The 65,873-nt window shown below is 35.8% G+C and overlaps 2 protein-coding genes across 2 annotated transcripts; both read right to left on the bottom strand.

Annotated features, from left to right (window-relative positions):
• Positions 1-12,270: 12,270 nt before the first annotated feature.
• LOC141292178 (patatin-like phospholipase domain-containing protein 7) lies at positions 12,271-54,314 on the bottom strand. Its single transcript, XM_073824132.1, has 36 exons — positions 54,145-54,314; positions 53,628-53,668; positions 53,033-53,101; positions 50,195-50,282; positions 50,014-50,093; positions 49,615-49,703; positions 49,345-49,485; positions 49,079-49,238; positions 47,590-47,670; positions 47,375-47,503; positions 45,688-45,768; positions 44,494-44,635; positions 42,846-42,929; positions 42,634-42,719; positions 42,394-42,546; positions 42,206-42,283; positions 38,355-38,560; positions 37,415-37,546; positions 35,021-35,144; positions 32,938-33,051; positions 32,761-32,827; positions 32,499-32,648; positions 32,344-32,407; positions 28,083-28,251; positions 27,088-27,270; positions 24,028-24,146; positions 23,323-23,479; positions 21,193-21,309; positions 21,031-21,100; positions 20,826-20,942; positions 19,045-19,193; positions 16,088-16,240; positions 15,888-16,004; positions 15,724-15,808; positions 15,413-15,528; positions 12,271-13,016 (listed from the first exon to the last, which is right to left on the bottom strand). The coding sequence occupies exons 2-36, from the start codon at positions 53,664-53,666 to the stop codon at positions 12,864-12,866; spliced, it is 4,062 nt and encodes a 1,353-aa protein (XP_073680233.1). The 5' UTR covers positions 53,667-53,668; positions 54,145-54,314; the 3' UTR covers positions 12,271-12,863.
• Positions 54,315-56,105: 1,791 nt separating this feature from the next.
• LOC141292709 (chloride intracellular channel protein 4-like) lies at positions 56,106-59,523 on the bottom strand. Its single transcript, XM_073824747.1, has 6 exons — positions 59,267-59,523; positions 58,796-58,905; positions 57,913-58,038; positions 57,672-57,778; positions 57,197-57,372; positions 56,106-57,028 (listed from the first exon to the last, which is right to left on the bottom strand). The coding sequence occupies exons 1-6, from the start codon at positions 59,300-59,302 to the stop codon at positions 56,864-56,866; spliced, it is 720 nt and encodes a 239-aa protein (XP_073680848.1). The 5' UTR covers positions 59,303-59,523; the 3' UTR covers positions 56,106-56,863.
• Between the last annotated feature and the right edge of the window lie 6,350 nt (positions 59,524-65,873).

The following is a 65,873-nucleotide window of genomic DNA, read 5'->3' on the forward strand; positions in this document are numbered from 1 at the left end:
AATTTTCATTCCCTAGTCTGTTCACTTCTGATAGACGTTACTGAGTCAAGGTTTAAACAGATGTGTACATGCATGCAAATGTAAACAAACACTGGTACATCTTGTGGATGAATATTTATCAGAACACAGGAAGAAAACTGAAGACATGAGCGGAAACAAGGACTACATTCACACACACACAAAAAAAAGATTTACAAATTGCAATAAGAACTGACACTCAAGAAAATTGATTTCAACATTTCCACTCATGTCAGAGCTTCAATTGAAAACATCAAATGATGCATTGGCTCCGAAATTAAATGAGTTCCTTGATAATCCTGAAGCCAGGGGGAAAAGAAAATTTACAGCACATCTTCACCTAAATTGCTCTTTTAGCCTGCAGAAATTATTTTCCAGTTTTTCTTAATTTAGTTCTCAATGACTCTGCTCAGGGGCTAAACTAACACCAGGAGATCTTCTGTCCTACGGTTCACCATTTAAGCACGGTTAATGTTCCTTTCTGTGCATTTACATTTATCAAGGCTTCCAGGTCCAGGTCTTTTATGATGCTGTATGGAGTTATACAGCAAACTGCTCTCCCACAACTAAAAAACACATTTAAAAGCTTTTAAGAATTCAACTCTTTGATGTTTACTAAGATCCTTCTATCATCTATTAAAACCCACAATACTATTTAAAATATCATTAAGCTCAAAGGGGCTATATATGCAATTTTCTGAAATTTAAACTCGCGACTGACACCTGTGGCCAAAAAACGGAACTGCTCTTCCTTTCTGCTTGCTCTCGCAGCGCGCGCTCCTACGTGCAAACTTCACAAGACATCCGCTGCAAAGAAGTCAACATTATGTTTACAGAGGTAAGAACAGTCAAATACATATATTGTTTGAGAAACTAAGTTTGTTTGCAATAATAGGCTAATTGCTGACTAGCGGTGGTGGCAGAGTGATCTGAAACGTTTAACATGAACGCGCTTGACGTCACGAAAAATCCGACCCGACAGAAAATAGGAAAAATAGGATACAGGCTTATAGGTGCACCCGCTGTGAGCTGACAAGGTGTCAGTATGCTCATCAGGAGATGTTTGAGTCATAAATGGTCAAATAAAAAGGCTATTGTTACGTTTATTTTGGGGAAAAAGTTGCATATAGCCCCTTTCATATGTATAAAACCATCATTTATTGGGTAAAGGGGAGGTGGCAGTCCCAAACCCTAATCCCTGAATTTCAACTTGTGAAAATCAGTATTTAATAATTTTTGCATCTTATTCCATTGTTGTTTTTAAAAAATATCTTTTTGATTTTGAATTAAAAAAAAAATTAAATGTGACATTTTATTTGTAATTTATGTAAAAAAAATAAATAAATAAATAGTGCCCTGCATCTTTTGTCACTACCGAAACAGTGCTTATTTTAGTCCATTGGCTAAAACTGATTTTAAATACACCCCTACGTTTATGATCAGGAAATATTTATGTGTCACTCTCTCTCATCTACAGTGCCTTGCAAATGTATTCATACCCCTTCATTTTTTTCACATTTTGTTTTGTTGCAGCATTATGTTAAACTGCTTTAAATTACTTTTTTCCCCACATCAATCTACATCTCATACACCATAATGACAAAGCACAAAACAGGTTTGTAACAACTTTGCAAATTTATTAGAAATAAAAAACTGAAAAGATCCACACAAGTATTCATACCCTTTTCTGGGACACTCGAAATTTAGCTCAGGAGCATTCATATTGCTTCTAGATGTTACTACACTTCGAGTGGAGTTAAACTGTGGCAAATTCATTTGAATGAGTATGATTTAGAAAGGCACACACCTCTCAGAAAAAGTCTAACAGCTGAAAATGCATATCAGAGCAAAAACCAAGTCCTGAGGTCAAGATAACTGCCTGTAGAGCTCAGTGACAGATTTGCGTTAAGGCAATGATCTAGGGAAGAGTTCAGAAAAAAATCTGCTGCATTGAAGGTTCACAGAAACATGTAGCCTCCATTATCTATAATGGAAGACGATTGGAACAACTAGGACTCTAGAAAATGTCTGCGAAAAGGTGAAAAGGTGAGGCAAAGAATGGCAGTTAATTGCCAAATGCAGATGTGCAAATCTTGTCACATCATACCGCAAAATGAAAGTATACTGAATTATCAACTAAGATGTTATGAAAGTGTTTGGTTCAATGTATATTATAACTAATGAATCCTTAAGGCGAGACACTGCAGGTGAATAGAGCAAAAAAATTAACTAATAGTCATCACCTTACTTATTAAGTTGATTAATTACATTGATAATTGCAAACATTTTTTGTACTACAAGTTTTCTAAAATGTTAGGTTTAAATATGCAAATGAGGCATTATTTAATTAAATATACACTCATTTGCATACATTTCTAGTAAAAACTCTAAACACTGGATGAAGTCAGTTTCAAAATTCTTGTCAAAAATAGTCAAAAGAATTATCAAAATCTCATTTCGTCACAACATAATTTAGAAAAAAAGAGCAGACAGGAAACACTATTTTTACCATTTTTGGGGAATAAAATGTTGTATAAAATCAAGCTAATTATATATGAACAAATCCATCTGTAAAAACCTTCAGGACATAGACAGGAATAAAAATGTCAAGTTTGGTGTGTGTCCTACTGAAGTGGATATTTATGGCTCAATGTAGAAGAAAAAACACATTTTAAGAAAACGGCCTTTAAAAATATGCATTGCAATTGAAATCTGTTGACACAAATAGATCAAGTGCTATACAAGAAATACTTAACATTGTTTTTTTCCATTAGTCTGAAAAAACATGAAAAAAAGAGTGTTTTTGCCTGCAGTGTCTCCCCTTAAGTATGAAATCAGTATGATTAACATTTTGCCTTTTACAGATTTGATTCAAAATACAACAAATCTCATAAATCACACTTGAAATATTGTTCAAATTGTTATTGCTATTAATTTACCACTTAAAACTTTTTAATAAAATAGAAAAAAATATATATTTACAAGGAAGATGTAAGCAAAATATTAATAGGTCAATATAATTCTTCATAATAAATGATATATTATTGTGTTTTGGTAGTGACAAATTTGGGGAGAGGACAACTATTCCAAAACTTTACAAAATGCAATATGAGAATGAACTACACAATTACTAGAAATGTGTATCTTGGATATTATACAATTTGCATACATACAAAATTTGTGGAAAAAAAAATGTTCAAGATGTTTGCAATTCTGTAGAATGGCCCATATAACAGGTTTGATTCATCCATAGTTGTTAATAACAACCAAAAAACACATTTACAGTAATGGATTTACCATGAAACTCAACTGAGCAAGACATTCTGGAAAACTTAAAGGCCGAAATGTGAAGATTGTACATGTAAGGCATTTATACTAATTATTTCCTAAAAAAAAAAATGGTTTTCTTCAAGGAGAAAATTAATACTTTTATTCACCAGGGATGCAGAAAATTTATTAAAAAAATGTGACAGTAAAGACATTAAGAATGTTACCAAAAAACATTCTATTTTAAATAAATGTTTTTAGAATTTTCTGTTGATCAAGGAATCCTAAAGTATCACTTTTTCCACAAAAATATTCTTTTACACTGATAATAGGAAATGCTTCTTGAGCAGCAAATCAGCTTTTCAGAAAGAGTTCTGAAGGATCATGACACAGTAATGCCTACTGAAAATTCAGCCTCGCACCACAGGAAAAAATTGCATTTTAAAATACATTAAAACAGAAAATCTGTCAGCGCCGTTAGCCTTGTGGGCAGTGCATCGACATACAGCGCCGTTGCGCTCTGGGCGTCTCGTGTTCGAATCCCGACTCGAGGACCTTTCCCAATCCCGCCCCCCATTTCTCTCCCACTTCGTTTCCTGTCAGGTCTGATCTGTCCTATCATAATAAAGGCAAAAATGCCAAAAAATAAATCTTTTAAAAAACAGAAAATCTGAATTGTAATCATATTTCACAATATTACTGTTTTTACTCTATTTTTGATCAATTAAATGCAGCCTTGGTGAGACTTATTTTAACAGAAATCATGGAGTAAAACCTACAAAGCGGAGCGAAGTCAGTCCATCCTATGAGACCACATAAAATTGTCAAATGGCAAAAGGGGACAGATTAACTTTGAAAGAGGGCCTAGGAAATAATAATGAAGCACAATGGCGTGTTTGAATTAAATAAATGCATAAAACCAAACTAAATAGTTTTGCGTAAATGGGCTGTGCAGTGAGCTCAGCGCTCACAGTGGAGACTCATTATCTGGGGAAATAAGAGGTCATTAGTTAACAGAAAAATCCCTTCCCCTCTCAGTAACGCTGCTCTTACTGTGGCCAACGATCGCATGTGCTCTTTTCACACTGCCTACTCAAAGTCATCAGACGCCAGAGGGTTTTGTTGTTTCTAAGAGAGTTTGTGCTCCCATGTGGTCCGCTGATCATAGCGTAGGAGTGTGAGTGTAAATGTGCGTCAGAGCAGGAGGGAGATCCGACTTCTGCGGCGCAGTGACCCATTTACCTGTTGTAACCCAAATTGCTTTTTAAAGACAGGAGAAGAATGGGGCCTGAAAGAACAAGAGTGAGAGAGAGAGCATCAGACAGTTACTGCAAAGTGTTACATTTGTCCACTTGTGTGTGATCGTTTAGTTTTTTTTTTTTCTCAAAGTGCCAAAAATCGCAGCATTGTTCTGTTTCATAGATTCTTTGCTTTAATCTACACCAAACACTTTCTAGATCCAGCCAAACCTGTTGAAACTCTCACAAGGATCATCCAGCATGGTGATTCACACTCATACAAGTGGAATAGCTCAACGAAAAAATCTGTGTATTCACTCGCCCTGATGTCGTTCCAGACTTTCTTTCTTCTGTCGAACCCAAAGGTGAATTTCTGAAGAACATCCAGGCCACTCTTTTCAATATGAGTGAATAAAGACTGGGTCTGTCAAGCTTCAAAAAGACACAAAAGAAAGTCGTTTTTATGTCTTCTGAAGCCAAATGAAAGTTTTTATTCATTGATAATAGTCCAGGCTTTATCTATTTTTACCAAATATGACTTAAAACAGGGACTGCGCTTCTCGAAAGCTTCATGAGCTAAGTTGATTGTAAAAATTAACAAACGCAGAGTTGTGATCGAATCATTCAGACTGGTTTTGGAAACTAGATGATCCGATTCATTGGATAGATTTGATTCAAATGAACATTTAGTTAACAAATTAGAACAATTAGTTCAGCTGTCACTACTTATTTTGTGAATCTGACGATTAATCGAGTATTCGGACAATTATAATTAATTTTTTGAAATAATAAAATTGACCTAAGCAAACAATAGCCTTTAAAATGACTTAAAATGCATATTGTTATAATGTATGTGTAAATAAAACACAAATATAATAACAATGAAACAATAATAACAGGAAACAATAATTGCTGCCGTAATATGGCCGAAGCAGGCGCAGTAATATCAAATTTTCCGCCAGTATTAGTACACAATATAACTACAGAAGAGTCAAGTTTTAAATAGGACAAATATCGAAACTAGTTGGTCATTTTTGAATGTGATGCTATTGGTCTAATAGGATTCAATGATCAATGCTAAGCTATGCTAAAAGTAATATCGCCAGAACAGGAGAACGGCTGAATGGATTTCAAAACGGTAAAACTCAATTTATTAACTCAAGAGGAGTTGGAGAATGAGCCTATTTCCAAAAAAGTGGAGTGTTCCTTTAAGATTATAAGCAATCAGACTCACAGCATAAGTATACAGATATTTTTTTAAATGGAGTACTGAATTTAATCGAGGAATCGTGACAGTCCTACTTTCATGTTTTTGTCATTTCAGAACTTGACAGTTCTCATTCACTTTCATTATATTTAATAGAGTGGCCTGGATTCACCTTTTGTTTTCCACAGAACAAAATAGCCAAATAGGTTTGAAAATCTAAATGTAAATAAAGAGAATTTTCATTTTTAGGTGAGTATTTCTTTAACCGCTCTCTTTCTCAGAGACTATGACCCATATTTCTCCTCACAAACTCATTAATTAGCGGTGACGTTCGTGCCTATTCTTGGGGGAGAACAAGACAATGAATTAACAAGGCTGGCAAAATATAAGTCTGCTTCAGCGGAGCAGAAAGGTCACGGCTGCCCCTCGTCCGTCATTCTGACAGGAGCTAAACAAGAGAGTAAATAACCGTAGGGCTGGGAATCGATTCCAAAAAGAATCGATTCCTCGATTCCGAGGCATTGGGAATCGAGAGTCGATTCCAACGTTTGGAATCGATCCTCTCATGGGGAATCGACTCCTCATTCAGAGCCGTTTTCAGTTCATCAAAACTTACCTCTTAAACGGAAGGCTGCATTCCATGAAAGCTGCATATTTCGGCTGTAAGTCATCAAACGTCGATTGACGAAAATAAACGTAATAAAAACGACTCATTACTAAACTCGTCTGAGTTTAAGGATGCAGCCTTCAGTTTGAGAAGCACCCATTAATTTGCCTCTTGCTCGCTAATAGTTATAGTCTGATACATTTCCACAAAAAGATTCGTTCGAATAGATCATTTAAATGAACCAGTTCAAAAAACGATTCAGATGTTATTTTACGTGAGAACAGGCTCATGATGTCCACAATTTTGAGCGCTGCACGACAGAATAGATCATGACGTGTCTTGATCTTATTTACATCTTAAATAAATGCTATTTTTAATCTTTCTATCAGCCAATGATAACTCTGAAAGAAAACGCAGAGAGCTCGTATCAGTGGCCGAGAGCGCATCTGATTGGCAGCTACGCCACGAGCTCTTATATCATCCTGCATTTATTGCGAAATTATAGCTCTTATATCAGTGTTGTTGTTAAAGTTCTGTTTATTTTGTTTCAGTGTATAGTTTGCTAATTTTGTCATTTTATACACGTCACGTCTTATTTTATTCATTCAATAAATGCATGTCCACTGCTGAGCTGTGGGTTATGACTAATTTCCTGGGCAATGAATTACAATTTGAAATCAGTCAGAGCTACAGAAAAATAGTATATATATCTTTTTTTTTTTTTTTTTTTACAAATGAAGCTTCATATTATGAGAAGGTAACTTTATACAACCTTTACATCCTGTATTTATTGCGAAATTAGCTTCCTCCAATCTAAAAAACAAGAATCTAAAAAGAATCGAAACAACAGTGAGGAATCGATTCTGGAATCGAATCCAATCGATTCCAGAACCAGGAATCGGAATCGGAATCGATTCCAAAATTTTCGGAATCGAACAGCCCTAAATAACCGTCCTTTGTTACCTGCTCCTAATCACCACATCAGGAAGTCATCGCGTACAGGAGGGCAGGCAGGAGACTGCGACACGACGCCACCTAGTGGAAGAGACAGGAAGTGACCAGGACTGCAGTTTTGCAGAGTCATTTCTGCAGTGTCATTTCTGGAAGACAAACAGAGTGAATCAAAATCAGATCAATTTAGATGGTTAAACAAAATAAAAATCAATCAGAATTCTGCATGCAAAAATTACCGTCATTGACAACGGTAATTTTAACGGTAATCATAAAACAAAACAGGGGCTGCATTGCATTCTATACAATAGGTAGTCCAGGTAGAATTCATTGGAGAAAATTGTGACTATAAAAGACAAGAGAGAAAACCTTGCATTGTAAGTAGTATAAAAGAAAAATACAAAAAGGTGAATACAAATAACCTTTTTTCCCTGATTCATACACTTAAGAATGCAGAATTACCACACTGCCATTGGCGGTGCACTGAACCTTCCCAGAGTTTTGACAGTTTAAATAAAGACCAGCTTTAATGGCTTCTCTTTCCTACATCCAGACACATTCCTCACCTTTCACCCAAACTGTGCCATCTCTCATTATCTTATTAGCACTTCTGCAAGCTCACAATATCTACTCAGCCAGGGCAATGGACACACAGCCTTTTGGATTTTTAAAGTTGTATTTGGATCACTTGGTGCAAAATAAATAATGAGCATTTTAGTGTTTATCGTATATTAAATATGGCTGAGAGCAGATGAACAATTTAGCATGCATTGACATGTAAAAACTACAAGTAGCCAAGCTGATTCATCACAAATAAATAAAAAAATCTGCAGTGGGTGTTTGACTCTTTCATTAATCAATTCATTATTTTCATGCTGTTCTGGAAACACACTGGACGTCCATTACAATATCCCATTTGTCTACAGCACACCTGGTGAGAAGTGGACCATGGGTGACAAAGATACATGTTGTCTGAAAAGACTAAATGAATCATACCATCTTTAAACAACTGACTACGATGCCAGAAAGCATTTCTCCATGACAACGACGAGGTGAGGATGCAGGAGACGCAGGTGATTTTGAGCTAGAAAACCGGCAATAAGAAAAGAAGGAAATGCAAAGTAATAAAACATGACTTTAAAGTCTAATTACCTATTTAGTATAGAAGTGTGTTTCCATCAATGAATAAAAAGCAAAAGGTAATTGCGACTTCTCACATTTCTAACTTTTTTTTCCACAAATGCGAGTTTACATCTCACAATTCTGCTTGTTCTTGCAAAATATAGACTTGAAAATGCAAGCTATAATATCAGAATTGGAAGACATAACCTCGCAATTCTGAGAAAAAAGTTGCAATTCTGAGAAATAGTCAGAATTGTGACTTTTTTTCTAAGAATTGTGAATTTATATCTAGCAATTCTGACTTTATAGCATGCAAATAGGAGTTATTAAATCAAAACTGCGGGATATAAACTCGCAATTCTGAGAACATTTCAGTGTTTTTTCCCCTCAAAATGTAACTTTATAATACAATTGCGAGTTTATATCTCACAATTCTGAGGGAAAAAGTCAAAATTGTGAGATACAAACTTATATTTGCGAGACAAAGTCAGAATTGCAAAATACAAACTCGCAAATGCAAGAAATAGTCAACTCGCATTTGCATGAAAAAAGAATATTGCAAGATACAAACTTGCAACTAGAAGAAAAGTCAGAATTGTGAGTCTGTATCACAATTCTGAAAAAATGTCAGAATTGAGAGAAAAGTCAGAATTGTGAGATACAAACTCACAACTGCGAGAAAAGTCAGAATTGCAAGTTTGTATCACAATTTTGAGAAAAGAGTTAGAATTTTGTATCATACAATTGTGAGAAAAAAGTCAGAATTGTGAGAAAAAAGGTCAGAATTGCGAGAAAAAAAGGTAAAAATTGCGAGTTTGTATTAGTTCTGAGAAAAAAAAGTCCGAACTGTGAGAAAAAAGTCAGAATTGCAAAAACAGTAAAAATTTGAAATTTGTATCAGTTCTGAGAAAAAAAAGTCCGAACTGTGAGGAAAGTCAGAATTGTGAGAAAAAAGTCAAAATTGCAAGTTTGTATCAATTTTAAGAAAAAAGTCAGAATTGTGAGAAAAAAGTCAGAATTGCGAGAAAAGTCAAAATTGCGAGTTTGCATCAATTTTAAGAAAAAAAGTCAGAATTGTGAGAAAAAAGTCAGAATTGCGAGAAAAAAAGGTAAAAATTGCGAGTTTGTATTAGTTCTAAGAAAAAAAGTCTGAACTGTGAGAAAAAAGTCAGAATTGCAAAAACAGTAAAAATTTTACGTTTGTATCAGTTCTGAGAAAAAGTAAAAATTGTGAGAAAAAAGTAAAAATTGCAAGTTTGTATCAATTTTGAGAAAAAAGTCAGAATTGCGAGAAAAGTCAAAATTGCGAGTTTGTATCAATTTTGAGAAAAAAGTCAGAATTGCGATAAAAGTCAGAATTGCAAGTTTGTATCACAATTTTGAGAAAAGAGTTAGAATTTGGTATCATACAATTGTGAGAAAATAGTCAGAATTGTGAGAAAAAAGGTCAGAATTGCGAGGAAAAAAAGGTAAAAATTGCGAGTTTGTATCAGTTCTGAGAAAAAAAAAGTCCGAACTGTGAGGAAAAAGTCAGAATTGTGAGAAAAGTCAAAATTGCAAGTTTGTATCAATTTTAAGAAAAAAGTCAGAATTGTGAGAAAAAAGTCAGAATTGCGAGAAAAGTCAAAATTGCGAATTTGCATCAATTTTAAGAAAAAAAGTCAGAATTGTGAGAAAAAAGTCAGAATTGCGAGAAAAAAGGTAAAAATTGCGAGTTTGTATTAGTTCTAAGAAAAAAAGTCTGAACTGTGAGAAAAAAGTCAGAATTGCAAAAACAGTAAAAATTTTAAGTTTGTATCAGTTCTGAGAAAAAGTAAAAATTGTGAGAAAAAAAGTCAAAATTGCGAGAAAAAAGTAAAAATTGCAAGTTTGTATCAATTTTGAGAAAAAAGTCAGAATTGCGAGAAAAGTCAAAATTGCGAGTTTGTATCAATTTTGAGAAAAAAGTCAGAATTGTGACAAAAAGTTAGATTGGCGAGTTTGTATCACAATTTTGAGAAAAAGTCAGAATTGTACGTTTGTATCAGAATTCTGAGAAAATAAAACAGAATTGTGAGTTTGTGTCGGCGACAATAGCCTCGTGGGCAATGTGTCGACATGCAGCGACATTGCGCTTCAGGCGTCCCGTGTTTGAGTCCTGGCTCGCGGACCTTTCCATATCCCGTCCCCTCTCTCTCTCCCACTTCGTTCCGTCTCACAACTGTCCTATAAATAAAAGGTGACAATTCTATCATACAATTGTGAGAAAAAAGTCATAATTGTGAGGGAAAAAGGTCAGGTGACCCAAGGTGAGTTTGTATAACAATTCTGAGAAAAAGTCAGAATTGTGATACAAATTCACAATTGCGAGAGAAAAAAAAAGTCAGAATTGAGAGATAAGAAGACCTATGAATCTTTTTTATCTTTATTCAGTGGCGGATTCGGGCCTTCATAATTTAAAGCTCATCCAATTAAAAAAAAAAAAAAAAAAAATTTTAACAAAAAAAAATATATATACTATATCTTATACTCACCAAGGTTGCATTTTTGCATATTTGATTGAATACACTTCACAGCAAAAACAGCATTATAATGAACATTTTAATAAATGAATTTGTAATAAATTAAAATGTAAAATAAATTTAATTAAAATGTAATTTTAATAAATTAAAATGTAATTTATTCCTGTGATCGCAAAACTGAATTTTCTCCATTCACATTTCACCAGTCACATGATCATTCAGACATATATAAAGTTGGTTCTTCGACATAAAACAGCTGTATATATTGCAAATTCTTACAGTTTCCCCAGTATCCTTAAACTAGCAAAACACTTGACTGACCCTAAACTCAGCACAGCTGCACACTTCAGTGCATGTGATACATAGGACGTTTGTTCATCATGTGTGATTATGTCCTAGTTCTCACTTCACATCACATTTGGAAGTGTTTTGTCTTCATTACATGTCTGAGAGCATTAAATCTCACGTGCAGCGGCCTGCTGAGGCTGTTTTGCTCAGACTTGGCACCGAGCAATGATTGAAGACGGCAGCATCTACATTAGGCAGAAAAACCACGGACTTGAAGCCGAATCCCATAATTCTTCCTCATAATTACCACCAGGCACACACGGCTCCTGGAGTGCAGCGTACAGCAGACAGGGTAAACGTGAGCCGCCCTGCATTATGCAACATATGCAAATAAACAAATATTTCAAAAGCTTCAACGGCCTTTGAAGACTGGAAGTCAAGACAAAAGCAAAACGCAGTTTATTAGGAATCAGCACTTGCAGATGTTTGTAGAATGACACTAGATTCTTCCATCAATTGCATATTCTCATTTGGCTTTGTAGATGTCCATATTGTGTTTTTTTTTACTTTGGATACAAACTGACCCTTTATAAACAACCAATGCTGATAACGTAAGTGCATTTTTTTTAGCTTTACCACAGTGTTACAACAGATTTAAGTGACACTATTGGCACACAGCACTATGATTGTTCCAGAAGATTCAAAAACAATGGCCTGACCGCAAATCTCAAAATTAATGTCAGTCATGGCGGCACAAACAAAACTCAAATGATACCTTACACATACATATTAATCAATACTGGCATTGTGGTTAGACTGTTAATATATTTTCGGATCATTACCGAAATCCCATTGTCTTGTATAGCTAGTATAAAGGTTAAAAGGCACTACAGGTATCATACGGCAATTTTTCACAACGAAAACAAGAAATATCAAAAATATTGCATTGATAGGCTTGCTTTTCTGAGTCGTATTGTTTGATCACTTGCAGCTAGAGGTACGGTTAACTGATCAGACACCTTCGGTATGATTTACGACGCAGGTCACTCGATCACTCATGAAACAGCCAAGTTGTGGGACAAATCGACTTGCCTAACGGTTTTGAAAGATTTAATTGAAACAAAGTCAACATCAGTCATCTGAGCTTATAAATAGAGAACTCTGTGTTCAATATCACTTTCTTTTCTTTAACTCTAAATCATTATTTCACTCTTTTCTGCTATTTCATTGATGGGAGAAAGAATCAACCGAACATGTAATCCAATCTAACTGTTTGTAGACAATGTTGTAGCTGATTGTCCTAATCGTGGAATTTCTGCCTCTATTGAGTAATGTGTAATTCAAGTTCATGCTTGGCATTCAAAAAAGTTCATAGTCAGCATGAAATTTCACAGTTACTCTGGGATTGTCTTGAGTTACCGCTCAAATGTAAGGCCGGGTATTATTTTAACCCCAGTACGTCCATTTTAAACTTCCAGTACAACTGATGTTTTCTTTGGATTTTTGTATGAGAGGAGAAGAAAAGGCTTGTGTAAATACACAAGATACTCGGTTCCTGCTCCTCAAGGCCTGGATGTACTTTGTGTGACTGGAATGTATATAGAAGGCCAAAGCCCATTTCACGGGAGTGTCAGTGTTTGTTCTCTGCCATGCTGATATCTGGGTCAGTGGTCGGGATGGACGGGTTTCAGTCCTTTTCTGGTGTGGAGGATTGGAGGACTGGGGCTGGAGGTTTGTGGGGTTTTGGAGGACACCGGTCCAAGGTTTTCCACGTCAGAACGCACACGCTGCCTGTGTGACCTCTCGAATTCTTCATCCTGGACATAAGCATCAATATGATCAATCAGTTTTATTTTTAGGATTTCATTGGACTTTTTTTGCTTTTTCTTATTTGATGTACTATGTGGACGTTCAAGGAGAAGTTCAGTTCCAGAACAAATATTTACAGATAATTTACTCACTCGCTTGTCATCCATGATGTTTCATGTCTTTCTTTATTCAGCCATAAATAAATAATGTTTTTTTGAGGAAAACGTTTAGGATTTCTCTCCATATAGTGGAGTGCTATGGTGCCCCTGAGTTTGAACTTCCAAAATGCAGTTTAATTGCAGCTTCAGTGGGATCTAAATGATCCCAGCCAAGAAAGAAGGGTCTTATCTAGTTAAAAGATTGGTTATTTATTTATTTTTTATTACAATTTATATACTTTTTAACCTCAAATGCTCATCTTGACTAGCTCTGCGTGTACTCTGTGTATTCTGGTTCAAGACAGTTAGGGCATGTCAAAAAACTCCCATCTCATTTTCTCCTCCGACTTCAAAAATGCTCTACATCGCTGCTATGATACCGACCCAGTGTTTACAAAGTAAAAATGCAAAGATCAAACACCCTTTACAAAAAAAGGTAAAACAGTGATGTAGGACGATTTTGAAGTTGGAGGAGAAAATTAGATATGTCTTGAACCAGAAAAAAGTAGAGTGCACGCAGAGCTAGTCAAGATGAGCATTTGAGGTTAAAAAGTATATAAATTGTAAATTTTTTTGGAAGATAACCGACAGCTGGGATTAGAGCCCTTTGAAGCGGCATTTAAACTGCATTTTGGAAGTTCAAACTCGAGGGCCCCACAGAAGTCCACTATATGGAGAAAAATCCTAAAATGTTTTTTGAAAAAAAAAAACTTCTTTACAACTGAAGAAAGACATGAACATCTTGGATGACAAGGGGGTGAGTAAATTATCAGTTTTGTTTTTGAACTTCAACATTTCAAATGTTTGAGGTCAGTACAATTTTTTTATATTTTTGAATGTCTTTTATGTTTACAAAAACTGCACTTATTTGATCAAAACACAGTAAGAGTGAAATATTAAAATAAAAAAAAACCTTTTTATATATTTAAATTTTTTTAATGTAATTTATTCCTGTGAATCCAGTCTTCAGAGTCACGTGATTTTTCAGAAATCATTCTAATATGCTGATTTGGTACTCAGGAAACATTTCTTATTATCAGTGTTAAAAACAGCTGTGCTCCTTAATATTATGCTTTTTTTTCAGGATTCTTTGATTAATTGAAAAATGCACTCAAATCTTCTGTAACATTAATGTCTTTTTCTAGTACTGTCAATTGATAAAACACAAATTAAAATCACACATTTTTTCTGAAACGAATCACGATTAATTAGTTTCACATTCAATCTTCAAATTAATGTAGAGGTGACAAAGACAGTATACATTTTTTATGACTGAAGGTATTACTGATACCAATATTGCTGATGTCTCTAGGAAATCATTTTTTTCCCTAATATTTAACCATTGACTATAGCCTTTCAACATTACAGTTTAATTGAGAGCTATCAATTTTAACATTTATTAGACTTTAAAAAAAAAAAAACAATTTCTAGTTTAAGGGAACTTAAAACAACCTTCAGATAAACCCATTTTTTACCCTTCCCCTTCAGCAAGTAGGAAATATACAGATATTGAACAAAGTTATCAAACGCTACATTCTAAACTAAATATAGATAAATCCTTAAAGCTATAAAAGTTACTGATTTCCTTTTGTATTTTGTTCTTTGATTAACAGACACAGCAGCTGGTTATTAGGTTATTTGGCTGCTATTACTTTAAGAGCTGCCACTGCTGAACATGACGCGGATCTAACACACATGCTTGTAGTTTCATTTACGCGTTAATATTTGCTTTGATACATTTGTGTGTACAATTAAAGTGCTTGTGGCACAAGCACAGAATAACGTCTGATAAGAGAGGTAAATACGTAAATTCTGCGCTTGTTTGACTAGTGCCTGGTGCTGAAGCGAAGTTAGAGTGTGTGTATGAAAAGTTTCCCATTTGATGTGGTCGCAAAGACGTTACGCAACTAAATAATCACACTTCTTGTCAAGAAAAAAAAACAGAAGCAGCAGTTGTAATGGGGGGCCAACCCTAACCCCACCCCTGCCTTAAATACATTAAATATGTTTAACACCATTATACTAAAACAATTAATTGCCTTCGTTAATTTTGACAGCACTATTGTTTACTGTAATGTTTAATCAATTTAATGTGTGCTTGCCTTATATGTATACATTTATGGTAAAAATTAACATAAATTAGGACTGTTTTGGTGAAAGAAAAAGTTAGACATTATGACCAAGAATAAAATGCCACAAGTGTACAATACGTCATTTTTAAGTCTGCATGTGTATTTAAGACTTACAGTGTCTGCGGTTAGTTCCTCCTCTGTGTGCTCACTGTAATGGTTATAGAGCTCAATGTCTGATAGAGCGCTCTCTGCCATCTCTTCTTCATAGTCTGTGTGATAGTCCGATTCATCTGTGGGAGAGATGAAGATATTTCCGTCCCATTAGCCTAACGATGTTAGTACACAAATCACACAACACTAAACGACATCCAACTAAGCAGAAGCCAAAAACAAATCAATATGCTGGGAATTTATGCCAAAGTCTCTCAAACAGACTGCCAAATGTGCTTTTAAAAGTATATTTATAAATGTTAACATTGATTTACCATCCACAAGAGCTGGTTTGACTGGCTCAATCCGTGAGACAATTTCAGCCAGATCAGTGAAGGAAGCATTTGGACAAGTCACCAACTGCAAAAACAACAATAAAACGAAGTGAGGAACTGTTTCGACATACAACAGAACTCTTTTTCAGGTGATCCAGGCTTACATTGTTGCTTCGTGTTTTGTGGAACTCCTCCTGATGTCTGTCTTTCATCATCTTCTCCACCACGCCGCTCCTGCACCACACATCAAACACCGTCTTCCCATGCTGGTAGCCCACTTCCTACATGCGCACACAAACACATATGTGGCCAACCAAAAATAATAGAGTGCAGAAGCTCAAAAAGTAAAGGAGATAAAACTCACGCTGATCTCGTCGAACTTGCCAAACTCAAGTGTGCAGTATCTGTCGATGGGAGGTCTGATGTATTCACAGTAGTCGCTATTCTTAACAGATTCAAGTTGTCTCACTGAGCACACATAGGCCAGCCGGGCCTGAATCTCAGTCATATTCAACACCTGAAATAGCCACAACAACTTTATCACAAAGAGAGACATTTTCAGAAGAACATTTAAGCGTCTGTGAGTGCAAAAGTGGTTGCAACTACTTTTTTCTGTGTGGTTGCTAGTTAAAAGGATAGTTCACCCAAAAGTAAAAATTACCCCATGATTTACTCACCCTCAAGTCATCCTAGGTGTATATGACTTTTTTCTTTCAGACAAATACAATCAGAGTTATAATAATAAATGTCCTGGCTCTTCCAAGCTTTATTATGGCAGTGAATAGGTGTCGAGATTTTGAAGTCTATCCATCCATCCATCATAAAAAGAGCTCCACATGGCCTTCTGAAGCAAACTGATGCATTTGTGTAAGAAAAATATCCAATTTTGACAACTTTATAAACTATAATCTCTAGCTTCCGCTAACTGTTGTATGCACATTCACAAGTGAGTGAAAGGAAAACCAGTCTCTCTCTCTCTTTTTTTTTTTTTTAACAAATCCTCATTTTGTACTTTATGACCGGTGTTTTGTCTTGTTCTATCCACAGTCCTTACGACAGTAAGCAGAAGCTAGAGATTACAGTTTACAAAATTCGAAATTCTTCTTACACAAACGCATCGATTCACTTTAGAAGACCTGTATTAAACCCCTGGAGCCATGTGGAGCCCTTTTTAAGATGGATGGATGCACTTTATTGGACTTCAATTTCAGATTGAAAATCAGCCATTCACGGCCATTATAAAGTTTGGAAGAGCCAGGACATATATTAAAGGGATAGTTCGAGCATTTAAGACATGAAGTTGTATGCAATCCTTATCAGCACTATAGTGTATACACACTGACCCACACTGCGTTCACCTCCCTGGTCAGAGTTCTGGCCGCTGGAAGTTTTTCAAGAAAGTAGTCACGGTTAGTTTCCGGGGCCTCAAAACTGTGCGTTTTTACGTGAAAAAAATATATGCGTTTCAAAGCTTGATTAATTTACATCACAAAAAACACTCCTGACAAAAATCATACCTCAGTTTTAATCGGCACTATATTCTTTCCGTTTCCATCAATCCGCGCTGCTGTCAGTTCGCACGTTCCGATCAGCTGTTGATAGCGCGACTCACTGACAACATGTCTGACTACGAAACTTCTGATGATGAAACCAATTTTAGCACAATGTCAGACGGAACAGACGATATATATATATTTATATTAGACCTCGTTTCACGTGATTTCCACAGGAGTCTAAACATCAGATTGTTTACTGTACAGTTTAGACATGGGATCTCCAGTCCTCGTGAGCTACTGTCTTGCTGGTTTTAGTTTTTCTCTGATGCAACACACACCTGACTCAAATCAACGGGTTATTAGCAGGCTTGTACAGAATGTCTCATTTGAGAAAGGTGTCCTGTCATAGGAAAACATCGCGCTGCAGGAATGTAGCTCACGATGACCGGAGTTGGAGATACCTGGTTTAGACCTACCTGTATGTGACTTCAAGCACACTTATAAACACGATGATACCGACGCACGTTCCGCATAGTTACAGACAATAACAAATATAGCAAAGCATCATATTTTGTTGTGTTATATAGATTCAATTTAATGCCCCGGTTAGAATATTCTCAGTGTGACGTTAGCCTAAAAACCGACGTTAGCTTCAAAATAAACCTGTCGTATGCGACATAAAGTTAGTAAATAGAGCTTACCCGTGGTACTGGTACAGCAGAACTCTTTAAAATCCATTTTTTGATTTTTCCTCCTTGGTTGGGGATGTAATCGTCTTCGCTGAAGTAAGCACTGCACACACGAAAATCCTTGATACTGGATATATTAGCTCCCGCAGAGTAGCCGATGGCAACCAGCCAAAGCTGTCTCATAACTATATCAGAAACAGGAAAACGATGGAATCTGAACGGCGATCCCTGCACATTCTTGTGGTCACAACCTGGGAATTTACAAGTTCGCACCATTGTTAATTTTCTACTTTTTACGTCGTTGTCATTCGAGTGTGTAATGGAACAGCTGATCGGAACGTGCGAACTGACAGCAGCGCGGATTGATGGAAACGGAAAGAATATAGTGCCGATTAAAACTGAGGTATGATTTTTGTTAGGAGTGTTTTTTGTGATGTAAATTAATCAAGCTTTGAAACGTATATATTTTTTTCACGTAAAAACGCACAGTTTTGAGGCCCCGGAAACTAACCGTGACTACTTTCTTGAAAAACTTCCAGCGGCCAGAACTCTGACCAGGGAGGTGAACGCAGTGTGGGTCAGTGTGTATACACTATAGTGCTGATAAGGATTGCATACAACTTTATGTCTTAAATGCCCGAACTATCCCTTTAATATAACTCTGATTGTATTCGTCTGTAAAAAAAAGTCATATACACCTAGGATGGCTTGAGGGTGAGTAAATCATGGTGTAATTTTCATTTTTGGCTGAACTATCCCTTTAATAACTTACTAAATATGCCTTAGGTTCTCCTATTAATGCAAATCTATGGGATATTTTTGCCAGTTTTACCTCTGCCGGGTAAAAATCATAAATCGAATAGCTTGAAGCAATAACTTAACTCTTCTCCATTTGCAAGTTTCAGTATCATTCATTTGATTAGGCAAGTTTGAATGCATCTTTCATAATCACTAAAAGTTGACACTTAAGGTGCGGTCATATAAGCACAATTTTTTAGGTCCATTGTCTATTGTCAGTAGTGTAGTGATAAATGATGCACAGTAAATGTGGCCACACCTTTACAAGTATGAGCAATAGTAACAGTGACGCTTGCCTAATTAAGTAAACACTGCACTTAGCTAATGGTCTCGCTCACCTTGACTTTCTCAGCCAGTGGGTTGAGCCGTTTCCATAGCAGCCACCAGCCAGAAAGGGCATCCCCATAGTTGGTGAGGTTGGTTTCATCTTGGCTGCCCACATCGATGGCAATAACCACCTTGGCACCCATGGAGCGTGCCACATCCGCTGAAACAGGAAAAGAAGACAACACCCTCAACAATGAAAATCCATTATTATAAAAAGATCAAAATTACCCAATTCTTCAGATCTTATAGCAGTTGTCTGCACACTCAAGTCCACCCACGGTCTATTCACTGAATGTCAGATGCAAGTTGCACACAAAAATGGCCCAAAGTTTTATCTGACTATTTTAGAACCCTCCCCCAGAAAGATATTTCCTGTCTAAGTAGGCGGTCCTTGGCTAGAATGAGCCAAATAATCTTGGTCCAGACTTTCTGCCAATAGTTAACTTGTGTACTTATTGGACCAAAAAAGAGTACACAGAATCTCTTAAACTACAACTTGCAACTAGACGGATGTACTGTTGTTTCCTCTACAGTCAAAAATCTGGGTGTTATATTAGACAGCAACCTGTCTTTTGAAAATCATATTTCCTATGTTACTAAAACAGCATTCTTCCATCTTAGAAACATTGCTAAGCTACGGAACATGTTACCTGTTTCTGATGCAGAAAAGTTAGTTCATGCATTTATGACGTCTAGACTGGACTATTGTAATGCACTACTAGGTGGTTGTCCTGCTTCTTCAATAAATAAGCTACAGGTAGTCCAAAATGCAGCTGCTAGAGTCCTTACCAGATCAAGAAAATATGATCATATTACCCCAATTTTACAGTCTCTACACTGGCTACCTATTAGGTTCCGTATCACTTACAAAATAATACTTCTTACCTATAAGGCCCTTAATGGTTTAGCTCCTGCATACCTAACTAGTCTCCTACTACGCTACAATCCCTCACGCTCCCTAAGGTCGCAAAACTCTGGACTTTTAGTAGTACCTAGGATAGCAAAGTCCACTAAAGGAGGGAGAGCCTTTTCTCATTTGGCTCCCAAACTCTGGAATAGCCTTCCTGATAACGTTCGGGGTTCAGACACACTCTCTATGTTTAAATCTAGATTAAAGACTCATCTCTTTAGCCAAGCATTCACATAATGTATCTCATAACGTTGTACTTCAGTTACATCTGATCAAATGCACATTAATATTCTTCAGCTTGGGCTAAACACATCATTTTTGTTTGGTTGGAAGTTGGAACAGCAGCTACGCTAATTATTTCTCTATTTGTTTCTCTGTTTCTGCCACGGGATTTCCATCCCGTGGTAACTAGGATTTACGCAAGATTCAGTCTGGATTCAGAAGAAGAGATGATGCCGACCCCTCAGAGGACCGCAGATGATGCCAGCCTTGAAACAACATACAGCACTACATAATTTTCTTACAAGTTTGATCACAGCACATAATCATTGCAATTAGTGTTCATCATCTGTTCGATTACACAGTTACTGATTTTAACATTTATATCATATGTACATCGACTTGACATACAGTATTCACCACTAAATACTAAAATTACTAAATATATTGTAGTAGCCTAAACTTTTGTACAGCGCTTTGCAACGATTCGTATTGTGAAAAGCGCTATACAAATAAACTTGAATTGAATTGAATTAACTGTCTGGCTACATTATTTAAAAAGATTTGCATTTATGAAATAGTGCATTTGTCATTGTATATTGGGATTTGACTGTCAGAAGCTAAAGAGGTTTTACAGCGGGGAGCTAATGTCCTTATACACACCTGGCAGGTTGTTAATGTAGCCTCCGTCCATGAGCAGGTGTCCATCTTTTGGATCACACAATGGTGGCAGGTAACCAGAAAGAGACATGCTGGAACGCACATACCTCCACAGGGAGCCTGTGAATGCAGGGACAGGAAACGTCAGACATTTATCCTGGTTAAGCAGAGGCTCATAAATGCGGGTGGAGTGTGTGACAGTACTGACCGTCAGTGTGCACTCTCATTGTGGAGGCAGTGATGTCTGTGGTGATGTTGAAATATGGGATCCAGAGGTCCTGTAAACGAGCCAAACACATTTAAGATGCTGAATGTGGCAGGTTGTGATCCAATGTAGGATACTTTGAGCCAAGAAGAGTCAGTTTCCTACCTCTATCTGTTTGTCATTGAAGACAGTATTAATGCTGGAGTTAAATGAAGCACCGGAAAACATTGAAGTAACAGGGTAGGTCAAGTCTAGCACTTTCTTAAACACTGATGTCATTTCCTGCAGAGGGGGAAAGGAGAACAAAGTTAGCTTTTTGTGTCCAATTTAAGTTGCTTTTAAATTGGAAGCAAAACAACGCAACAGATTGGAATAAGTAAAAAAGAAAGAAAATGAAAAGGTAAAGGAAAGGGAACAAAAAAATAATAGAAAAGTAATGGAAAAATGAGTAGGAAAATACAAAGGGACAAGAAAAGAATAATAAAACAGTAAAAAATGAAAAGGAAATAAACATTAAAGGAAAAAAATAATAATACAAAAATGAAGAGAATAAAAAATGAGTAGAAAAACAAAATGGAGCAAAAAAAAGACTGGAAGAAGGAAAGGATAAAGAATAGGAAAATTAAAAGAAAAAAATATGAAAAAATAAAAATAGAAAGAAAATTTAAAAATAAAAAATTAGAAAAAGAATATGAATGAAGAAAAGAAGGGGGAAAATACCAAAAATAAAAAGGAACAGAAAACAATAAAAAAGAAAGAAAAAGAAAAAGGGAGAAAAAAATAACTAAAAGGGACAGGAAAGGAATATTAAATAAAAGAAAAAAGCATAGGAAACCGGAAAGGAAATGAAATGAAAATGAATAAGAAAATGAAATAAACTTTTTAAGAAAATAATTAAGAAAAAAAGCATATAAAAGGGAAAAGAAAAAGGAAAGGAAAGGAAAGGAAAGGAAAGGAAAGGAAAGGAAAGGAAAGGAAAAGAATAGAAAACAAAAGAAAAGAAAAGAAAAGAAAAGAAAAAGAAAAGAAAAGAAAAGAAAAGAAAAGAAAAGAAAAGAAAAGAAAAGAAAAGAAAAGAAAAAGGAATGGAAATAAAATGGAATAGGAAAGGGATTAAATAAAGGATATGAAAGAAAGAAAGTGAAAAATAATAGGAAATAGAAAAGTAAACAGAAAAGTGAATGAAAATGAGTAAGAGTAGACTGGAAAAGGGTGATAAGGAATAAGGAAATAGGAAAATATAAGGAATAGGAAAAGGAAAAGAAAAGTAAAGAGAAAGAAAGGAAAAATAAAAATATAAAAAAAGAAAGAAAATTAAAAAATAAAATAAAAATAATATGAATGAAGAAATGGAAAAGCAGGGGAAAAAACACAAAGCAAAAGGGAACAGAAAACAAAAACGAAAAAAGGAAAACTAAAAGCGACAAGAAAAGAATAGTAAAAAAAAGAAAAAATAGAAACATGAAAGGAAATGAAAATGAAATAAAAAGAAGGAAAATAAATAATAAAAAAGAACAGAAAAAAGAAAAGAAACAGGAAATTAAAAGAACAGGAAAATGAATTAAATAAGGAAATGAAGGAAAGAAAGGGAAAATAATAGGAAATAGAATGGAAAGAAAATTAAAAAGAAGAAGAAAAGTAAATGGATAAGTGAATGAAAAATGAGTAGTAAAACAAAACAATGAAAAAGACTGGAAAGAAGAAAAGGATAAAGAATAGCTAAGGAAAAAGAAAGGAAAATGTAGGAAAATAAATAATATGAGAAAGAACAAAAAAATACTTAAAAAAAGGAACAGAAAACAACAAAAAAGCAAAAAGGAAATCTAAAAAGACAAGAAAAGAATAGTAAAATAGAAAAATAAAATTAATATGAATAAAGAAAATGAAAGAAAAATAGTAAAAGGAAAAAGGAACAGAAAACAACAAAAAAGAAAAAAGGAAAAAAGGAAATCTAAAAAGACAAGAAAAGAATAGTAAAATTAAATTAAGCGGAAACAGGAAAGGAAATTAAAATGAATAAGAAAATGAATGGAGAAAAAAATACTAAAAGGAAAAAAGACATATAGTCATATAGGATAAGACATATAGGATAAAGAATATTGGAGCGGGAAAAAATTAAAAGAAGCAGAATGAAAACGAAAAAGGAGAGGAAAAGAATATGAAAAAGAAAGTTAATGTAAAGACAACTGGAAAAAGAAAAAAGTAAAAGCGTGCTTGGTTTCTATTTTTTGGTGAGCACTGGGATGCATTTTAAAGAAGCACAAGGTTTATTTCAGATTTTTGAGTGTTTCGCACCATTGCCCACTCTCTGGCTCTGATCTTCATCCTGCTGTAACTGCGGTCCTCTGCATACAGCGCGCCCATCATGGATCCGATAGAGGTGCCGCCCACCAGATCAATGGGGATTCCCGCCTCACTCAACGCTCGAATGATGCCCACCTGAGAGCAGCCCCTGAAAGAGGGAAGATGTGAAGAGGAGAATGAGGGGGGCAAATAAACTCAGTGATACAAAGCCAATCAACACATAACCTTTCACTTTGGTCCAAAAAAAAAAAAAAGAAAAAAGGATGAAGCCCAAATTGATTAAAATCAACAACTAGAAAGGAGCATTGCGTTTTTCTCTTTTTGAACAGCACTATAGGTTTTTTTTTCTACCTGGGTAGAGTTAACACTGTACACAGAATCAATCACAGGTTACTACACAAAAGGAATGAAAGCAAAAAATAGCAACCAACCTTTAAACACCTCCTGCCAACCACGAAAAAGACAGAATAGACAAACAGAAGCTGTCAGAAAAAATTAAATTGACAGAAAGAGAGCAACACTGGAAAGAGGTCAAACAAAGACTGAGAGGAGGTGGTAAAGGGCTTTTAAAGGAAAATGCCACAGTAGTGTCAACAAGAGTGGGAGTGTGGAAATGCATTCAAAATAGTGGAGGTGTTTTCTCTTCAATTTCATAGTTTTATTTCTGTTTTTTTAAAAGGTGTAACAAGTGCATACCTGGCTCCTCCGCCCCCCAGCACCAGCGCAATGGCGTTGCCTGTGAGAACACGGGCCAGACGAGAGAAATCAGAGTGACGATCGGCAGGTTTCTGGAACACACGCTGATACATTTCTCTCTGAAAACACAAATGACACAGGAACTTAGACTAGCAATATGTCAGAAATCACTGGTCACTTTTATAAGCTTAGTCAATATGTTAAAGGGATAGTTCATCCAAAAATAAAAATTCTGTTATTAATTACTAACCCTCATGTCGTTTCAAACCTGTAATGCTGCGTTCACACCGCCCCAACCGTCATGCGTCAGTTGCGGCAAGATTACATGTAAAGTCAATGGTTGAGTCCGTCAGAGGTCCGTCAGAGGCTCTGCGTTGCGTTGTGTCCGTTGGATCCGTCAACTTTTCAAGCGTTACCTGCGTTTCAAGCGTCAACGCCGCAAACGCAAGCAACGCAGAAGTTCAGCTAGCTGAACTTTTGACGGACTTGACGCACTTGACGCAGTGCGTCAACCAATCAGAGCGTCTCACTGTAGCGACGTCACCACACGTATTTTGAATGAAGCGGGAGCAGAAAAAACAACAACATACAATTCTCTGCGATTGCAGACGGCTACAAGCTTATTCTAGCCGTCTGCAATCGCAGAGAATTGTATGATCCGTCCTCGTTGTTGTATAAAGACAGGAATGTAAAGGAACTTGCTTGGATGAAGATCGCTGAAGAGATCGGGATGTCAAATTTTTTCTCAACGTAATTATTTCCCATTTCGTTAGCTAGCGAAACATGGTCATGAGAGGATTCCAAAATGTCCAGTCCCAATAGTTTGCCATGGTTTATTCAGGGGAAGTGTGCAAAAAACTAGATGCGTTGGGAGCGTTGCCTGACGTGTGCGGTGTGAACGCACCAAAAAGCAAGCGTTGCCAGCTTCAACGTACATGCGTCAAACTAGATGCGTTAGGTGTGTTGCCTGACGCAGACAAAGTGTGCGGTGTGAACGCACCATTAGACCTTCACTCATCTTTGGAACACAAATTAAGATATTTTTGATCAAATCTGAGAGCTTTCTGACCCTGCACATTTTTGTTTTTTTTTGCGCACAGAAAGTATTCTCAAAGCTTGATCAAATTAAGGTTAAACCACTGATGTCACATGGACTATTTTAATGATTCATTTCATGAAAAATATCTTGATTTGTGTTTCGAGGAACGATAAAAGGGTGAGTAATTAATGACAATAAATAATGAATAATGAAACAAATTTTCACTTTTGGGTGAACTATCTCTTTAAGACAACTAGTTTGACCAACTAGCAGTTATTTAATAGGCAATTGTACTCTTCAGACTCAAATTAGACCAATCTATGTATTTAAATAACTGACTAAAGAACAAGAAGTTATGAAAAGTTTGAAAACAGTAAAAGTTAACTTAAGTAAAACTTAATCTTACAGAAAAAAAATAGATGACTTGTAAAACTTAAAGTAGCCTCATATGGCAGCCAGTTACCACTGAATAAAAAAAGGTTACTGTGAATATAGGTTATTGTTATCTCTATAAAAAGTTGCAATTACCTTTGGGGAATTGGGGTTCTATAACCACATGATATATGTATCACGCGAGATTGATTTTTATACCAATCACATAAAATCAATCTCACATGACCTTGGATCAAGTTAGACATGCTCAAATCATTAATAGAGCTGCTTACCCAACTCTTTGGGAAAAAAAAACTTCTAAAACTATGTGATTTTACTGGTAACAGATCAAAAAGAACCAAGTTTTATTTCTTCAAGGTCTTTCTTAAAGATTTGTCTGTAACTGGTTCTACTTTGTTTTTTTTTTCTTGTTATATCCTGAACAAAACTAAGATTTGCCATGATGACATAACACAAAGTCAATGGAGCTCAAGGACAAATCCGCAGAAGCCTGGGAAACTTGACAGGAATATCAAGAGCGTCTTAAATACATATAATGCTAACAAATGTGTAACTTAAAAAGTGGCAGTCTTTTTTTCATTTACTCGAGGGGGTGCTATAAAATAAATTTAAAAATGTTTTTATTGAAATTTGAAAGCTGAATAAATAAGCTTTCCATTGATGTATGGTTTGTTAGGATAGGGCAATATTTGAAAATGTGGAAAATCTGGAATCTGAGGGTGCAAAACAAAACAAAAAATAAAACATTTTTTTTTGTCCAAATGAAGTTCTTAGCAACGCATATTACAAATCAAAAATTAAGTGTTGATATATTTATGGTAGAAAATTAACAAAATATATTCATGGAACATGATCTTTCCTTAATATCCTAAAGATTTTTAGCAAAAAAGAAAAATCTATAATTTTGACCCATACAATGTATTTTTGGCTATTTCTACAAATACACCCATGCTACTTAACTTGTTTTGTGGTCCAGGGTCACATATAAGTAATTTTTATTTCATGGTATAATATATATATAACGATATAGTAATCAAATGTATAAAAACACGGCACATTCTTCACATTTAAATTGAATATATACTTCTTATTAAAGTTACAAAAGTGATTAAGTCAAAAGCAGAGAGATTTTCTCTCAATTGTTGTTTGATTAAGATGAATGCCAGACAGCAGGAATATTAGACTGCTGTCACTTTAAGGGCTGCCCAGATCAATATACTGTCAAATAAGTGTTTTCTTTCTCAGCTTTTTACTTTAACTTAAAACCTAAATATACAAGGATAGTTACAAATATGGGTAAACTCAGTTTAATACTCCCATGTCTATGCTCATGCGCATACAGCAAAATGAGTTATCTTTCACTGCTCATTGCGTTTTAACGACTTAAATTACTTGTTTTTAAAATGCAATGCTAAAACGTGCACAAACGATGCAACCGTGATAAAGACACTAGTTAAAAATCTCTTTCAGTTCACAAATTTCTACCGGTTAACTGTGTCTACCAGTATATCGCATTACATTTTGGAGTTTGTGGCATCTAAATGTTTGAAAACCCCATGCTACACCATTGCATGGCTTTGAAAATGATAGTTATTTCAGTGAAACCATGATGTAATTGAGTGTTGCACCAATTTTGGCAGGCTCCTCCTGGAGAAGACCCTGCGGGGGCAGGACAGGTGAAGGTGTCTGGAGATCCAGCTCCGCATGTTGAGCCATTCAGCTGTTCCTTTGGGAGGAGGTCCGTCCTCGCGGTGCAACAACACCAGCTGTTTCTGTGCTCTCACCGCGCTCCCCTCTAACATGCGCTCCAACTGAGAGACAAAGAGACAGATGGATGGACAAAGAGAGCACTGAACATCATCCTTTCAAAACTAGACAACACTCTGTCCAAATGTACTTTATAAAATAAAATTATTTTATTTAATGGAACACACTGAATGAAGAACTAATCCATGAATATAATAGAAATATATCCTTTTTTTTTCAGAAGGTAATTTCTTTCTAAAGAATAATTTTTGATTATACGTCCGCTCTCAATTCTTTTCATTGTGAATTGACAATGACCCATCTCGGACTTGTTTAAAACATCTGAGCTTTGAGTCCCTGATTCAAAGAGCAGGGCTATAGTGGATTTACGATCAATAGGGATGTTGCTCGACCCCAGACCTCTGATCCAACTTCAAATGCACAGGCCTGACGCTTGAAACCCCTGGATATCCAACCCCCCCCCCCCCCTTTCCTGCATGTAAATGATTAATCTCTCACTCTCTAGGAAAAGAACAGAGTAAGTCTTGCAGTTCACCTGGAGTCCTGCCAATATGGTTTATTACTGGCTGTGATCAGAGCAGTTCAGCGGTGACTTACAGTACAGAAGAGTAGGGGCCATTTTTAGCCCAGTGTGTTATGGTTCAAACAACTTAATATTTTTTGGGCTCAACCTATAAAAGTACCTGCCATCCTGAGCAAATGATAAATTACAGGCCTTGAAACCCATTTCATTTGTGTCGGAATAGACCCTTCTATTTCCAGTGGAAGTAGCCGCAGCTCTGAATCTTGGTACGTGAAATTTAGCACCAGTTCTTGTAAGCATTTTTCACTCTGTGATGATGTAACACCATCTTACCTCTCCCACGGCTGGGTCCTGCTCTCCCAGTCCCACGATGATGATACAATCGGCCTGTCTGATGCAGCGCTGAGTCCATGGGGTGAGTGACACATCTGTCTGATACAGGACTATGCGGTGGATGTCTTCCTGTTGACCCAACCAACTCGACAACCTGTACTCATGCACGCTGGAGTAAAAGGAAAGAGACTATTTTCGGCTACTTCTCACTTATGCCATTTTTAAACATGTCAAAGTCTAAGAGTCAGGCTAGAATTTTCTATATTCATCCAAGATTAAATTGGAGTGAGACTACAGACTATGACTTTACAGCCTAGACTACAATGACTAATGTTATATATTGAGGATTCACATGAATTTAGTTGTTCATTTATGATTATTAAACATGTGAAGACCTGCAGGATCCCACACCTTTTGACCAATGAATATCCATGACGCATCTATGATCTATATCTGTGACTACTGGATAAAGATTTTCCAAAACATTTCAAGTAGACGCACTCAAATGTTCAGTATCAGTATGATTTAATGTTTTTTAGGGGTTCAAGCGCAGTTAGAACGGCGAAGGATCAGCAATCTCCATGTAAAACTGATCATGCAGACCAAACTGTAAGTCATAGAGACCTGAAACTTGGAAAGCTAGTAGTACTCACACCACATACAACATCACCAAGGCTCGCCTCAATCGGCCTGATGGGTGATCAAAAATTATGAAATTGCTTTTGGATTTTTTGAAAAAACTACTTTTGTGAACTAGTCCTAGGTTACTGATCAGAACCAAACCAGTGCAGGAAGATTCTTTTAAGGGCAAAATAATTATCCAAAAAAAAGTTGAACTTTTGACTCACCGCTGCAAAGGGATGCCAAAACATAAGGGGAAGGGACACTTTTAGTAAAATGCCTATAACTCCTGAATGGAATAAGATATCTTCACCAAATTCAGAACACTTATGTAAGAGCTTAACCTGAGGTCACAAGACAAAAATCGTGGAGCTATAAGAGGGGGAAAAAAACATAAAAATGGCTATACCTACCATATGCAACCATTTGTCCTACCAACATGAAAATAACTGTGCACAAACTTGGTCCAAAGTGCCACAAATGTCTATAAGGATATTTGCGTATCTCAAAACAAACAGCCACCATTGGCAAATGAAGTTTGAGCAGCTATTAGACAAGGTTAACAGTGGCTGTTGGGAACGAAACTCGGTCGGCCTGTTTGCCTCACGGCCTTAAAGGTCTGTGAGAAAAGAAATCAGCCACTGGGGGGTGATATTGCGTTTTTTCAAGCTATTGTAAGTTGCGTGTTTTTTTTCGCAATATTGATATCAAATAATAGAAATTCTCATTCCGGAAAACTTTGCCTCTAGAACCACTGCTGTCAATCAAATTGTTTGTTAAATGATTGAAAAGATGTAAAAAACCTACTTTTGCGAAACAGTCCTAGGTTTTTTGCTCAATCTGGAAAAAAAAACACTGCAGTGCAACTGTCTAGGTCATTAATTATCCAAAAAAAATTGTCCAAATGTTTTTTTAATTCACCCTTTGGGAAGCTGTAATTGGGTAGTTTAGAAAAGGGGCCTGTCCAAATTTACCCAAAATCCTATAAAGCCTAAAAGAAAACTCAAAACTTCACAAAACCTGCTGAGCACATGCTAAAGGAGATCAGACCACAGCTGCCTCTATAACAGTTATAACTGTTAAAAAACATTATATTTCTATGGTAAATTACTTGGATTTGCCAAAAAGAATTTTTAAATAATTGATTTAGGTGGTTACAAGCTTGCTAAATAAATGTCTTTTTTCATATACTTAAATGGCTTAAAGCCCTTGAACCCCAGTAATCTCTGCTTGCAGGTATACTTAAAGAAGTCTTTTCTGCTCATTAAGGCAGTGTTTATATTAAAAATTCTGAAAAAACAGTAACATTGTGAAATAATTAGGGCCGGGACTTTAACGCGTTAATTTAGAAAAAAATAACGCGTTAAATTTTTTTTAACGCATTTTAATCGCACTTAATTTTGCACCGCGGAACGTTTCTCACTGGATGAGTTTCGGCGGACCGATTATACTGGAGCACCAACTAGCACATAGAGCCTCAAGTATCACCTCAATGCTTTTACAGAAGGTCTACCTACCTATAGGGTACCAGAATTTCTGAAATGTAGGCTAGTATATTTCTAAATATCCCAGTGTTTCCCCTACCATTATCTTAGGGGGGCGCGTTTACAATGTCTCCTCCGTGCAAACACGGACTGGATCGCGGACTCCATTCATAAAAACCGAATTTACTATAGCGCGGAATGCCACGTAAATTCGTCAAATTTTTGGATTGATTAATCAAAAGTTGGTCTGTCACTTAATTCAAATCGCGATATGGACTAGTGTCTGTCAAAACTGAAATGCAAAAAGACCGTTTTAATATGAATCCTGCATGTTCCGTTTGTATCTGTATGTATGAATGGTGGAGACGTGTTTTTTTTTTTTTTTTTTTTTACTACACGCATACTAACTAGCATCATATCATACTTTACACACAGAAACTTCACGGCAACCTGTCAAAATAAAAGTACGGTTTAACATGAAACAGAACAATATTCCTATTTAAATAATTGACAAAAAACAATATATATGATAAAAAAAATAAATATAACAACAAGATTAACCACTTAATTGTAGAAAAAAATACTACAATTATTATTTAAATGTTAAATTATTATTATTATTTATTGATTTTAACAGCAAATCTCTATTTGTTTGCCAAAAATTAAAAAGGTTTATTTTTAATTTGATTAAAAATAAATAAATGTTTATGCTTTCATTTGATTATGAGAAAAATTAAAACACAAAAGAATTTCTTAAAAAAAAAATAGCAAAAGATTGTAAAGCCCTATTGTTCAAAATGTTAAAATAGAGAGTTTTGGACTTATTTTTTCACTGAAATAAATGTTTTCGTTATTACACAAAGTAGGGTAAAGTACCGAGAAAAAAAAGTATGGAAATCTAGGGGAAACACTGTATCCTATTGCTACACTTAATGGCAATATTGCACTGGTCTGTTGGAATAGGTTGAACAAAAATAAACAATATTTTGTTGCTTAAGCTTATGTATTCAGTCATTATTCAATGGTATACTAAAAATCCATATGAAAAAACTTACTTCTCACTGTTCTCAGGTCAAATATTTATATGCGATTAAAATGCGATTAATTTCGATTAATTAATTACAAAGCCTTTAATTAATTGGATTAATTTTTTTAATTGAGTCCCGGCCCTAGAAATAATATTACAATTTGAAATAGTAGTTTTCTGTTTTAATATACTTTAAAATAAAATGTATTCCTTTTACGCAAAGCATCATTACTCTAGTCTTTAGTGACAAATGATCCTTAAGAAATCATTCTAATAAGCTGATTTATTATCAGTGCTGCTTAATATGTTTTTGGAAACTGTTACTTTTTTCAGGATTCTGTGATGAATAAAACGTTCAAAAGAACTGCATTTATTTTAAATAGAAATCTTTTGTCTTTTGAAAGTTTGGGGGCAGGAATTTTTTTTCTTTCTTTGAAAGAAATTAATACTTTCATTCAGCAATGTGTTAAATTGATAAAAAGTGATAATAAAGACTTCTATTTTGAATAAATGCAGTTCTTTTTTACTTCTTATTCATTAAAGAATCCTGAAAAAAGCATCACAGGTTCCAAAAAACAATAAGTATCCCTGTTTTTGTGTTGTTACACTCATGAGTCCTGTTCTAGCTACTGATGAATTGCGTGTCAGATCCTTGTCTCTGTGGATCTATTGCTGTTAAAGTGTCCAATAAACATGTGATGGATGAGCGCTTGTCAATATTCTTGACAGAAACCAGGCCAGTATCGGCACTTAAAAGTTCTCTAAATTAAATCTAAACAGATGACACCAAACTTACACCACAACAGAGACAAACATCATGCTGGGTTGGAGGGACAGGACTCATTGCAGACTGTTTATTTACGGGGTTAATTGTGTTGTTCATTTCCATATCACAAAACTGCTTTCATCTCGCTCATCAAACGACTACTTTAATGTGTAAAAATAAAAAAGATGAGTGTGGTGTTGTTTTTCAGGCAGCTGAAACACACTCATCCTAAAAATCAGCATGTATTAACAGTGATAGATGAATGTATTATGATAGATGAAGTGGCCACATGTTTATATAAACTAATATTTGATGCTGTATAAACATTGCAAGCTGTTATCTAATGACACTTTGATGCCCTACCTGTCTAAAGCAGCAGAGCCAAGGCGCTGTTTGATGATGTCACTAGTCAAGAGAAGAGTTGGGCCTGGAAGACATAAATTTGATTTGAACTTCATCTTCAATTGTAATCCGTCTCATCTTTTTGATATAAAACCTATATAATATAGTATCCTCACCAATAGCTAACAGCGCGTGCTGGAGTTCTAGAGTGAACGCAGTCAGAGGAACCTCCTCTGATACCGGGAGCACAGTGACGGTGGCCAGATTTGAGGCAGGGTTCCCTGCGTCCCATTTGCTGCCAGGTGTGTGTAGAGCTAGACTGCGAGCTAGATGTTAAAATACAGATACAAAGTAGTTGTTATGCATTAGTGAGTCTAGAAACCTTGGCCTTTGAAGCAGAGATAAAGATGGAACACTGATAGTTTAACACACGCACACCTGACAAAGGTCCATTAACTTGCTGGAGGATCTTCTGTCCCAGCAAATGAATAAGCCTTGTGACTACCTAATGAGATCAAATAGAGAGAACAAAACTGACTTGTGCAGACACAGAGAGGCAAGGAAAACTCTCATCACTGCAGTTTCTATAAAGCAAAGGCAGTGTGGCTGACATACCTGTGGGAATTTCCTCTTGATGGAACTGAGAGCACCCTCAGGCAGTTTAGCCAATTCTGAGTCACGAACAGCATGAACAGTAGTAGCTCTGTTCTGATGGGTCAGAGCCTCCACCTGCATTTTCACACACACACACACACACACACACACACACACACACACACACACACACACACACACACACACACACACACACACACACACACACACTAAATTATGCATGTAAACAATGACTTTAAAGCAACTACATGAAAAAACTTTATTTGGCTTAAAATAATCATTTTAATATTGTTTAAAAATAGATTTTTAACACGTGTTTGTTGTGAAGAACCTTAAATGTAACTATTAAAAGTTGTTTGTAATAAAAGTGCAACAAATCTGAAATAAAATAAAGTTAAAATAATACATGAAAAGGTTAAACTTAAATAAAATAAAACAAGAATTAAAAATGCTGCCTTGATTATTAACCACAATAAATTAACTACAATTTAAAAAAAAAAAAGCTAGTTCAAATCACTAATAAATCCTAATAAATAATAGTATATACAGTTGAGGTCAAAAGTTTACTTACTCTTGCAGAACTTGCAAAATGTTTATTATTTTACCAAAATAGAAGGGATTATACAAAATGCATGATATTTTTTAATTAGTACTGACCTGAATAAGATATATTTTACATAAAAAGCATTTACAAATAGTCCACAAGAGGAAATAATAGTTTACATATGCTTGATTCTTAATACTGTGTTGTTACCTGAAAGATTCACAGCTGTGTTTTTTTAATGCAATAAGAGCCAAGGGGTGAAAACATTTGAAGAGAATGAATGATGTATACATTTCAAATTTAAAAAGTTTTCACCCCGGCTCTTAACGGATTGTTTTTCTTTCAGAAGCATCAGTAAGCGTTTAAACCTTCTGTAATAGTTGCATATGAATCCCTCAGTTGTCCTCAGTGTGAAAAGATGGATCTCAAAATCATACAGTCATTGCTGGAAAGGGATAAAATACACAAAAAAGCTAAAAAAACAAACAAACAAAAACAAAGAATATGTGAGACCTGAAGGATATTTCTAAAGAACTAAAAACACAGCTGTGGATCATTCAGGTAACAACAGTATTGAGAATCAAGTTTATGTAAACTTTTGAAGGGGGTCATTTTTATAAACTTAACCATTATGTGGACTATGTGCAAATATCTTTTATGTGAAATATCTTATTCAAGTCAGTACTAAATAAAAGAAAAAAATAACATGCATTCTGTATGATCTAGCAGATTCTACAAGGTGTATGTAAACTTTTGACCTCAACTGTAAATATTACTAAAATAATGCCATATGATTTTATTAATCCAAGTCACTGACCCCTAACAGACTGAAATTTGTTATTCACCAAAAATAAACTCACACTGGGTTAATTGTTAGTTGTTGTTTCTTCTCCATATTTAGCCATATATTTATGTTATAATGACAAGATATTTTTGCTCACACAAGAGCAAAGATCAGCGCCAACAAACTCCATGACGCAAACTGAGACTAAATTTGGATTTTCAAATCAGGCCTTCATTCACATCACTCACGTCCGTGGACAATGAGCCACCACTGTTCTCCAAGCAACGTAACCATGGCATCAACATGGACAGGTATTCTTAGCAGCATAAACGTCACCACGGAGACGCAAAAAGCGTCAGCCAATCACAATAAAACATCATGAATGATGCACACCTGATTATGTGGCACAAATTCGCAGAATACATCAACCTCTGTAAATGTCACCAAAGCTATTCTAAGAGATACTGCACATACAATAGGCTGACTTTCTATATATGCAGCATTATGTAACAATATCTGATTCATCGTTGAGTCATCTTAGCAAAATATAAGTTAGAAAAGGTTATAAAGTCTTGGAAACTCAAGGTACAATCATTTGGTTGCAAGCACAGTTTTTAAACCATTACACCACAAGATACCTATAAAACTGATCTTGGTCCAAGATTGCGAAATATGTTTTTATTGGAAATTTTATTGGAGCTAAATTAGTTTGCTATGACAAGAAGACACTGTATTGTGCATGTGGAAAAGCTCACCACTCCAATGAGGTCTCCTCTGCCGTACTCTCCAGTCAGCTCCTTTTTCCCATCCTCCTTCATGATGACGGAACGCAGGCGGCCGCTGAGCACTATAAAAGTACTGTCAGACTTATCACCCTGCCTGAGAGAGAAAAAGAGAGAGAAAGGATGAGGTCGTTTATCATAGAAGATTTATGAAATGCTGAGGAAGCTTATCTGTCTCAGCCAGAGGGGCAGAAGAGAAAAAGGAAATCGTCAAGTTTATTAGATTGTATTCTGTCCAAATCTCTTACAGAGGAGGCATAGGAAAAAAGGAGAGAAAAAGATCATAACAATAGAGTTTATCTGGGAGCTCCTTACAGGAGAGCCAAAAAAGTGCTATGAAGGACATTTAATATTAATATATACAGTACATGGCCAAAACTATGAGGACATGTAAATTACACACTTACAGGTGCTTATCGAATGTACACTACAGTTTAAAAGTTTTAGGTTGGTAAGTTTTTTTGAAGAAGAAGAAGAAGAAGAATGCCTTTTTTACAATATGTAATATAAATCTCAGGTGTGTGTCTGAATGCATTAAGAGCCAGGATCCCAGAATGTGTCTAAAACACGCATACAGAGATGGCATGCGAGTACTAAACCAAGTTCTCTTTCACATCTTATTGCACTTAAATGTAATGTAAGAAAAATCCTTCAGGTCTCACAAATTCTTTGGTTTTTCAGCATTTTTGTGCATTTGAACCCTTTTCCAACAACAATTGTATGATTTTGAAATACATCTTTTCATACTGAGGACAACATATGCAACTATTACAGAAGGTTCAAACATTCATTGATGCTACTTAAGGAAAACAATGCATTAAAATGCATTTAAAGATCAGGGTAAATTTAACTTATTTTGTCTTCTGAAAAACACGTAACTATCTTCTGTAGTCTCTGACTAAAGTCACAGTACTAAATGAAAAAAAATATATTATATTTTGGCAAAATAAGAAAACTGTAGGCCTACACATTTCCATTCTGTTCAAAAGTTTTCATACCCTTGCTCTTAAAGGAACACTCCACTTTTTTTGGAAATAGGCTCATTCTCCAATTCCCCCCCGAGTTAATAAGTTGATTTTTACCGTTTTGAAATCCATTCAGCCGTTCTCCTGTTCTGGCGATATCACTTTTAGCATAGCTTTGCATAGATCATTGAATCCTATTAGACCAACAGCATCGCGTTCAAAAATGACCAACGAGTTTCGATATTTGTCCTATTTAAAACTTGACTCTTCACATCTTATTGCACTTAAATGGGCAAATACACACAAGTTTGTTACAAACACATATGAGGTACAAAAACAGTCGGTTATGTCTGTGAAGGTAAACAGCTGGAAAAGAAATTGCATATTTATATTAGATCAGTGTGGCAGCAGCGTAATATAAATAATAAAATCAATAAATCCACTGCTCTTGTCTCCTCTGAGGCTGGGACTCTAAATAGTGTTCTGTGCTTGTCTGTGCAGCTAATGACAGAATAGTTAGCATGGTTTGCTCAAACTTTTGCCATGGTGTTAAAACTAGATGGCGATACCGTGGGTGAAAACTTGCATATGAAGGAGCAGTAAGATTACAATAAGGTCCCCTTCCTATGTCACGAAGGGAACGAAATCTGAGTGTTTTTTTTTTACAAGCTTGCAGAGAAAGGCTTACCAAAAAATTACTAGGTTGTTTATTGTCACTTTTTCTGGGTTGGTAGATGCACCCGGGACCTGATCATTGCACGCAAACACGGAAAACAAATCAGATTTACATAATGTCACCTTCAATGTTTCTGAAAAAAGTCTCTTACATTCAGCAAGCCTGCATTCATTTAATTAAAAATAAAAACACTAGCATTGCAAAATATTATAACAATTTTAAAAAACTGTTTTATATGGTTTTATATATTTTAAAATGTATGTTATTCCTGTAACGGCAAAAATGAATTTTTAGCAGCCATTACTCCAGTCTTCAATGTTACATGATCCTTTAAAAACCATTCTAATATTCCAATTAAGAATTAACACTTTTTTCGTGGAAACCATGATGTGTTTTTTCAAGATTTTTTGATGACAGCAAGTTCAAAAGAAAATAATTAGTTTGAAATGGAAATCTTCTGTAACATGATAAACGTTTTCACTGTGACTTTTGAACAAATAAATCCATCCTTGCTGGTTAAACGTATTAATTTCTTTAAAAAAAGTCTGTATTGTTAAAATAGGTAAAAAATTAATACCTGCTAATTAAAAGGTTCCATTTGGCCACATAGTGCACTAACGGTACCTATTTACACTAATAAAGAAGTTGAAGGTTGAGAGTAAATAAATAGGTAAAAGAAGAAGAAAAAAAATGTGACCAGTAAATATGTGAGGAAATGAAGTGGACCTGTAGACAGCTCTGCCCGCCTCCACAGCCATCCAGTCAAGGGCAAAATCAATCTGCCTGACGAAAGATGACATCCTTCTTACAACTGTATGAGCCACATTCAGCACCACCGTGGGCTCAGCTCGCATGATCCTGACAACACACATAAATATGGGAGCGAATCAACATGTGTCAGCTGGAAAACCATTAAAACCAGCAACCAGAGTGAATTTGTTCATTATTTGCTTGCCAATGTCAACAAGTTAAAGTTGGATTAAATAGTAATGTATAACTATTTATTATTTTACTATATCTTGGTGCTGATAATACCAAAGTCCCTTTAAGGCAAGTCATGTCACTCGGCGGCCATCTTTGAAACGCCTCTCGGGCATACAAGTGCAGCTCCTATCTGTTTGAATGGGGAAACATCAAATTCTCCAAAACTGTTCACCAAGCTTACGATTAAATTTCATATTTTAAATCTTCAAAGAAATCCAACAAGAACTGGCTCATAAACATGGTTCCTTGTGCTCCAAAAGCGTGAAAAAACGCTTATTTTTCCGGCTAGATGAGCCAGTGCGCATGCGCAGTACTGAGCGCACGTCTTAGAGCGCCGATTGTTTCTATAGCAACCGGGACTTCTAACGGCAGCTGCAGTGACGCGCTGACTTTTCTAATCAACTATTGGCTCTTTCACTAAGAAGGCGGGGCTTCACGGCCATAATGAGCGTTGCATTTTTCCCCATTCAAAACTACACGAGTGACATGTCTTGGGTATTCTATAGTCTTTGATAATACTCATTTCACATGCACAGAAACGGTAATGCATTTTTTCAGGATGCTTTTCTGAAAAGAAATCTCAAAATAACAGAAAACTCCTATTGACCCCAAACTATTGAACTATTGAAGAGACTGCAAAAAACATCTGGACTAACATTAGAAGCGTGGAGTGAAAACCTACTCATAGAAGTGTGTTTTTGAGATGGACAGGAAGCTGCAGTCCCGATGTGCCCGTACGGAGAAGATAAGTGGCTCGCCTGTCAATACAGCCAGCTGACCCACCAGATCTCCTGGGTGAGCCACGAACAGACACGTGTCCACTTCTCGGTCAATCATCCGCTGGTACACATACAACGTGCCCGAGATCACAAACTGCACACTTACATCCTGAGGGACACAAACCCACACACAGTCAAGCAAATCATTTGGACAGAGTAACACATTAGAAATCCATTGAAATGTCTAGCTATTCTCACTGGCTAGGTTTCAAAATCGAATGAGTTGCCTGGTTAAGACAGCATTTTTGGGCAAAAGCTCATGTAAAAATGACCCTGTTCTTTTAGTGATTTAGTTTTTCTAGTGACAGTTGTTCATGAGTCTCTTCTTTGTCCTGAACAGTTAAACTGCCTGCTGTTCTTCAGAAAAATCCTTCAGGTCTCACAAATTATTTGGTTTTTCAGCATTTTTGTGCATTTGAACCCTTTTCCAACAACAATTGTATGATTTTGAAATACATCTTTTCATACTGAGGACAACATATGCAACTATTACAGAAGGTTCAAACATTCATTGATGCTACTTAAGGAAAACAATGCATTAAAATGCATTTAAAGATCAGGGTAAATTTAACTTATTTTGTCTTCTGAAAAACACGTAACTATCTTCTGTAGTCTCTGACTAAAGTCACAGTACTAAATGAAAAAAAAATATTATATTTTGGCTAGGGGTGGGCATAGATTAATTTTTTTAATCTAGATTAAATCTTGGAATTAATCTAGATTAATCTAGATTAAAATGGCTAATTTGAATTCTGCTGAAGGCATTCAGAATATGTGTGCTACCCAAATAATGACTTAAAGTCTTTGAGAATGGATCATAAAGCTCATAAAGCTGTTCTATGATAATTTGTTGATGAAAATAAATTATGTTCAATTAGATGTACTTGTGTTTACTAACTAACTAACTAACAATGAAATTATTTTTTCTACCTATTAGATTGTGTTTTTTTTAAACGTCAACACCTACCCAGCCCATTACATGTTACACCGTACTTTTATTTTGACAGGTTGCCGTGAAGTTTCTGTGTCATACAGTATGATATGATGCTAGTTTTCTCAAATGAAACGGTAAAAGTGACACTCACAGCAGTTTGGGAGATTGAGTTTATCTGTTCATGTGAGATGAAAATGCCAAAAATTACCGGGAGCGTCACGTGTGTTTCACTATGCGTGTAGTAAAAGCTCGTCTGCGCAATGCATACATACAGCTAGGCAAACGGAACATATCGGATTCATATTAAAACGGTCTTTTTGCATTTCAGTTTTCACATACACTAGTCCATATCGCTATTTGAATTAAGTGACTGACCAACATTTGATTTATGAATCCAAAAAACGACGAATTTACGTGGCATTTCACTATAGTAGATTCGGTTTTTATGAATGGAGGACGACGCGATCCCGTCTGTGTTTTGGCGGAGGAGACTTAAACGCGCGACCATATTCTATAGTCTTCGGTATACATCCGCGTTAAACTATCAAGGTAAAAGTCATCATAGCTTGCGTAGTTTAGACCCAGCTCCCAACCCAAATTTGAGAATAGATTAACGGCGATATTTTTTTTATCGCGCGATAAGAGTTTCACGTTAACACAGCACGTTAACGCCGATAACGGCCCACCACTAATTTTGGCAAAATAAGAAAACTGTAGGCCTACACATTTCCATTCTGTTCAAAAGTTTTCATACCCTTGCTCTTAAAGGAACACTCCACTTTTTTTTTGGAAATAGGCTTATTCTCCAACTCCCCCCCCGCCGAAATTCGCCACAAAAAAGGTAGCACGAATTCCGTTATATAAGTGGTTTGGCTACCTGAAAAGTGACTCTTAGCTCAGCTGAGAGTTTGGCGCGATTGTTAAAACCGAAACCGAAAGCAAAAAACGCACGCGCATTCAAAAGCAATTTTAACCCCCCCAATGCACGCAAATTAGGCTGCATGGCATATCTAGGCTGTTATTAGTATGTAGGCTATGATAGGTTGTGTATGTCTATAGCTCTGTATCATGCTTGAAATATCCGTCTCTATTTGCACTTTGAATATTTAGAGAGTAGCCTACTTTGATTATGGCTGAATTGTCTGCACTTAATACGATTAAGAAAGAACCGTGTCGTAATTTTTTGTTATTTATACTGTAGGTTGTTTCAAAATGCAGTGGTTGCCTCTAATTTAAATAGCTCAACCTATAATAGAGAAAATAAACAATTGTGTTAATAATAATAATAAATAAATAAATAATTGTGTTACAAATTATGTTTTTACTATAATTTTATGTTTACATTTTGTACATTTACTCTCATTTACCATACTCTGTCACAACTTATTTATTTTTATTTTTTTTTTAGTAAGTTGTTTTAATTTTTAAGGCCAAATCTGTAATCTGTTTTTGTTAATTAACTATACTTTAAATTTTAATGAACCCTTTCATTTTTGTGGCTTCAGGTCATTGTTGGGATACTATTTTAAAGCTGGCAACATCAACAGCTTATATCGAAATATATATCGTTATCGTTCAATATGGGGGAAAAATTATCGAGATTACATTTTTGCCATATCGCCCAGCCCTAATTTGTCCTATTTAAAACTTGACTCTTCTGTAGTTATATTGTGTACTAAGACCGGTGGAGATGCAAAGCTGCGAGTTTCTAGGCTGATAAGATTAGGAACTACACTTCCATTCCGGCATAATAGTCAAGGAAGTTTGCTGCCGTAATATGGCCGAAGCAGGCGGAGTATTATCAGAAATGAGTTCCCAGCTAGTTTAGCATTTGCACATGTGCTGCGTGGTATTACTGCTCCTGCTTCGGCCATATTACGGCAGCAAACTTCCTTGACTTTTACGCCGGAATGGGAGTGTAGTTCCTAATCTTATCAGCCTAGAAAATTGAAGCTTTGCATTTCCACCGGTCTTAGTACACGATATAACTACAGAAGAGTCAAGTTTTAAATAGGACAAATACCAAAACTCGTTGGTCATTTTTGAACGCGATGCTATTGGTCTAATAGGATTCAATGATCTATGCTAAGCTATGCTAAAAGTGATATCGCCAGAACAGGAGAACGGCTGAATGGATTTCAAAACGGTAAAACTCAGCTTATTAACTCGGGGGGAGTTGGAGAATGAGCCTATTTCGAAAAAAAGTGGAGTGTTCCTTTAATGCATGGTTTTTCCTTCTGGGGCATCAGTGAGCGTTTGGACCTTCTGAAATAGTTGCACACGAGTCCCTCAGTTGTCCTCAGTGGGAAAAGATGGATCTCAAAAATCATACAGTCATTGTTGGAAAGGGTTCAAATACACAAAAATGGTGGAAAACCAAAGAATTTGTGGGACCTGAAGGATTTTTCTGAAGAACAGCAAGCAGTTTAACTGTTCAGGACAAACGGGACTCATGAACAACTATTACTAAACAAAAAAACAAAGCTGCGGATCATTCAGGTAACAAAACAGTACTAAGACTCAAGGGGATGTAAACTTTTGAACAGGGGCGTTTTTATAAATTCAACTATTATTTTCTCTTGTGGACTATATGTAAACATCTTTTATGTGAAATATCTTATTCACGTCAGTACTAAATAAACAATAGCATGCATTTTGTATGATCCCTCTTACTTAATTAACATTTTGCAGATTCTAAAAGAGGGACGTAAACTTTTGACCTCAACTGTAATTTTATGTTAACGAAAGTGCCTCCCATGAAAAGTTTCAGCTCACTGGGTTTTTAGCCTTTTGAAATACATTTTCTGTGTGACGTCTGACCTGATCTCCTTGGCGAGCTACAACGGATCCAGCTTTAACTTGATGGAGCGTTACTCTGCCCTCCAGCAAACCGGGGTCCTGTACACACACACACAGCACCAATAAAAATATTAAACACAAACACATAAATCAATCCAAACATACATAAACCATGAACTCATATCCCACTAATGGAGATGTATTTTGACCTGCAGCTGAAAAATCCCCAGCAGATCCTTCTTGGCAGCCTGGAAAATGGCGCCCACTTTACTAGGGGGGACGTCAGTGTGTGGTGCATTGTCTGTGTAGTGAATCACAGTGGACGGAGCGTGCTGCATGGTCACACTCTTCTTCAAAATGGACTGGAAAACACAAATATATATATATTTTTAACATGTAGAGATGTTTAGGATGACAGAGAGAGATGAGATGGTGGAGGAAAAAAAAACCTTGTGAGTGACAGAACTGGATGGAGGATCATCTATGGTGACTCTGGCACGTTCATAGGCCATGTTCAGGTCATTTCCTGCGACTCCTGCACAAACACACAGAAACCAGATCTAGTTTGTAGAGTTTAGTACTAGAGGTGTCATTTCTGTGCATAAGCAAGAATGTGTGGAGTGAATAAGAGTGGATGGACAGATGGTAGGTCTGGTGTTACCTGAGCTCTCTACAGGCATCGAGACCGAGCGAGACCTCCGTACGACCGTGGACATGTTTTCATATGAACCAGCTTGCCCTCCATCTAAGTGATGAGACGTTTATATCACTCTCAAAAAAGCAATGTACAATATTCCTGTAAATCTGTATTTTTGTTAAAAAAAAAGCTCCTTCTGACTTTTTTTCAGATTAAAACAAATTCTGAAAAAACACTATAAGCTAAAATACTCATATATAGGGTCAATATTTCAAACTATGTCATCCAAGATGTTCATGTCCTTCTTTCTTCAGTTGAAAAGAAATACTTTTTTTCTCCATTAAGTGGACTTCAATGGAAGCCAACGGGTAAAACAATCAATATGCAGTTTTAAGTTGGGCATGCACATGCACAAGACAAGAATTTCTGTGAAGACCCTTATTCCTCGTCTGGGAACATGTAGAGCTTTGAAGCTGCTTTAAAACGGCAACTTGGACCTTCAACCCCTTGGCTCCCATTAAAGTCCACAATGTGGAGAAAAATCCTTGAATGTTTTCCACAAAAACCTTAATTTCTTTGTGAATGAAGAAAGAAAAAAACATGAACATCCTGGATGACATGGGAGTGAGTAAACTAACAGGTAATTTTTATTCTGGAAGTGAAGTAATCTTAAAGCGATGGTTCGGAGTAGATTTGACTACATTGCTATGCACTCCGAAGCCCATCTAAATGCCCCATCAGAAGTTGTGGCGACACGTCGACGTCACTTCCCTGGTTTGGGAAAAGCACGTAAAAGTCCACCTTCTACGTCTGTGTGCATTGTCAACGTAGTAGGTGGACTTTTATGTGCTTTTCCCAAACCAGGGAAGTGACGTCGACGTGTCGCCATTTGTAGCTTTTGAGACTAGTAGGGATTGGGTAACAGTTGTTTTTAATACACTCATGGTGGACTTACAAATTTTCCAATGCAGCGTTTTGTGAGTACATACCCTATTTACACTACTGTAGAAGTTTGGTAAGATTACTTGCACGTTTAGTGGTGCAATTTACGAGATACATCACATGTACCATGTACGGCTGTAGCAAGCCATTCGACAAGCTCAAATATCTCCGTCAATGTTCGAGTAAGGTATAAAAAAAACTTCGGATGGGGCATTTAGATGGGCTTCGGAGTGCATAGCAATGTAGTCAAACCTACTCCAAACCATCGCTTTAAGTAAGATTTCACTTATACTCACCAAGGCTGCATTTATTTAATCAAAAACACAGTGAAAACAGTAACACTGTGAAATATTATGGTAAAAAAAAATATTATTCTGAAATGTAACATGTGACCCTGGACCATAAAACCTCTTAGGTAGAGCGGGTATATTTGTTGCAACAGCCAAAAATACATTGTATGGGTCAAAATTATAGTTTTTTGTTTTCTATGCCAAAAATCATTAGGTTATTAAGTAAAGATTATGTTCCATGAACATATTTTGTAAAGTTCCTACCATAAAAGCTGCTTAGTGCTCAAGAAACATTTGTGGAGGATTTATGAAGGATTTATTAGTGAATACACATATGTACTTCAGCCAAATTTGTGAACTATTTGGACTGCATTCAACTCACTGCAAAGAACAAACTCAAAAGAATAATTTGTCCACACAACAAAAAATCAAATACATACCCGAGTCTGTTAAGTTCTCTCCAGAGCCCTGCAGGTGCTCGTCTTCTGTTTGTGTCTGAATGTGGGGTCTGCGTGGGACTCTGCTGGGACTCCCCTCGGTGAGCACACTGTTGACTGCGAACAGCGGCACTGCTTGTCTCTCCTACACACACGCACACATATCAGACAGACACTTACAAGCATTTGGCACCCATTAAACAATTTACTGGTCTAAAGTAACAGCCACTGACTGTCTGATGTCTCTGATGTCAATTCAATAAATAACTTTTAATTAGTTCAAAATCTCAGACTCCTAATTACTCATAATAATGATTTGTGGGTCATTAAAGCTTAATTTTTGTGCTGAGGTTGATTAATTAATTTTTATTTTATTTTACAAAGTCTCATTATTACTATTTACTAATGCACAAGTATCCAAAAAGACCATAAAAAATAAAAGTATCATTTAATTAGTTTAAATGACACTATATTTCAACTCTTCTAAAGCCACACAACAGCTTGGCTTAAATTGAAGTCATAACTTTTCCTGGATGTACTTAAAACGGTTCAAAACTTTATGAAACAAAAAGGAACATAACTATAATATTTCAAAGACACTTATATTAGATTTTACCTTTTCAACATCCTTATTTACCATTATACCTTTTTCATTTTTACCCTTAAACTCATCATTCAACACAACCCAGGTAAGCAAAACATCACAAAATAATAAATGTGAGAACTTATGCTGTGCTGTCACGTAATCTTGCCTGCTGCTGGGACTAAATTGTATTTATAGCCGATGGGAGAACACTCAAATTCACAGCGCAAGCCAAAAGTACTTCTTAAATCAAAACAGAAAACAACTCCCTCGGCCTGTCCGTGCTATGAGGGGAGAGTTACGTGTTTTTAGGATTGTGCTATGACATGCAGTGATGGCTGATGGAAGATTTCCACCCAGAGGGCGTTAAAGTCGGTGTCCTTTAAATGAAAGCCGAGGTCTTATGATCCATGTTATTCAATCTAGCTGAGCTTTACGGCTCCAGCGCAGGAGTGATTATGCCGATGGGGGTTAACGTAGCATGAAATAACACAGAGAGTGTGTGTGTGTGTGTGAAAAAAGCACATATTTTAGAAGTGATAGAGTGTGTGTGTGTGTGCGCGATCCTAAAAGTAAAAATGTTGAGATGCACGTGTGTGTACTCTTTCTCCGACCTGATTAAAAAGCTCGGTCGTCAGTCCCAGGTAGTTGTGGAGTGCCAGGAAAGTGACTCTCTGCAGACGCACCATGATTATCTAAACAGACAGAAACAAGCCACAAATTAACACTGTCATTCTTGTAAATTAATATGCTTATTTCTGTAAAGAACAGTTTGCGGTCTACAAATAATATGCCAGTTTCTATGCAGTAAAATGAGTCAGATCATGGGAAAAACAGGATTTTCTTTGCTCTTTTGAACTAAAGACGCTTCATATGCAATGTAAACATAGTCTAACTTTTCACATCGCCATGATCCCTGCACAAGCAAACCACTGATGAAGAACGTAGAACATACAGAAATTGTCACGTTAACTGTATCAGTAACCATCAACAACATTACATATTATATTATTATTTACAGTTGAGCTTAAAAGTTTACATCCCCCTTTTCAGAATGTGACAAACGTTTTTTTTTTTTTTTTCAAAATAAGAGAGAAGCTGAATATGATATTGTACATAAAAGATGTTTACATGTAGTCTACAAAAGAAAATAATAGTTGAATTTATAAAAATGACCCCATTTAAAAGTTCTTAATACTGTGTTCTTACCTGAATTATCTGTGTCATACAATGACTGTATGATTTTGAGATCCATCTTTTCACACTGAGGACAACTGAGGGACTCATATGCAATTATTACAGAAGGTTCAAACACTCACTGATGCTCCAGAAGGAAAAACGATGCATTAAGAGCCAGAGGGTGAAAACTTTTGAACAGAATGAAGATTTGTACATTTTTCTTCTTTTGCCTAAATATCATATTTTTAGATAGTTACATGTTTCCCAGAAGACAAAATAAGTATTTTTTTAATTAAATAATTTACTACAATCTTCAAATTTAAGTTTTCGCTTCTGCAGCATCAGTGAGTCTTTGAACCTTCTGTAATAGTTGCATACGAGTCCCTCAGTTGTCCTCAGTGTGGAAAGATAGATCTCAAAATCATACAGTCATTGTTGGAAGGGTTCAAATACACAAAAATGCTGGAAAACCAAAGAATTTGTGGGACCTGAATGATTTTTCTGAAGAACAGCTGGCAGTTTAACTGTTCAGGACAAATAAGGGACATGAACAACTGTCACTAAACAAACAAACAAAAACAAAACACAGCTGTGGATCATTCAAGTAAAAACATAGTATTAAGAATCAAGGTGATGTAAACTTTTGAACGGAGTCATTTGTATAAATTCAATTATTTTTTCCTCTTCTGGGCTATATGTAAACATCTTTTATGTGAAATATCTTATTTCACGTACTAAAACAGCAACATGTATTTTGTATGATGCGTTTTATTTCGGTAAAATAATTAACATTTTGCAGATACTTGATCTCAACTGTATTTATCTGTATCAGGCAATATTGGATATTTATTTTACTATTCTGATGACCTTTTCCGTCATCTAACATTTATAGTTATAAGTACAGCGCTACTAATTTAGGAATCCGCTAAGAGGAACTACAGTGTATATTGTGCTCTTATATAAGTCATTTATTTTCATATCCCACTTCAGCAAAAATATGAAAAACCTTGGAAAACTGTGTTGAATATGGCCCATTACTGCACTGTGGCTAAGACAGATGTTCAGTAAGACAGAGGTCACACTGATGCAGACAGCTATCCGAGAGTTCAAGCCCCTCTGTACCTGTATGACTCTCACTAGCGTCTCTGGGTATTTCTCAAACACTGACTGGAAAGCTGAGGCAGGCAGACGCAATATGGTTGACCTGACCGCTGCACGAGCAGACACAGTCTTATAGGAAGCAGGATAACCCTGGAGAGAAAGGGAAGAGCCAAAATTAATCTCAGTGCACTGGAGCTGGATTGTGAAGTCGTGAGGAAGGCAGACAAAGAACTTACTGTAATGACGTCTAGAATGCTGAGCAGACTGTGAACGCTGTCCCCGGGCAACACGTCCTTCACCACAGGCTCTGTGCCATCCTGAAAGACACACATACAAAAAGATAATACAGTAATAACTTTAGGGGAGGGCACGAAGGTTAATTACTCATTTGCCATTTAGCTGACACTTCTTATTCAAAGTGACCTACAGGGAATTTATTGCAGGGACAAACCAAGTGAAGTAACCAGAGGTTAACCAAGGAAATGATGGCGATTGTTCATAACTCAAATGGTGTGGGGTTCGAACCCGTAACATTTCCATTAGCAGCCCAGATCTTGAACCACTAAGATATTGTACCCAGTAAACCAATATTTTATTAGTTGTCTTTTCACATTTGAAATTATATACAGTGCCTTACAAAAGTATTCATACCCTTCTTTTTTCATTTGTTATGTTACAGCCTTATGTTAAACTGCTTTAACTTCTTCCACATTAATCGACACTCCATACACCACAATGGCAAAGCACAAAACAGGTTTGTAACAACTTCGTAAGTATTCATACACTTAACTCAGTACTTAGCTGAAGCACATTTACAGCCTACAGTCTTTTTGGGTATGATGCGACAAGCTTTGCACCTCAGCATTTGGCAATTATCTTATCACATTTTTTAGAAATAAAAAACTAAAATGATTCAATTGCATAAGTATTCATACACTTTTTTTGGGACACTCAAATTTTAGCTCAGGAGCACTTGTGTCACTTGTAGATGTCAGAACCTAAGACTGGGCAGAAGGTTCACCTTCCGACAGGACAATGACCCAAAGCACACAGCAAGAGTGGCATATAGACAACTCTGTGAATGTCTTTGAGCGGCCCAGCCACAGCCTGGGCTTAAACGCCTAGGCAATAAAATATTTCTGGAGAAACCTGAAAGTGTGCGTCTGTCCCCATCCAAGACAGAGCTTGAAGGCAAAGAATGGCAGATAATTGCCAAATGCTGATGTTCAAAGCTTGTTGCATCATAAGACTTGAGGCTGTAAAAGTGCTTCAGCTAAGTACTGAGTTAAGGGTATGAATACTTATTTCAGTGTTTTATTTTTACTAAATTAAATTGAGTTGGGACAATTCTGTTTTTCCTTTGTCATAATGATATCTGGAGTGTAGATTGCGGTGGAAAAAGGTCATTTAAAGCAGTTTAACATAAGTCAGCAACATAAAACATGACATGAATATGAATACTTTCGCAAGGCATCTAATGTCTATACAGGGTCAGAAAGCTTTCATCAGAAATATCTTAATTTGTGTTCCAAAGATGAACGAAGGTCTTACAGGTTTGGAACAACAAGACAATTTTCATTTTGGGTGAACTATCCCTTTAACTCAAGTTTAAATCATTTAACCTGTAGTAAAGAACAGTGTGCAAATTGACGTTTATGAGCAAGGTAGACATTCTCTAAACCATTGCTGTAATGGTTAAAAGGTATTTCAAAAGCACATCCTTACAATCTCATGAATGCAAAGCTCCAGCCTTCCATCCTGAACCACATAAATGCTGTCATCATCATCCCCGGGCTTGAACAGCCCCTCTCCCTCCTGCAGCTCCACAAACACCATGTGCCGACACAGCTCCAAAAACAAAGGCTTCTGAAAATGACCAAGTACCCTGAAACGGATCAACATTGGACATTCCATTAGCCTGAAAAAGTACCATGTGATTTGCATGCAGCTCAGCTGCGATTATGTGGCCCCACAGGGTCAGAGTTGTTCACCTGACGTTTTTGAGCATGTAGAGCACCTCTGAGGGCAGGTTTGAGTTCTGCACATCAAATTCGGTGAGATCTGCCTCCAGGAGAGAGGGAGGGGGTTCTTTAGGCTGCAAAGTGGGCGGCTCCTTCCTGATCCGCAAGATCCTGCATGACATCATAGCAGGAGTCAAACAAAAAGCACTGATCAGACGTCTCCTGACTTAAACAGTGTGGGTGATAAAACGAAGATGGCATGTGTTCTGTAAAAATTAGGTTTTGAGAAGCAAAACACACCTGCGCGCTATACTAAGAACTTTAGGTCTCTTCCGAGAGCGCTGCTTAGACACCGAAGAGGAGGATGGTGTCGAGGACAAGGTCTGGACCTGAGAGATCGAAATAGACAAATTAAGTGGAGGATGGAGAGAAAACAAAAATATCAGGCTGTTAGTCATACAGGTGCCACACATGCCATTTGGCACACTCTATGCTGCCCTCCAGTGGAGGAAGAATGAAGTTTAGGCTGATGTCAGTTTTAATTACACCTACAAATGAGTATGTGAAGCAAGTCTCTGCAGAGTCAGAGTCTGAACACTCAGCTATTCATCTTGGAGAACAAATGCAACTATTAATCACCAGCTAAAACAGGGTGCAAATCACAGGTAAGCAAATGGATTTCAGCAAGGCGTGACCCACCTTTCTCATGATTTTCCTGCCATAGAAAAGTACTTTATCTCTTTTTCTGAACCGGTAGCGAGGAGCACCAGCTTGTTGATCTTAAAACACATACAAGCAGATGCATAATAAATAGTAGACACAAACTCAAAATATATAAAAGTGTGAAAGCATCTGTTTTGGACACAGAAGTGACACATACTTGCCAGTTTATATCTGCGGTAGAAAAAAAGCACAGAGATTCCTATCAGACACACAGCCACCACGGCACCGATCAATACACCCGTCAGCTGGAACAGACAACAATGTCACAAAAATGTAAGATGAGGGATTTTATCTGATTTTAAATGAAAACTGATAAACATCATCCTGTACTACTGGACTTTTGATTTCAGTTTCATCAAAACATGTTTTTAGTAACAGAGCAAATAATACTGGCAAAAATGCTGCACAAGAAATAATCATCTCATTAAATGGGTGTATCGGTCAACCCAACCTGTAACACGTTACATAATCTGAGTCAGTGAGCACGTTTCCATGCACATCAGTAAGATAATAACTCACAAATATCAGCTTATTAAACTAACCAGTTTTCCCCGTTTAAATGCACGTTAGTAACCTGACGCAAGTTAGCTGCTTTTACATGACTTCATTAATAATTTCTCTATAATGACGTCAAAATATAATCATTTGCGTATCTGACTCTTTGTATTCCATACATTAGTCAGTAGTGATGTTAAATAAAGCTTACAACATGTCAGCGGGAAACTTACAGCTCATACATTATCCTCTCATGAAGTTAAAAATGCATTTATAATTTTTTCATGAAAGATTCTGCTTTTGTGATATAGTTACTTATATATTTACTGCAAAATGCTCTCTCTAGATGTGCTAAAATCTGCACTAACAATCAGGGGCAGACTTAACCAATAAGCGGGGTAAGCGGTCGCTTAGGTCCCTCGGAATCAGGGGGCCCCATCTGATATTCCCGAAACATATTTGCAACGTTAAACAATGTTGCCAATCACAGACATATGTTTTCATTTCTTGAACGCAATGACCAGAAGTGCTTAAGTTAGAATCCACTCATCGTTCAAAATGCAGTTTGCGGAGTTCGCTCATTTGATTACTGTCTGACTGTCTCAGAACAGAGATATTCAAATCAGTAAAAAAAAATTGTGTTTCTAGTCATCATTTTTTTTTTTGTCTTGATGTTTCAAAATTACTCTTTTGTGTGGTTTTCCTAGGTGCGCCGGCGCAAACTGCCATGCACTCGTATAAATACAAGAATGCAATGACTGGAGATTTTCGCTTAATAATAGATTACTTTTTCGATTTGTTTCTCGGCAAACCCTAACGTATGCCTTTAGAACACTTGAAATATGGAATGAGTTGCATGGGATAATTTCATGTTTGTAAAAAGACTGAAAGATTTTACAATTTAATTAGGGATGCACCAAATGTTCGGCAACCAAAATTATTTGGCCGAAAATAGCGAAAAAAGCTCTTTCGGTGTTTGGCTGATTAAACAAATTATACCGAACAATGACGTGAGGCGATCAAATAGAGGCGCGCACTAATGCAGCAAACATGTCGGCAGTGTGGAAGCAATTAAAACGGTCAGAGAAAGACACAAAAATCATTACAAGCATCGACAGCACGAGATTGTTTAGTATCGCATCGCATGTCTTCGATGACGAGAGAAAGGTGGTTGTTGCTGGTTACTGTATCATGACTGAAATCGCGAAATGGCCTTAATGGCATTAGTAAATAAACTACAGAATGTTATGTTGTCTAATACACGCACAAATTGTATTTATTCTGACAGCCCTGCACAATCTCGTTAGCCAGGGTTCAAACTGCGAGGGAAATCTGCGTGATGAGAATCATCCATAAATCTGCTGCTGTCAGCAAAAAGTAGTAATGAGGTCTTGCGGGTTTCCGACAAAATAAAAATCAACATTCATAAATGTTAGTATTGTAATTTTACTGTTGTTCTGTAAAAATAAAATAAAAAAGTAACACAAAAATAATAACAATCATTACAACAGCTCTATTAATACCTTTATTATAACATTCTCCTTTGCTCGACAAGGCTGCATTTATTTGTACATTAAAAACACATGCTTGATTCAAGAAGGGGGTCTTAAAAATGGCCAAAGAATTTTATTTTACTAACTAATTTTATGTTAAATTGTGCTTTGTTGGTAGGCTCTAATGTCTACTAGAATGTTAAAAATGTTCAGTGTTAAATACATATTTTTAAATTGTTGTTTTGTAATTGATTTTTTGAGCATTTAAAGCAGCAGACGATCGAACTGCAGTGTTTGCTTATAACAAACAGAAGTTCATCATGCTTTGGTGTGGAACCTAATATACACTATTAAGGTTATTTAAGGTTTTTGTTATAGATATAGATTATTCATGTTTTTTAAATAAGTCTCTTCTGCTTGCCAAGCCTGCACTTATTTGATCTAAAATACAGCAAAAGCAGTAATATTGTGAAATATTTAAAAAAAAAAAATTTTTTGAGAAAGAAAATACAGAAATTAATACTCTTATTTAGCAAGGATGCTTTAGACTGATCAAAAGTGATGATAAAGACATTTATAATCTTACAAAAGATTTCTATTTCAGATAAATGCTTTTCTTCTGAACTTTCTATTCACCAAAGAAACCTGAAAAAATTATACTCGGCTGTTTTCAACATAATTATAATAATAAATGTTTTATGAGCAGCAAATCAGAATATTAGAATGATTTGAAGGATCATGTGAGTGGAGTAAAGATGCTAAAAATTCAGCTTTGAAATCACAAGGAATAAATTACAATTTAAAATATATTTAAATAGAAAACAGTTATTTTAAACAGTAAAAATATTTCAAAAATGTTGTTTTACTGTACTTTGGATCAAATAATTGCAGGCTTCGTTAAAAACATTAAAAATCTTACTGTTCACAAACTTTTGACTGATAGCATTGTTATCGTTCTTAGTATGAACAGGCCTTGATTCAGAGAACACAGCAGTGAGTTTCTGTACCATGGTGGTGTGCATCCTCTCCTCCACGAACTGCTGCAGGCGGGAACGAATTTCACTCCCAATAATACCCTGAGGAAATACACACCAATTTACAAACGGTCAGACACACTCACTATTATGTCTATGTTTTGCTTGAAAGTAACCCTCTGGATAAAACAACCTTTTATATTTGTATTGCACAATTTATTTACATTTGTTCTAGGAACAATGCAATCTATAAAAAAAAAAAAAAAGCTCATGTGGGGTTTCTTAGAAATCATGTTTATTTTTTAATCCAAACCTAAAAGTTAAGCTCAAACGAGACTCAAAGGGGCCTGTGCTTGCTCAGTTGCTTCCCGTCTTGCACAAAAAACACAAGAGCACTTCCCCTTGCAAAAAAAGGGATTTTTCTGCTCAACCACATTCATCCTGATGTCATTCCAAACCTGTTTGCGGTCATTTTTTAACACTGTACTGTACTTTTTATTAAACAGTGAGTGCACAAACAATCAACAAATTACATGAAATTACAATTATTAACTCATACGCATAACACTATACAGTAGCTGCATCAAAAAATAATAATATTTGAGATAGTGAGATGCATGATACTCACAGGATATATGCACTGATCTCCATTCTCATCGTCTGCCATTTCTAAAAAAATTTAAAAAGTCACTCTGTTTATGAATAAAGCATTGAATTAAAAACTGTATTCAAAACATTAACTGTTTTCTTGGATGATAGACTGATAGGAAGAAAACATTTAAAAGTGAACTTTTCTGTGAGTAAAGTGTTAACAGACAAACTTCTGCTTTAGTTGCGCTATGCAAACCATTTTAGTTAACGTTAATCCTATGGAAAAATAAGCATGCCAGTTAAATATGAAGCTGTGTTTATGCTGTCATTGAAGCAGGGACGACGTGCATGACTGTTATGGGCGTTACAGCGATTTAAAGTGTAAACAACAACGTCAACATATGGAAACTGTTTCTGAATTCTGTTTCAGGCTTAGACCCGTTGGACAAAATTGTCAGTAAAGCATACATATCTTACAAAAACGCCTCTTTAGCAGGTGTCTTGTACGTGAACGAGTATTAGGCTAATTAGCTAGCATACAGTAGCTTACTTACTAAAGACAGCGAAACTGAAGACCGTTCGTGAGATAATTCCGTTTGAAACTGTTTATTCATACCACAGCGGCTGGCTGGGTCACTTTCTAGTCATTTCCACATAGATTTCATTCCACTGTAAACTTTGGCAGCTGCTTTTTCGCCCCATGAAATCAAATCTCTGCTGTTGCCTTGACAGTCCTTCATGTGGCAGTGACGTGCAGTTTCATTGGCTACAAAGAACGGCAAGGGGCCAATCAGAATCACTGTTGTTTGACTATTAATATTTTTATTATTACATGCAAAACAACATACACAATACCAATAACTGTGCAAATCATAATATGTGACCCTGAACCACAAAACCAGTCTTAAGTAGCACAGGAATATTTGTAGCAATAGCCAAAAATACGGGTCAAAATTATCCATTTTTCTTTTATGCCAAAGATTCCATGAAGATACTTTGTAAATTTCCTACCATAAATATATCAAGCATGAATTTTGATTAGTAATACCATTGGTAAGAACTTCATTTGGACAATTTTAAAGACAATTTTCTCAATAGTTAGATTTTTATTTTTTTTAATTGACACTAATGACTGGTTTTGTGGTCCAGGGTCACATATTATACATAAAAAGGGGTGGAGTATAATAAAAGAAAAAGTACTAATGTCACTAATGTCAATTTATTAACAAAATTACATGCACTAATCCAGTTTTTCCTTACCGTAAGAGTGGGCGTGGCCATTTTAATATTTTATGGGTCTGTCTTCAGGGCTCATCCACTTCCAGCTATTTTTAGCTATTCAAAAGAGCTCTGTTATTGCAAATTGGTGTGTATTATCATATTATTTTAATTATCTTAATTATGTTATTATTATACACAGAATATTATAATAGTGTTATACTGTATGTCATGCATAAAACGCACAAAAAAGGGGGGGGGGGAAGCCAGATTATTCATTCAAAACTTTGCTAATAACAATTATTACAAATTATGTAACAAAATTAATTAAAAACGTAATCCATTACATTACGCATTTAATCAGATTACTTTTAGAGTACTTTTAGATTACTTTCAAAAGTTTTGACCTAACTTATTTATCACATTGATTTAAATAGGATAGTCTAGTACCATATTGACATAAAATACAAAGAGTAAGAAAACGTATTCCATTCGTTGTTATTAACAACATGAAGTGCATTAAACATTAAATTACGAACAAACTGCAGGGGGTTTGAGTTTATTGAAAAGCTAATAATTAATTAAAATTCATAAAAAATGTTTAGCTGAAATAAATCACTTTAAAATCTGCATGTCATGTGACCATAACCAACGTCAGAGGACCAATGAACATGCAAATGTGATACCTAACTATTAAAATATTTATTTTAAAATATCAGGGGAACTTCAAGTAAATATATTAGGTGAAAGAGGATCAGATGACAAAAAAGTTTGTGAATTTATGCATTTTAATGGGTTTGAAAGACGAAAAGCCTTCCAAAGACAGAAATACGTGGTTAAATAACCTACATAGTGATATTCACATACAAATCAATGTGTTCATCAGTAGTTGATGCGATATGGAAACACCTCTTAAACCTGAAATGATTTTTTTGTAAATCCAGTGGTCAAATGCTGTGTTGCCACCTGGCTAGTGATCTTTATGTGAATGTCTACAATACTTGAAGACTTTCTGAATGTATAAAAGCTGTATGCTATTTTAGAAAGGAAATTTCAAAAGATGAAAAAGAGGAATTAGGAAGAATCAATAAATTATGAATAATGTATTGCTATTATGTTATAAGCAGTCTGATTAGGAGTATTTTAACTCCTAATCTGATTAGGAGTTACTACCCAACTCTGCTAACAGCCACGTGTTTTGTTTTGTCGACAGTAGGAAAAGTGGTGAGCCAATTCAGTGTACATTCATGTTTCTGTTAGTTCCCTTAGTTTGACCAAATGCAATCAAACAGAGCACTTTTCTTCCATAAAAAGTTTATTCATTTGCAAGCCATGTTATACATTCAGGACGTTTCAAGAGTGTCCTTTGACATCAATAACATCATTGTAAGAGTTGTCTAGTCTAGTGCTTTGTCTTCTTTTTTCTCATGGGGTAGAATTTCAGACCAATTACATGTCTCATTTCACACAGCCTGTAAAAAACAACATTCACAGACGTTTCTAAATGAGTGGCTATCAAACAAAAGTAATCCATCAAAACCACACACAAAAGCGACACACATTTAAATACTAAAAATGGCAGGAACAAATAAGGCAGGCATCTGGTATTCACAAATGTGGTTTTTAAATGATGAACGTAAACAGCCTCCACCCATAATATACTTGCATAGTCAAAATTCCCATTAAGAATACATAATAACCCTGTTGACAAAAACAATAGAAACCATCACAGAATTTGTAATGGCTTTACTGGTTTTAATGGAAACTGTAATTGTCCCTATTGGTATTCGAGTGGTGGCTTGTTAAACCACTAAATCCTAATGGAATATGTCCCAAAACACACTACAGGAAATCATTTTTAATGGTTTTAATGAGTAAAAGTTAATGGTTTGTAGTGGTATTTGTAGTGAAAACCATTAGAATTTCTGTAATAGTTTCTATTGTTTCTTTTCAGGGGGGAAAGGCAGTTTTTGTGTACACACTAGACAAAAAAAACAACAACTTTACAATAAATTCCATACAATCTTTGTCCTCCTCCTCCTTTGAAGTCCAGTTTTACTTGTTGAGATATTTGGCCACTGAATGGTAAGCAAGCAGAATCTCCTTGTCTTTGGGACAGGTGAGGTGAAACACGTCCTCCTTGTATGCTTTGTCCAAGTACTTTGTGAGGCCTTTTAGCTCCTTGGGAATCTCAAAACCACGGTACTTCTTGCACACCACCTATAAAGTCAACAAAACATTTAGATCTATCAAGTAGATGAGGTTTAATGACCATAATGAAGATTAAACTTCACTCCACTCATACTAAATAACAGCTCTATTATATAAGTGCCACACTATACAATTTACATAATTTGCCATGTAAATGAGAAAAAAAATGACAAGAACCTTGACAATGTGCAGTTTTGGAAGCAGGTTGCAGTCAGCAAGAGAGAGCCCATTTCCGTCCAGGTAGTGTCTTGTGGATTGGGATGAATCTGGATTGTGGTCCAGTTCATGAGGAAGAGGAGTCAACAGGTATTGATCCAACTTCATCAAACTCTTTAGAAATTTCTTCTCCAGCACTGAAAAGTACACAATTGTTAAAATATTGATATTCAAATGCATCTATCTATCTATCTATCTATCTATCTATCTATCTATCTATCTATCTATCTATCTATCTATCTATCTATCTATCTTTGAGTATATTATATACAAATTAGAGCAACAGGTTTTCCCAAATGCTTTAGAAGTGACAGCCTCCATATTTCAAACGTAAAATGACTTCAAGCCTTGAAGCTAATTTCTAAGTTTCGCTGCCTTCTGGTCATTTACTTTACTGTTCACTAGCCAAATAACTTCAGAGAAGGGTGACCCTTACTGTCATTGAGCCCAGGATTAGGGTTTTTGATGTATGCCGAGAATTTGTGAAAGATGTCATCTCCTGCCGTGTTTGACTCCTTATAGCGGCAGCATAACTTGGGATACCTGTAATACAAAAATAGTGCAAAAATTTTAATTTTATATTACAAAGGGTTGAATTTATTTAAAAAAAATAGCATTTGTTATAAACATTAAAATATTTTTTCTTTTAAGAAATCTCTGGTGCTATGAATACTTACTGTGGGGGAGCAAGTTTCTCTTCCAGAAACTCTTCAATTTTGTTGGTGTCAGTTCGGACCTCTCCGTCATAGATGAGGAAAGGGGGCTGAGAACCTGGAGCCAAGTCCTTTAGTACCTCTGGAGCTCTGCAAACAAAGAAAACATAAATAGTCAGAAAAATTAATTTAAAAAAATCATTTTTAGGTACTAAACAAGTGGATGTGCTGCAATACATTCTAGTGTAGGCTATTTCTAGTGTATTTACCTTTCTTTATTTTTTACTGTTAAATATCAGTTTCAAAATTATTCTGATAGTAGACTGACTTCTAATAAGAAAATGGCTTCTGACTTTCTCTAACGCCACCCTTTTGGGAGCATGGTTTGTTGTTGCGTACGAAATTCCGAGAAAATGGCGGATTGCTTTAAGGCAGCAACAAATGTATGTCTACAACTATTATTAAAGTGATATATTTACGACAGTGAATTTCACTGGTTTAACTGTAGGGGGCTCCAATGTCGCGAAAAATACAACTACATAGAGTTGCTTTAACGTACAGCCCTCAAAACAACGAAAATATAGCAGCTGTGGTCAGAATATCCCAGAGGAAATGACATCCATCAGAGGTTATTTCATAGCTCGATGAGATACCTGATAAATGTTTGAGTTCATGCTGAAATCTCTGACTTTATTAACAAAACTGAGCGAGGTTTGAGACATGGTTGAGATCTCTTCTAAAACACAAGGGCAGAGATTATTCAGATTTTGTTCTTCAGAGAAAAATATCTCCTGTAGATCTCATTTTACACTCAATTTTGAGATGTTAAAGAGATTTCATTGTGATTTTTTTTTCCTAAGGGATGGACTCTGAGACGAACTGTTATCCTGATGTTGACATCTCTCACCTCTTCATGTCCACTGTGGTGAGGGTAAAGTTGACCCCCTTCAGCCAGAGAATCATGAAGAGCCGCTGACAAAATGGGCAGTTACCAACACTTTCACCATCATCGCTTGCCTGAAGACATTCAACATGCAGTTAGTAAATCTTTAAAACACCTCAAATGGAAATTATTTAGTGTACATTTAATGTTAACATGGAACTACATCCTGAAAAATTACCACAACATTAGCAGGCATCAACATTAAGATGTTCATGTTTTTGTTACTTAAAGTAATCTTCGTTCAGAGATGTTTTAGAGATTTTATCATAAGTACTAAAGTCAGCGAGACCAGTTCGATGTTGTTTTCAAGGGTTATGTCATAGGAATGATTGGAAGTACAGCCATTTTGAGCAAAGGTTAGATCATAAGAGACAAAGCTTTACGTCTTATATCTTAAAAATCAAGTTTAGCCCGTTTGACTGTTTAAACACAGACCTTGACAAATAGTTCAATTTTTGCTGCTTCAGCCATCTGTGGTCCTCCTCTGCCTCCTTCTCTTTCTGCGTTGTCTCAGTCGCTCAGGATCTCTCGCTGACTTAAGAGTATCAGGTCAATTTACCAATTTATCAGTCCACCTCAAAGCCTCCTTAGAATCCTCTTTACCTCACGTGTTCACACCTGGATGTTTCTGTCTCCTGTTTTAACCCCTGAAAAATTTAACTGTAGTACTCGATGGTACTAAAAGCAGCTGCTTTCCGTCTTCCTCTCCTGACCGCAGTTTCTGTCGCTTCCCTTTGAGAACCCAAACTCCCACCACACCCCATTGGTCTTGAGTGTTTGGAATACCAGCCCACTGGACGAACCTGTCCAACCTGTATCTTCCCTCATTCTCTGCTGCTTTAGTCATGACGAGTTTCTCTCCAAACTGCTCTGTGCGGTCCTACTCCCATCATTCTCTAGTGCTAGTAGTCATATACACTGTCTTTAGTTTTGTTTTACCCAAGTTTACCCAAAAATAGAAAATCTGTTATCATTTACACACCGTCATGTTGTTTCAAACACATACGATTTTGTTTTTCTTCCATAGACCATAGAAGACTCTTGACAGTATGTTCACGCTGCACTTTTTATACAGTGAAAGATGAGAATTACCATTCTGCTAAACTCTGTGTAAAAAATAAGCAAGTAAATGACCACAATGTTTAATTTTTATACTGGACTTTTGATGAAAATGAATTTTTCTGTGTGGATAAAGTTATTTGGTAAACATTCTGTAGCATCGAAACTGTAACGGTGCTTTAAATTCCTATAACATTGATAGGTATTGAAGAACTTTGACCCTTGATCTGCATTTTTGTTTGTTACTCCCAGTGAAAAAAGGGTCGGGAGAGAGTAATTTACGACAGGTATGAGGTATGACATATAAACTCTGGCATTTAGCTGTGTATGACAAATCATTAATTTGAATGTTAATTGTTTCTGTTTGTATGATATGTTCTAACCACACCAACATTTTTGTTTTTCACAGAAGGCACATGGCAACTGTTTCAAAATGTTAGACACTCTGAACCAATGTCCTTGAATTATCCCAACATTATGATTTAAAATCATTTACTACATTAATGCACTGATTTTTGGTTAAATCTGTTCACTTCTGCCAAATTTAAATATGGTGTAGAGCTAAAAGCTCTATTCTCTTATTGGTAGCTTAAAAATAAACCAAAATATTTGATTCAAGCACAAGCTACTACATGTTAATGCACACGACGAATGTACTGAATCACCACACAGCTTTTGTTCAAAATAGTCTGAGTCATTTAACTAAAATTAATTAAAGAAATGTCAACTGAACCTGTTTTAATCTGGAAAAATTGGGTATCACCCCTTGGAAAAATGACCAGGGTAATTACAGATAAAAAAAACATTATAGTCATATCTTCACAATAATACTAAAATGGCGGCTTTGAAAAAAGATGAAATAAGACTAAATATTTTTTACGTTTCTTATAGTGCCTGAAAAAGAGCTTTAATGATTTACATACATTTCTAATTTCAAAAATATTTCTTCTTCGGACATTATTCTTTAAATAAAATAAATATCAGCTGTATACAAGGTTACCAACATTTGGTTTTCGACCACTGAAAATGGGAAACCTTCAACAATCTAAACATGGAACCTCACTGAGATCCCCATATCTCTGAAACTTAATGATCTAGGGCCTTGAAAATTAAGATTCCAAAAGAAAAGTTTATTAAAGGAGTAGTTCACTTTCAGGACAAAAATGTACAGATAATGTACTCACCCCCTTGTCATCCAAGATGTTCATGTCTTTCTTCAGTCGTAAAGAAATGATGTTTTTTGAGGAAAACATTTCAGGATTTCTCTCCATATAATGGACTTCTATGGTGCCCCCGAGTTTGAACTTCCAAAATGCAGTTTAAATGCGGCTTCAAAGGGCTCTAAACGATTCCAGCCAAGGAAGAATGGACAATTTATATACTTTTTAATCTCTACACAGAGTACACACAGAGCTGGACAAGATGAGCATTTGAGGTTAAAAAGTATATAAATTGTAATTTTTATTAGAAAACAACCAATCGTTTTGCTAGATAAGACCGTTCTTTCCTTGCATTTTGGAAGTTCAAACTCGGGGCAAATCCTGAAATGTTTTCCTCAAAAAAACATAATTTCCTTACGACTGAAGAAAGAAACACATGAACATCTTGGATGACAAGGGGGTGAGTACATTATCTCTAAATTTTTGTTCTGAAAGTGAACTACTTCTTTAACAACTAGAATCTAAAAGCATATTGCTATATCTTTAACACTTCTTAAGGTATAGGCAAACCTTGGAAAAAAGAATATTTATGGCACTCAGACTGGTATGTTCAATGCAGTTGTCTTGATGGAAAGAAACAAGATACATCTCCAGTTTTAACATTATTTGTTCTTCAGACATTGCTCTTTAAAACAAACTAAGTATCATATTTTTTCAAACTGACCCACATTTGGTTTATGACCACTGAATGTGTACATTTTAACGTTTTACTCCTGGAGCCATATTAAAATTTCAATATCTCTGGAACCGAATCTCATAAGGCTTTAAAAATAAAGATGCCAAAAGGAAAGTTTGTCAGGACCTAATATCTAAAAGAGCATTAAGATATCTTTAATACTTCTTGAGTTATAGACTTGCAAACTTTGGAGAAAAACTTGAAAAGTGTTGTTTTCCCATTTTTTAATGATCACCATTGGCACATAGTGCAACAAAGATTGCTATAGTCAACAGATTTGACTAATATAACTACCAATCTATGTGTAAAAATAGCATTATGATGCTGTCATGTTTCTGAAGTCATTTTTTACCTCCCTGTAACTTGACTCTTGTCTAAGATGAAAACTGCCATGATTACTCAGTAAATATTATCAGTGACATTTAATATTTTGGCTTTCATCACTATACATGTCTATCTTTCTTCAGAATAAATATTAGCGAAATCAAAAATTTGAGCCGGGGACCTCTGGTTGAGTTGACATGGAATGACCCAGAAGACATTACAACCATTCCATGTTGGATATTTATGGAAAATACACGCATGTCTGACAGATTTTGATAACTGAATGAATCATTTTGCATGTGATGGCTCACACAATTAAAAAATGTTTTGAAGTTTAATTGAGAATCAACTCATCAGTTCTGATCAACAACTCATGTGCATTTAGCTATAGAGCAAAGTGTGAACTATTTTATTTACTCATTTGCATGCATGTGCCAAAACACCTGCAACTGAGGAAAAACTGTAATATATTATAATTTTACAGCAGCACAGAAATTTCAACAGTACACCTTACCTTAAAACCATTGTTTTGTGAATGAATACACTTTAATCAGGTGATGAGAGTTCAAGGGTCATTTTTGTTTTCTTTAAATAAAGAAAGAAAAGAAACACTGCCATCTAGTGTTAAATTTGGGAAATGTGAGGCAATCAACATTAGAGTACATTCTGTTGTCACGTCAATACAACAGAAAAAAACAAAATGAAATCAGTTTATAAAAAATATTTTGAGAAACGCTTCAGTTGTTTTTGCCCATGCAAAGTCTGTGGGGTTAGAAACAGAAAAGACATTTTTCAAAATACCTTTTTTTCATGTTTCACAGAAGAAATAAGGTTACACTTATTTAAAATGAGGATGACTAAATGACTACACGGTTATCCCTACATTATTGCAAAACAGCATTGGTCAACCACCACATTTACCAGAAAAAAACATGTTGGTCAACCAACATAAGCATTTCTAAAAAGTCTTGCTGAGATCAGCTGATTTTATCAGCAGGGCTGTGATGCAATGCTTGGTCTGTGGTTTAAAGCAAGAGTCAAAAATAAGTGATGAGGGTTCTGAAAACACACATTTAATACTAATGCCTTTGAATATGAAGAGTTGAGTGTTTCATCTATGTTTTCTTGTCTTTAAGTTAAATCACATTCACAGGCCTAATTATGTTATAAATTCTTCATTTATGAAACAAATATAATTTCACCTGTACAGCAGCTCTAAATACACAGGTGTCATTTTTCAGCTCAGTTTTGTTTAGTGTTGATTTAGTGTAGTTCAATAGTCCTTTGCGAAAATGTATACCTATGTTGGTTTTACTACAAATAAAACCAAAAAAACATGCATGGTTACTATAGTTAAACCATGGTAACCACAAATTAACCATGGTTTTGCTACACTAACCATAGATTAACCATGATATTTCTAGTAAAACTGTGGTTAGGCCTATACAAATGGTAATAAATAGGGTAAAAAAAAAAAAAAAAACATGGTTACTACCAGTGTTGGGCTGGGCAGTAATTAGAGTTACTTACTTATTACAAATAGTAACTGAGTTAGTAACTGAGTTACATCATCATAAAACCCTGCTGAAAAAAAAAATGGTTTTAGCTGGTTAACCAGGCTGGTTTTAGCTGGTCAGCAGGCTGATTTTAGAGGGGTTTTCACTACTTTCCCAGCCTGGTCAGGCTGGTCTTAGCTGGTCAGACTGGGAGACCACCAGCTAAAACCAGCCTGACCACCCTGGCCAGGCTGAGAGACCAGCTAAAACCAGCTACTTCCAGTTTAAACCAGCTAAGACCAGCCAACCAGAGAAAGTAACTATTGTGTTACTTTTTATTTAACCCTCTAGGGTTCTTCGGTCATTTCTGACTGGAATTTAAAAAAAAAAAAATTAAAAATCGTAGCTTCATCGGAATGGTACGAAACTTGGTGACTTTTATGGTACTTGGTATATGAACACAAAAAAATTGGGGACAGGATTTGAAAAGTCTAAGTGGTCGTAAAAAAATAGTCACACTCAGGGCCTTCGGGTCAAAATGACCGGCCATAGGAAATGAATGGGAAATTGGCAAAAATATGAAAATACAGAGTTTTTTTGTGCATACAATCTACAAATCAGCCACAATGCAGAAAAAAAAGCACACAACAGTGAAGGGGTGACTCTCTAAAACATCAAGAGTGCAAAACACTACAATACACTAACTCACACACACACACACACACACACACACACACTTATACACACAAAAACACACGCACACGCACAAATGAACGTGTCATTTCAAAAGCTAATTTTGGGAAATGTGTGAAATAGAAGCAATCAATGTAAGAAAAAAAGCACACAACAGTGAAGGGGTGACTCTCTAAAACATCAAGAGTGCAAAACACCACAATACACTCACTCACACACACACGCACACACATAGGGAAATATGAGACTGGTGAGACTGTAACAGAGAAATGTGAGAATATGTGAAACAAAATCAATGAATCAAATAAAAGGGAGACATTGGATCCAAAATGCAAAAGTCACACACATGTCTCTCTCTTGAACTCTATTTTCCATTTACTGTTTGATAATTATTATACTTTTGCTGTTATTTTAGTTTTATGTTCATAATTGCTGTTGCCTTTTGAATAAGAGTTACTGTTCATTGAATATGTAAAAAAATATGCACATAATATGTAAATAGGGTTAGGATGATATTTAAAATACTTTTTTTATTTCTCTATTTTCCATTTACTGTTTGATAATTATACTGTTGCTGTTATTTTGCTGCCAATGCTGTTGCTGTTCATAATTGCTATGCTAAATAAGAGTTATTGTTTTCATTGAATTAAAAAAATAATAATTTGAATGAAAATGTTCATTATAAAAAGGTTAAAAATATAAAAAATTGTTATGACTGAAAGAATTGCATTTTTATTAAGTTAGAATTAAAACAGTGGGTAACAAAATGCTTTCAATTAGTTCTCTTTCTATGCAATGTTCATGTTTGACTGTATTATAAACCAATCAAACAAACAAAAAACTTGGCAAATAATAAAAAAGTAGTCTTTGATAATCTCATATTATATATTAAAATCCACAACCTGAAAAGGCAAAGGCAAATATGTGCAAAAACAACTAGAATTCACAAGCCCTTCTACTGTCACAGTCAGGCGGGGTTGAGAACCGGAGTAAATGAATATAAGTTTATTAAATGAAAACACTGAAAATGAACGAACACACAAACAAAAACCGGGAGCAAGAAATGAGCACATGTAACATTAACGACGGACAGCAGGAAGTGATCAGACACAGACTTAAATGCACAGAAACGGGGGCGTGGTAACTAACAAGATAACGAGATGACGAGGGGGAAATACAAATATGGGCAAGACTGAACCAACTAATACAAAACCAAAAGGGGGGAACACAGGACTAAACCATTATCATAAGGAAACAATGGGGGGAAAACACTAGGAAAACAGAACAGAGACAAAATACTGACATCTGACATCTGAGAGCAGTGCATCCATCTAGTGGTTAAAATATGATATTGCTTGATAATTATGCTCACTACACCACCAGATGGCACCAATCTGACTTCAAAAAATTGTTTTCTATAGGCCAGGTCTCTACTTTAAACTGAAATACAGCATTAATTAAAAAATAATAAAAATTACATATATATATAAAAAAATCTATTATATTCAATGGGAAAAAATAGATCATATTTTTTGCATAAATATTCATTATTATCATAAAATTCTCTCAAAAAA

The sequence above is a fragment of the Garra rufa genome, chromosome 19, assembly GCF_049309525.1.
Source record: "Garra rufa chromosome 19, GarRuf1.0, whole genome shotgun sequence".
Lineage (NCBI taxonomy): Eukaryota > Metazoa > Chordata > Actinopteri > Cypriniformes > Cyprinidae > Garra > Garra rufa.

Excerpts from the sequence above, each read along its gene's own strand:
- LOC141292178 (XM_073824132.1), bottom strand. The coding sequence starts at position 53,666 with ATGGCAGACGATGAGAATGGAGATCAGTGCATATATCCT. Across the intron at positions 28,252-32,343 it reads GGCTCTGCTGCTTTAGACAG|CGTGCATGAGTACAGGTTGT; the intron begins GTAGGGCATCAA and ends CTTTTACTCCAG. Across the intron at positions 16,005-16,087 it reads GCAAGTTCGACGAGATCAGC|GAAGTGGGCTACCAGCATGG; the intron begins GTGAGTTTTATC and ends GTGCGCATGTAG.
- LOC141292709 (XM_073824747.1), bottom strand. The coding sequence starts at position 59,302 with ATGGCTGAAGCAGCAAAAATTGAACTATTTGTCAAG. Across the intron at positions 58,039-58,795 it reads ACCACAGTGGACATGAAGAG|AGCTCCAGAGGTACTAAAGG; the intron begins GTGAGAGATGTC and ends CTTTGTTTGCAG. Across the intron at positions 57,029-57,196 it reads CAAAACTGCACATTGTCAAG|GTGGTGTGCAAGAAGTACCG; the intron begins GTTCTTGTCATT and ends TTGACTTTATAG.